This window comes from Suricata suricatta, chromosome 9 (assembly GCF_006229205.1).
Source record: "Suricata suricatta isolate VVHF042 chromosome 9, meerkat_22Aug2017_6uvM2_HiC, whole genome shotgun sequence".
Classification (NCBI taxonomy): domain Eukaryota; kingdom Metazoa; phylum Chordata; class Mammalia; order Carnivora; family Herpestidae; genus Suricata; species Suricata suricatta.
Window position 1 is genome coordinate 111,421,234 of NC_043708.1, and position 68,603 is coordinate 111,489,836.

Sequence of the window (68,603 nt, forward strand, 5' to 3'; positions counted from 1 at the left end):
GCGGGCTGGGGGCGCAGCCCGCCGCCCACCGGCCGGCCGGAGCCCGCGGGGCAGAGCGGAGGACGGACGGCGAGCCGGCCGGGCGCACCATCTGCTCGCCGCAGCGCTCTCTCCAAACTCCTGTTAAGTGTGCGTGCTCGCCCGGGTAGGGGGTCTGTACGACCTGCGCGCTGGGACCGGGTACCGCGGGGATTACCTTTGGACGAGGTCCTTGGACTCAGATCAGGGTCGGATTCAGGCTCCGAAACTGCTGAGGAACTAGGCAAACAAAAGAGGCGACTCAGCTAGTGGCCAGAAGTCGCCAGAGCGCCTCGTCGCGCCCCCTCCTTCCCTAGGGTGGGGGCTGGCCACTTGGGAGAAGGCTCTTGAACCAGCTAGGGGCTGGGGCCTGGGGCCTGAGGCGGGGGAACAGGGCCAGAGGCGGGGGGGACGGGGCCAGAGGCGGCCTAGACAGGGCCAGGCTGTTAGGGTCGACGAGTTGGCGGCCTGTTGTGTAAGCCTCAGTCCTTGTTTTCCCCGGCCTGGCTCGTTGTGAAGCCGGACACATCCACCCTTGGATTCAATTCAAGAGGCTGCTGCTTTTCTCCATGCCCCTCTTGGATTTTCTGGATTTTTGAAAACCCAGTGGCCCAGGAGGAGGAGGAGGAGGAAGGAGGAAGGAGCAGATCTGCAGAGGAATGTGAGAGCCTCCCAAGGCCTGAGGAACCAGAAGGAGCTGGGAGCCAGAGCTGCCCAGGGTTTCTGGAACAGTGGTTTCTGAGTGATTCTCTTCTATTTTAGAACATTGTTCCAGTGGAAAGTGTCAAGCGAATTCTTGCCCTCTCAGAGCTGATTTCTTGGAGTCACTTGACTTTTCTTCTGGGAGTGGGAGGAAGGAGAGACTCCCTGATCTGGGGCAGCCGAGGGAAGAGAGGGTGATTATGGACATGATCCCTCCCTGATCACAGCAGTGTTCTGGGAGATCTAATAATAATAGGGCAGTTCATGGGCAATGGGCATTGCTTTGGATAGTGGGAGGCTGGACAGCATCTGTGGCTGCTGAGACCCCAGCTTAGGTGCTGAGAGACTGAGTTGTTGTGACAGGCCTTGAGCTGCTAGTGCATTCTCGGTTCTGGGCAGGACCCTCTCCTCTTCTTTTTCAACCACGGGGCCAGCCATGGCGCTGAAAGGCCGAGCTCTCTATGACTTCCGCAGCGAGAACAAGGAGGAAATCAGCATCCAGCAGGATGAGGATCTGGTTATCTTCAGTGAGACCTCGCTGGATGGCTGGCTGCAGGGCCAGAACAGCCGCGGTGAGACAGGGCTCTTCCCTGCCTCTTATGTGGAGATCATCCGTTCTGGTGCCAGCTCCAACCACATCAACTATTCCAGCAGCCCAGGCTCTCTGGGCACCCAGGTGAGCTTGTACGACAGTTCCGGAGTGGCCAGTCCTTCCAGGAGTGGTGGTGGCGGTGGCTTCCTCTCACACCAGGGCAGCTTCGAGGAGGACGAGGATGATGACTGGGATGACTGGGATGATGGATGCACGGTGGTGGAAGAGCCTCGGGCCGGTGGGCTGGGCACCAACGGGCACCCCCCTCTCAACCTCTCCTACCCTGGTGCCTACCCCAGCCAGCACATGGCCTTCCGGCCCAAGCCACCCCTGGAGCGGCAGGACAGCCTGGCATCTGCCAAACGTGGCAGCGTGGTGGGGCGTAACCTCAACCGTTTCTCGTGCTTCGTGCGCTCTGGGGTGGAGGCCTTTATCCTGGGTGATGTGCCCATGATGGCCAAGATCGCCGAAACATACTCCATTGAAATGGGCCCTCGTGGCCCCCAGTGGAAGGCCAACCCCCACCCGTTTGCCTGTTCAGTGGAGGACCCCACCAAACAGACCAAATTCAAGGGCATCAAAAGCTACATCTCCTACAAGCTCACACCTACCCATGCTGGCTCACCAGTCTACCGCCGCTACAAACACTTCGATTGGCTCTATAACCGCCTGCTGCACAAGTTCACTGTCATCTCTGTGCCCCACCTGCCGGAGAAGCAGGCCACAGGCCGCTTCGAGGAGGACTTTATTGAAAAGCGGAAGCGTCGGCTCATTCTCTGGATGGACCACATGACAAGTCACCCTGTGCTGTCCCAGTATGAGGGCTTCCAGCATTTCCTCAGCTGCCTGGATGACAAGCAGTGGAAGATGGGTAAACGCAGGGCAGAGAAGGATGAGATGGTGGGTGCTAGCTTCCTGCTCACCTTCCAGATCCCCACGGAGCACCAGGACCTGCAGGATGTGGAGGACCGTGTGGACACCTTCAAGGCCTTCAGCAAGAAGATGGACGACAGTGTCTTGCAGCTCAGCACCGTGGCATCAGAGCTGGTGCGCAAGCATGTGGGGGGCTTCCGCAAGGAATTCCAGAAGCTGGGCAATGCCTTCCAGGCCATCAGTCATGCCTTCCAATTGGACCCTCCCTTTAGCTCCGAGGCCCTCAATAGTGCTATTTCTCACACGGGCCGTACCTATGAAGCTGTTGGTGAGATGTTTGCTGAGCAGCCCAAGAACGATCTTTTTCAGATGCTCGACACCCTGTCTCTCTACCAGGGCCTGCTTTCCAACTTCCCTGACATCATCCACCTGCAGAAAGGTAAGAGCCAGAGTGGGCCAGAGAGCCTTGCTAAGTCTGCGCTCTGCTGGGCACTGGGGATATGAGGATGGCCCAGAGGAATGGAGCAGCCCATCTAGTCTTTCTGTCTCCTTCATTCATTCAGCAGTGCGTCAAGTATCTGCTATGTGACTAGGTGTAAGGAGATATTATTATTCCTGCTCAGCTCTCATTCCTGATTTCATGAAGCTTGCTGTTTACCTTTTGTTGTCCATTTGTTTGATTGTGTGTCCCATTCTTTCTGTTTCTGTGTCATGCGCTCATCTATCCCTTATGTGCTGAGCCCGTCAAGGTATTCAGGCTGAGTCTGGGAACGCAGAGATGACCGAGGCCCAGGCCTTGCCCTTGAGGAGCACACAGGCTTGTGGGGGCCAGGGACCCAGATAACAAGAGCACAGAGTCCGGCCTGCCTTCCCACTCCCACAAGCTCCAGTGGCTTCAGAGTTTGTTCTCCTCGCTGCATATCCTATCTGTGAGCTCCCTGTTGTGTGCGGGAGGGCCCCCCCACTTCCTGGCTTTGCAGATGAAGAAGCTGGTGTCCTAGAAGAGTGGTTGCACAGGGAGTCCCTGGCCCAGCTGAGACTGTCCCTTCCTCCTGCGCCTCCCCAAGGACATGTTCGTGTTGGCCAATTCCCAAGCCCAGCTGTGTTTTCAGTTCTCATGGCCCCCCTGTGTTAGGGAGGGACAGGATGGGCCCCTGTCTGTTAATGTTGGGCTGTCAAGGAACTGCCAGGGAAGTGACTCATCCCGGGTCACCTAGGGGCACCCGGGCCGGTCTAGGGGAAGAACAGGGTTCCAGGGCACTACCCACATGGCCCATCCAACTCCCCCCTTCCTGAGCCTGGATTCTCTTGCCTGAGCAGTGAGTCAGGGGCTGCCGGGGCAGGTGGCTGAGTTGGGGGGGGACCACAGGCAGGGCAGATGTCAGGAGAGAGGTGTGGTCCTGCCCAGGGCTGCTTGGTAACTCAGGAAGAACGTCTGCAGGGCGTGGGGCTGGCTCCCTGGCCCCTAGGCCCTGAGGTCAGGCCTGGCTTGGTGCTGAGTTTTCCTCTGGGTGGGGCTAGGAAGCAGACCTCTGGATGGAGCCTGGAGGACAGCAAACACTGAGCTCTGCCTCAGTATCCAGGAGAGTCGGGAGTAAGCCAGCCCTGCTCCACTTTACCAAGAAATAGGCTTCTAGAAATTCTCCAGCTTCCGGGCTCTTCTCCCCTCACTTTCTCTTCCTGCCTTCCATCTCTGCCCTTTTTCCTCACCTCCACATTCCTATCCTCCTCCTTCTCTCTTCTATCAGCTTCAGGAGACATGAGCCTTGAGTTATAGTTTTGGCTGCGTCCCCAGTCTGCTGTGTGTTCCTCAGCAGTGCCTTCCCCTCTCTGGGCCTTAGGTTCCTGATCTAGAGAACAAGGGAGGGTAGATCTAGTGAGTGCTCAGGCCTCCAAGGGGGTGTGGGGGGAGACTCCTGGGGAGGAGTCTGGTTGAAAACAAACGGATGCCTTAGAGCTGAATCTGAGCTCTAGGGCTGCGATATGGCAGTGGACGATATGGCAGTGGACGTGGTGGCAGGCGGGGACCAGTGGGGCAGGTGTCTCCCTGGGCAGAAGTGAAGCCACACTCACTGCTGTGCTGGGCCCTGGGAGGGCTGGTTCAGCCGGCTCCTTGGTGGCATGTTTCTGTGTGCACAGTGGCAGGGGGCAGCAGGGGCACAGTGGTTAAACAGCTGCCCCTGTGCAGTGGCTGGGGACACTCACCTGGGGCAGAGCTGGGGGCAGGAAGGCAATCCCATACCCAGCCTGAGCTCCCAGGCTTGTACTGAAGCTGGAAGAAGTGAAGCCAAATGGGCCTTTCTGACTCTGGGGCGGGGAGACAGAGTGGAGAGAGTTTCTACTTGAAGTTCTGAAAGTGAGGCCCTGACAGTCCTCTGGGCTGGTGCATTCAACCTTAGGCAGAGGCTAACCTACCTTCCCTCACCCTCAGAACTCCTCCCCAATAGACCAAGCCCCTTTGGGCTTACTGTTCCTCCTTCTGGGCTTTGCATTGCTACTCCTAGGCCTGTGGTCAGGCAAGTTAGGAAGAGGGACTTGGGATCTGGTTGAGACAGACTTGGGCAGGTTCGGGGGACCACAGCCTGATGGGGGGAGGAGGGGTTCCATGCTGGCTATGTGGGTGGAACCCTTTCTCAGTGAAAGGAGCAGGAGAGTTGGGCCTTGGGTCCCTAGAATTCTGTCTGGACATCTGAAAGCTGGCAAGAGTGTGGCAGAGGCCGTGGAAGGAAGGAGACAGGAGGCTCAGGTGGGGTCAGGAGACCAGGGTTTGGCCAAATGTTGCCTCTGGGGTGACCGTGACAGCGTTTTCTCCTCTCAGTGTCCACCTTAGTAAATGGGTTGTGGAGCCTGGCTGGTACTGAGATGAAACCCACCCGTCTGTCTGCCTACTGGCTGGGCCCCTGGAGCCCAGTCCAGGAGTCTCCTAAGAGAAGAGTAACCATAGAATTAATCATGGAAACCAGGGAAGTTTGGGGTATGAAGGGGGCCCTATTAATAGTTTTCCTGGGATAAGGGGAAATAGTGACCATCCAGGAAGCCTACCTGAGAGTCCACCGGGGTAGGGCTATGTCCTAGGGCTCACCACAAGCCAGGGAGGTTACTGTGGCCCCTCCATTTTATAGATGAGGTGCAATAAGGTGGGATGATATGCAGGGGCCCAGGGGTGTCTGACTGCACAGCCCAAGCTGTTTCCTCCTGTGCCAGACAGATGGGGTAAGGAGCTCCCCCAGGGATGGGTGCATGAAGGGGACGGATGAGGGACACTTGGATGCTCTAGCATTGCTAACTCAGCTGGCATCCTTGGTGGGATGGAGGCAGGCCCAGGGCTGCAGAACGTACATGGAGGGGCCGTGGTACTCACAGCTTGGCCAAGATAGAATGTCTCCTGCAGGACCCAGTGCTTGTCTGGGGGAAGAGTGGCTCCGACCTCTGTGTTCTGGACCATCATCTAACTCTCCCTCTCCCTCCCCTCCTAGGCTTCCCTAAACAAAGAGAGTCGTATTGCTACAAGCCCCCACCAGCCGGTTTTTGCTCTCTCTGAGAAGTAGTCTGCACACGGTTGTGCATGGCCTCTTGAGCCCTTATTCTGTCTGGTGCCGTCCTAAGTGCTTTAGACAGATTCGTTCACTGAAACCTCAACTATGCGATAGGGTGGGCACCCTTATCATCCCATTTTTCAGTTTTGGAAACTCAAGAGCAGTGTGCTGCCAAGAGCAGTTATCAGCAGCATCAGACCCAGGCCAGCCTGTCCCTTTTGACACCTGGGAAACCTCCAGCCCAGCAAGAGTAGCAGCTGAAACTAGAACTCAACCTCTTGTCCCTGACCTGGGTAGGGGCCGGGTAATTACCTCCTGGAGGTGGGGACAAGATGGATAACGTAAAATCTCAGGAAATATGTCTGGGACCCTAGGGCTCAGAAGCTTCAGCCTCCTTTTTCCTGGTTCATAGGATCCAGCCTACAGGATACCTGCCAGGGCAGGACCCCTCGCTCCGCGCCCCCCAGCCTGGTCCTCAGCTCTCAGGTTGAGTCCTACACGGAATGTGGCAGGGATGCTAGACAGGCCTGAGCCCTGACTCCCAGCCTGTCTCTGGGGTGCATTAGTGTTAGCCAGTCCCGGCCCCAGATCTGAGTCACAGGGTGGAGAGGTGACAGCAGGGTAGGACCTCTGCTTCCCCCTCCCTTTGCAGCTTTTGTCCCTCATCCCTGCCTCCCTGCCTGTCTCTGGATACCTAGCAGTTGCAATAGATTCGTGTCTATTATTTGGGCCTCTGTCTCCTCATCAACAAAAGGGGCTTTTCCTTCTTCCAAGGCCAGGAAAGCCCTCTTGAATACAGGTCTACTCCCACTACACCCAGAAATTTTCAGGCAGGTGGAGTCCAGGCTAGCTAGTGTCTTCTCTTCAGGTAGATTCCTTGTCCGTTGTCTGGGAGCCCCACACAAATGGGGGGACTGGACATGAACACTCTGCCATAGAAGGAGGGAAACCTCGGGGCCAGGCATCCCCCATGTGAGGGGCATGAAGGAGGCTGGGAGCCCTTAGGCAAGTCCTTCCTGTCAGGGCCTCAGTTTCCTCTGTATGGTAGTGGGGGGTGGGGGGGAGATGTGCAGGTGGCATCTAGGGCTTCTTTAGACCTGAAGCCTCTTATCAGGTTCTCATCCTAGGCCTTGGGCTGCACCCTCTTCTGCTGCCCAAATCTGAGCAGTGGGGCGGGAACAGGAGGCCGGGGGTGGCTCAAGGAAGGTGGCAGAAGGACCGAGTGGGCTGGGAACTGGTTGACTGCAGAGTTCTTTTGAGTGCTGTGTGAGCGGCCCTGGAGATTCTCCAGACTTGCGTCTGTCTGCCCCAGATGCCGTTATTAGCCAGTTAGCAGTGCACTTGCTAACTGATAGGGGTGCTCCTCCTTCTAAAGGCCTCTGGAGTTATTTCCAGCATGTAGAGCCCTGGGCCTGATATACAGAGGATGACCAAAAAAAAGGATCTTGAATGCATTGGACATCTCGAGTGAGAATAGAAAGAGGACATCTTGAAGGCCCCCAGCATGCTGTTGGTGTGCCCTGGATGCTTTTGAAGTGCCCGGGGGTGTTCTCTCCTTCGTGCCAACCCTGCCCACAGCTTTACTCTTCTGCGCACAGTGGATTCCCTGCAGCCCCTCGAGGAGTGCGTGCCAGGCACAGGCAAACTGCCTCCTCCTCCTGGCACCTGTCCCCACTTCCTTTGATGCACAATTAGGCAAGTGCCTGTTAATGCAGAGCTGGAATTCATTCACCAACTGCTTGCTGATTCATTCAGATCTTCTAAATTGGGTCCCCTGCCCAGGTTCATCCCCCGTCCCCCATCTGTCACCTGGTTATTACTAGAACTTCTTCTGGTCCCTTTAGGCTGGTGGGGGGTGGGGGGAGGGCAGCCTGTTTGTGGGCAGACACACACAAAGGAAAATTCCAGGTGGCTTGTGAGGTGCAGTTTTAGAATCAGTGGTGCGATGGGGGTGGGGAGAGGCCTGAAGAGGGGTCTGAAGGCATTGTGCCTCAGCACTGGGGGAGGCTCTGGTGTGGAGACGGTGCCTGAGCCAGATGGGGGGGCCTTAAATTGTGCGTCGAGATCTAGCAGGTGGAGATGCAAAGGTAGGAAAGAGCAGGGTGAATTTGATGAACATGGGGCCAGTGTGGGATGGGTGCAGGGGCTGATTCCCAGAGGGCCTCCCAGCTAGGAGAATGGGCATGGGCTTTGATCTGCAAGCAGAGGGGGGCCAGGGAGGGTCTGGAGCTTTGGGTACATGGAAAACCTCCCTGAGTCTGGGCTGAGGTGGGAGCCCCTTAGGGGCCTGTTGTAGTAGTTCTGTGAGGAACTGGTTGAATCAGCTCAGCAGACATGTTCCCAGTGAGCTTTCCTGTGGACTAGGCCTTGTCCTGGATGCTGGAGACACTGAGCTCACAGACCAGAGGAAAGCAGGCAGAGCAGCCACAGGGTGGTAAGAGCTGGGGCAGATGGAAGCCTTGGGAACACCTAATGGGGTGGGGATGCAGGGAAGGCTTTTTGGAGGAGGTGATGTCTGAGCTGATTAGGAGCCAGTGTGAGAGGCAATGCCTGTGTTGGGTAAGGAACTCTGTAGAGCCAGCAGTGTTGTGACAGGCTGGGTGCTGTGGGATGCTGGTGGTGCCCCAGGTTCGGAGAGGAGATGAGCTGGATGGAGGTGAGGGTTTGGGGAGTGTTCTGGTGGAGACACCTGGTGGAGGGCGGTTAGCCCTGGTGAGGGGGCTCATGGAGGGTACAGGGAGCAAATGGTGGAGACCAGAGCCCTAACTTCCCTGTCCTCCTCTACTGTGCCCATGCTAGGCGCCTTCGCCAAGGTGAAGGAGAGCCAACGCATGAGTGACGAGGGCCGCATGGCACAGGACGAGGCCGATGGCATTCGTAGGCGCTGCCGCGTGGTGGGCTTCGCCCTGCAGGCTGAAATGAACCACTTCCACCAGCGCCGCGAGCTCGACTTCAAGCACATGATGCAGAACTACCTGCGCCAGCAGATCCTCTTCTACCAGCGGGTAGGCCAGCAGCTGGAGAAGACATTGCGCATGTATGACAGCCTCTGATCCTGGGTACCCGCCCCCACCCTGCCCCCGAGCCTGGTCACTGCAGCACAATCCGCTCTAGACCTCACTGCACCAGCAGTGGCTGGGAGGGGCTAGGGTGGGCTCTGGAGGGGTCCTGGGGACCCCTGGGGAAGTCTCCTAGCCCTTCGAGGTAGGGGCACAGAAGGGGTGAGAGTGGGGTCAGGAACCTTCTAGGCTGAGGTCTGGGCTGCTGGTCAGTTGCTTGAGGCCGGGCCACAGTCTTAGCCTCCCCTAGAGCCTACAGGACTTTCTCACCTGGCTACCACCCCCTTGTTCATTCAGCAGGCCTCAGGGCCTGCTGCAGCTCCGGGTCAAATGCTGGCCCCTGACCCCCACCCTGCGGCTGTGACATTCCTGCCCTCAGGGAGTCCCCAGTAGAGGTGGGGTCAGACACAGAAACAGACCATTCTGCAACGCAGAATGACTGATGGTAAATAAGGGGCTCCTCCTGGGAGCTTAGAGGAAGAACCACTCATGCTGTTGGTCAGGGAAGGCTCCATAGAGTAGGTGACATTTGAATAGTGTTTTGGAGAGTGACAAAGACCTGCGAGACAGTAAATGGGGACAGTAGATGAAAGGTGGGAGGGAAGACATTCAGAAGAGAGGAATAGCATGGGCAAAAGTGGGGAGGCATGAAAACACCCCCTCCTCCCACCCTTACTTTTCCCAAGTAAGCTTGGTGCCCCCTCAGTGAAGATTCTGGACTGTGTGACAGAGGGGAGGGATCATCTTGCTCTCATGTCCCTGTCCCTGTCTCACCTTGTTCCCTCTGGAGGAGCTGAGGGCCAACTCCCTTCTGACACCCCATTCACCCTCTGAGCCTCCATTACCCCTTGATTAGGGGACCATGCAGCATTTTACCCTGGGCTCAAGGTGCTGAGACAGGCCCTGACCCCAGGACATTGGTGGCACCTTCCTGGAGAGGACACCCAGAAGTTACCAGTTATTTGAGTTCACCAGCAATAGCTCTTCACATTCCGAGCAGGCTTGGGCCCCGGGCTTCCTGGGTCCTCAGCCCCAGTGACTCCCAGAACCTTTCCTGTTGCACAGAGGGAAGGCCAAGGGGAGAAAGACGGGGTGACTTGCCCATTGCCCCAGAAGCCCCAGGCCTGCGCACCCTCGGCCAGCCTCACTGTGATGTTAGCCCCAGCTCCCTCCCTAGCCAGGTCGTGTGCACCCATGTTTACAACCTCCAGGGGGCTACTCCTTCCCCCTAGGCCTGGGCATGGGCCAGCTATGGGATGGGGGATCTGACAGGTGCCACTGCCATCCCCACCTTGGGAGGTCATGGCCACTCCTGGCTCCTGCTGCTTGAATCTTTTTTCTTTCTTGTTTTCTTGATAAACCTTTTGCAATTAAGATAACAAAATCATGGCTGTTTTTGTTGGGATCCTGCAGGGATTGAGTGTGGGGGAAGGATGGAACCCTGTGTTTTCCTGGGAGCTGCGGACCATGAGTTCATGTTGGGCACAAAACCACAAATGTTTGGGGGAGGACTGTGCCAGTGGCAGGTGCTGGCTGGTGGCTGTGGGCCCCAACCAGACGCACACCCCTCCCAGACCTCACTCTTCTCAACTCTCGAGTGGGTGGAGTCCTGCTAGGATTTGGCTGTGCTCTGTGATTTAGGACTGAGGGCTGCCTGAGGAAGGGGTAGGAGGCCATGCCCCACACAGACTAATTGTTCCTCTCCCCAGGGAGCCATGCTCCAGCCTTGCCCCCAGGAAAGCCCTGGTCCAGGAGAGGGGGGAGGGGACTGAAACTGTGTCATTCCCTAGAGAGTCCCGGGTGCCCAGGCCTGGGGTGGCTTCCATGTTGGAAACCGAGGGGATCCTCCCCAGCTGGGCCCACGGCAGTGCCCCAGTCAGTATGAGCAGGAATCAATGGGGGAGGGATGCTGGTAAAATCATGATCTCTTTCAGGGCAAGGGGGACTCCGGAGACGGCTGGCAGGGTTGGGGCCTCAGGGGAGGCTTTGGCCAGGCCCAGGGCCCAGGGAGCTTGTGGGAGTGAGAGCAGGTCAAGGAATGGCAGGTAGAGTGGGGAAGGGGCAGCAAAGGCTTTCGATTCAGGGTAGAGCACCCTCAGAGGAGCTTCTGGAATGGGCTTCTGGCCCTGGGTCAAAATTAGGTCAGATTTGGGACTTTCTGTGGAATTTTCCCCTTCCTCCTCCCTGCCCTCCTTCCTTCATTTTCCAGCCCACCCAGGGACCTTCCCGCCCTTAACCTCTTCGCAGCTTTGACCTCCAGGCAGCCTCTGTAGAGGGTACTTGACCACAGTGGGGGAGTCTCCTTACTGAGGCCAGTCTGGGGAGGAGTGGTAGGAATGCCTTTCTTAACCCACAGTGCCTGGAAAGTCCCCTGTCCCTGCTTCCTGCCCTGGGAATAGCATGACCCTCTTGTGTCCCTTCCTTGAGAAGCTGGGACACCTACCGTGCCTCCCGGCCTCAGGGTGTGGGAGGCAGCCTAACATTTTTCTCAGGAGGGGCTTGGACCTAGGAGGAGAGTCCAAATGTGAAGTCTTGGGACTGGCCAGGTCTGTGCTGCAGGCATCCTAAGATCTCTAGCCTGGGGCAGGCCCAGGTGTAGTGGGGAGTGAGGATATCACAGCCATTCTCTGGATTTCTTTCTGTCTCTGTGTGGCTTGAGGTATTGGGGGGAGCTTGAGATGGGTCTGGGCTGACCAGGGCCCCTTCAGGAGGGCCCTGGGGGACCGGTAGAGGGGCAGGGGAGCATCCTGGTGGTGGCAGAGCCTGCTGGCTGGCCTTGGTCACATGCCAGGCAGATGTTCCAGGCTGAGCTGGGTCCAGCTGCCTCCAGTTCCCTCCCTCACTTTGCCCTGAGAGGGGCTGGAAAACAAGGCCCCTCTTTCTGCCCTGGGCAGCTCTCAGGACCTGGGGGTGGGGGTGATCCTGAGCCCTGATCCCTGGTCTTGGCCCAGCCCAGGAAAGGAGTTTGCCTTTTGGCCACATGTGGGGGTTGGGGATGGAGGCGGTCCTCAGATCCTGCATCATGGCTCCTGGACACATAGGAGGGCCATGAGCCACTGTGCCGTGGCTGTGCCACAGCAGTGCCATGACTGGAGTGGAGCCAAGCCTGGGGAAGGCAGGCAGACAGGTAGTTGTGGGCCCAGCTGAGCACCGCCCCCCCATCCCGTGGCACAGCCGTGCGCACCCATCCACATGTCCACGTGGTCACAGGTATAGTCACCTAACCCAAAGCAGGCGCAGCCACATGTAGCCACACACCCTGCCCACAGGCACCTAGGCTATACCTGGCTGTATGTATGCGTATGCAGTCATGTGCTCACAGGGTTTTACTCCCAGCCATGGTGCCCCACGCTGTCACACATTCACAGCCACATCCACACGCATGCCATCATCCCTTCACATAGCCATACCCCACTGTCACTCATGGCCACAGCGCATTCCTACCCTTGCAGAACAACATGCACGTATCCTCGGGCGCACAGCTACAAGTGGCACACATGCACGGCAAAGGTGGCACACACACAGCTGCTTCTACATGGCACCTGCACCACCTGCTGTGGGAGCCAGTGGCATCACCTACTGCACAGACAGGGAACTTGAGGTCTAGTGAGCAGTTGGCACCCAGTGTTCAAGGGCCTGAGCCCAGCTCCCAGTAGCCCTGTGGCCAGTCCTGAGGGCCAGTCCCTACTGCCTCCATCGCCCCCTGGCTGAACCCACCCGACAAAGCTCCAGGCATGTCCTATCTCTCTGGCCAGAGCTGAGGCTGTAGCGTCCATATGAGCAAAAGCCAGGATGTGGTGGGCAGGGCTCAGGCCTGGGCGGGAGAAACATTCCTGCAGCATCTCCTCCCCAAGCTTGCGAGGACTGGGCCTGCCCTGCTGCCTGCCAGCTGACTCAGGCCTCCCCGAGCCAAGTCAGCTTGTCCCCAGCCCCCCAGCCTGCTTCCCTACCAGCTCAGCTCCAGTGCGCCTCTCATGGCTGGGGTAGGAGACCATGAGCCCTGGCCAAAAGACCAAGGAGAAATAAAAATTCACCTCCCCCAGACGTAGTTCAGAAGGGCTGATTGTGAAATCCAGTTCCAGGGTTCAGGATAGTTTAGCACAAAGCCTTTTTCCTTTGGCTTAGTTTTTTTGTCAAACATTAGTGCAGTCAAGGCTGGGTTTTTTTTAAATATAATTTTTTAAATGTTTTTTTAAATTTATTTTTGAGAGACAGAGACAGCATGAGCAGGGGAGGGTCAGAGAGAGAGGGAGATACAGAATCCAAAGCAGGCGTCAGGGTCTGAGCTAGCTGTCAGCACAGAGCCTGTTGTGGGGCTTGAACCCACGAACCATGAGATCATGACCTGAGCTGAAGCTGGATGCTTAACCGACGGAGCCACTCAGGTGCCCCCAGTCCAGGCTGTTTAAAAAACAGTCTCCTATCACAGCAGCCCTGGGGGGGTGCCACTATATTTTGCAGAGGATGGGACTGGGGCTTGGGCAGAGGGATGGAGCTGGGCTGGGATCACACAGTGAGACCAAGGTGGAGCTGAACTTGAACCCAGTTCTCTCACTTTGTTCCTCAGCATCTTGACTAACTCACTTAGGTCTGAGGGAAAGGAGCTAGCAGAGCTCTGTTCCAGAGGTGAAAGAACAGGAGCCGGCAGACCCAGCCACTGAAACATGATAGGGGCTCGCGGGGTAGCATGAGTCCTGTCAGCCCTCAGGAACAAAGAGGCCGACAATGGCCCTGCACAGTGGCCATGGCATTGACCCAGGACCTTCCTTTATAGATGAATATGTGTGAGGGGCATCACTTCATTTCTCTATAACTGACTGGAATTTCTTTTCTTTAAAAAAATTTTTTTTAATGTTTATTTTTGAGAGACAGAGAGAGAGAGACAGTGCAAGTGGGGGAGGGGGCAGAAAGGGACACACACACACAGAATCCAAAGCAGGTTCCAGGCTCCAGGCTGACACAGGGTTCAGACTCTTGAACCAAGAGATCATGACCTGAGCCAAAGTCAGACACTTAACTGACTCAGCCACCCAGGCGCCCCCAGAATTTCTTTTTTTTGCTTTCTCTTTCCCTCACATGATAGAAAAGGAATCTCAAGTCAGTTTAGGGACCCCTCCTTTCTGCTGGGATGCATACACGTTTTGGGTAATGCCACATCTGAAGACAATGGGCAGGCCTCTAGCACTTTGAATTTTAGAGGCTGAAACTCCCACACCCTATCACACGTGAAAATTTGTCTGTGTTTCACATTAAAGGTCATTCATTTCTACCTCTTTCAGTTGGGTTCAGTTTATTACTTGGCAATGTCTTGTCTTCTAGGTATTTATTTAAACTTTATTAATTTTGACTTTGTCTTTTTGTTTTGTCTTTTTGTGTCCTGCTACTATTTTTGTTTTCTGCAAATCCTGTTATGGGTTCTTGCAGACTCTGCTGGACCATGGCACTGGGCCTGTGGTGCCCACCATGGTCCTAGATTAGCATCAGACCCTCTGGTCATCTCTCCCACCCACCCTCTGTCTTCCCAACCTTCTCCTTTAATCCCCATCCTGAGGCCTCTGTGGGTCTGGTCTTTGGTCTGTTTTGAGCACTCAGGGCCCCCTCAGTCATCCCTATACCTGTGGACATCAAGGAACCTCAGGGAGCTGCCAAAGTCCCTTTTGTGGCCCGTGGTCCCCTTTGGGGCTCATGGTCAGTATTCCACAGCCCCCACCACACACTCAGGCCCAAGAAGCTTTGGGAGGCTCTAGAGATCCTATGCAACACTTTGTCATCCGAGCTCCAGCTGCCTCCTTGGGGCTCTACCTGGGGAAATGTCCAAGCCCGTGCTGCTCCTGAATCTCCCAACCTATGGGGCTTCTTCCCTCCCTCGGTGTAGGCAGCACTGTGCACACTGGATAGCCAGTGTTTTGCAACCACCCTGCATGCAAGAGATTATCAACATCATTTTACAGACCAGGAAATGGGGCCCAGCGAGGGAGGCGCTGGAGTAGCCGAGCTGGTGTGAGATGGTAGCCAGGTCTGGGCCACCTGTGCTGGGAAGCAGATGGTTGGTGCCTGAGGTAGGAGGTGGCCTCCTGGAGGCATCTGGAGCCCCATCCGGGCTGACCTGGTCCCCCTCGCTTCTGATTTGGCAGGAGTTCAATGGCCGGGAGTAGTATGAAGCTACTCCACAGCCCTGCTGCCCCCCAGATAGCAAGCCCTCTTGTTCCTTTCCCTCCACCACCCAGAGACAGGACCCCAGTATTGGGTGGAGGGGCTGAGCCCTAGTGCACATCTTACCCTACATGTTCTTGTTTGAGGGACATTTCTTTTTTTATTTTTGAGAGACCGTACGAGCAGGGGAAGGTCAGAGAGAGAGAGGGAGATACAGAATCTGAAGCAGGCTCCAGGCTCTGAGCTAGCTGTCAGCACAGAGCCTGACGTGGGGCTTGAACCCATGAACTATGAGATCATGACCTGAGCCAAAGCTGGATGCTTAACTGACTGAACCACCCAGGCGCCCCTCCAGGGACATTTCTTAATTGCTTCATGCTCCCATTTCTCTGTTTATAACAGGAATTCCAGGCGGCTGTTAGGAGCATCACGTGAGCAGAACGCATCAGCTGATCAGTGCCTGCGCATAGCAGGTGCTCAGTAAGGAGCTCTGCTCTGAGCAGAGCCTGCAGCAGACCTAGAGAGAGGGTGGGCCAAGAATATTATTACCTGACTTCATAAGTGAGAGAACTGAGTGAACCCTCTCAGGCCACACAGTAGGGACATGGCAGGGCTGGGCCTGGGACTAGGCCCCTGACCATTGCCAGACCTTGGGCCTTGCCCCATCTTGCCACCCTGTCTTCATGGGGGGAGGGCAGTCTCCTTCAGGCTTGCTGGCTATCATGGTATCTGTCAGTCCAGGGCAGGAGGAGTTCATGGGGCCATTTCTTGGTTGTCACATACACCATCACCCACAAGAGAGCATGGCCCAGGAGTTAAGAGATGCAGGCTCATGTCAGGCCTTCTCTGGATGGACTCATTGGGGGATCTCAGTCAGGGTCACTGCTTGGTCACAATTTTCTTCAACTGATGTTGACGGTTGTCACGATTACCCTAGGGCACGACTCCATGAGTGTTGGCATTGTCCCTGCTCCAGGTGCACTGTGTCCTTGAAGCCACACAGGCCAGCAAGGCAAGGACTGGTTCGAGTGCCCAACAACTAACACTGAATGGCTGCCATGTGCTGCTACGTGCTGGGCATTGGGCTCAGTGGCCCCCATGACTTTTCTAATTGCCCACAATTGTCTGGAAGGTGAGAATGATTGCCAACGTTTCCTAGCAGGGGGAGGCTCAGAGGCCTGGAGTCACCTGTGTGAGGCTGTGCAGCTGCTCACTGCATTGCATCGAGGCTGAAGGCTCACTGTGCCCTTCCAAGGTGGGCAGGCTGGGCAGGCTTGGGGCAGCTGCCACTGAAGATTGGATGCACTAGTGCTGGGAATTGAGGGGAGCGGGAAGATGGGTGGTGAGCATTGGTGGTGGTGGCCATGTGCCTTCAAGTCAGCAGGTGGAAGGACAGAGGGCTTGGCCCACAGAAAGCACTGAGCAAATATTTGTGGACTGATCCCTTTCTGTAGGGCCTCCAGCTGGAGCATGGGAGCATGACCTGGTCACGGAGGAGTGAGCTGGGCAGATGAAACCAGGGATAGGGAGCTGGGGGTCAGGGACAAGACTCAGGTGTCTGGGAAGGAACTGAGTCAGGAGCCTCCTTGCTCGAGGGGCCAATATGGGGAGTGAGATGGGTAGAGAAATGCTAGGACTGGGTCTTGTGAGGGCTGAGGCTAAGCCGGAGAGGGTTGGGGGCCCAGGCCCTGGGGCTTCAACGTGGGGTAGGGTGGGTGGGCAAAGGAGGGCATGGGGTCTGCGCCTGTACCCAGTGTCCAGGGCTGTGTGCATCCACCTGTGTGGTCACTGAGTGCCTGTCAGCGTGTGCACCCGCGCTTGTGTGTGGGTCTCCATGGTGGCACTCCATGCCTGTAGTCATTCAGCCACACGTGCTTCTCCCTGTGCTCTCTAGCCTGGAATAGCACCACCTCTCATCCTGAAACTCAGGCCCAGACTTGGAATCGGACTAAACACCTCTCTTTTGCTCACATTCCTCATCCATCCATGAGCAAAGCCTTTCAAGCTCTTCAAGAGATCCCGAACCTGACCTGTGTCCCCATCTCACTGCCCAAGCCACCACCATGCTCGCCTAGGACACTGTGGTAGCAGATCACTGTGGTAGCCTCCAAGCCATTCTGCTTTCTCTACCTTTTTCCGTCCTCCTGATGGTCCAGTAGGACTCAGAGCCATCTTTTAAGACCATATTCTAAAGCAAAGCATGTCCGACCTTGCTTTCAACCTCCAGGACTCCTGCTGTTCTTAAGCCAGATTCCAGATTGCTACCACAGCCCACAAGGTCCCTTTCTGATGGAACCTGGGACACCTGTCTCTTTGGCCACAGAACTCCAGACCCATTGTACTCTTGGTTATTCCTCTCCCAAGCCCAGAATGCTTGCGCCTCAGGACCTTTGCATTTGCTGATCCCCTCTTCTGGAATGTTCTTCCTCCCGGATGTTTGTGTGGTTTGAAACCTCAGTTAATTCAAGTCATTGCTTCAAATCCTCTGTCCCCTTGCCTTGCCTTACTGTGCTTCCTTTTACTTATTATTAATTGCCAATTGTATGCATGTGTTTTTCAAGTGTATACAAAAACAGAGAAACTGGGGTGCCTATGTGGCTCAGTTGGTTAGGCTGCCGACTTTAGCTCAGGTCATGATCTCACAGTTCTTGGGTTCGAGCCCCGTGTCGACCTCTGTGCTGACAGCTTAAGATCCTGGAGCCTGTTTCTGATTCTGTGTCTCCCTCTCTCTCTGACCATCCCCCACTCACGCTCTGTGTCTCTCTTTCTCTCAAAAATAAACAAACATTTAAAAAATTAAAAAAAATAGAGAAACTAACATACTGGATCCCCACGTGCCTGTACCTCAGCTTCAGCAATTACCAACCCTGGGCCAGTATTTTACTCTCCCACATCCCTTGCTTCCAGCAGACTCTAGACATCACATATTCTCATCTGCAAATAAAAACTACTGTGCAGGGGCACCTGGGTGGCTCATTCAGTTAAGCATCTGACTTCAACTCAGGTCATGATCTCACAGTTCGTAGGTTCAAGTCCTGCATCAGGTTCTGTGCTGACATCTCAGAGCCTGGAGCCAATTTCAAATTCTGTTTCTCCCTCTCTCTCTCCCTCCCCCATTTGTGCTCTGTCTTTCTCTGTCTCAAAAATAAATAAACTATAAAAAAAAACTTCTGTGCAAAGGTTAGATTTTTAAATATATCTGTTTGTTAGAAGGCAGACTTCAGGGGAGCTGGTGTTTGTCTCTCTCACTGCTGTATCCCCAGTGCCCAGCGCGGTGCCCAGCTCATGGCAAGGTGACTTGGGACGTTGGCAGGCCTATGCCTCAGATCTCGGGAGGGTATGTATGTGTGCAGGTTCTGGTTTGCACAGGTCGGCTGCTGTCAGTTGAGTGCACCTGCACGCGCCTGTGTGCACTGACGCATGGGGCAGCCTTGTGAGTATGTGCGTGCGTGGACATGTGTGTGTGTGTGTGTGTGTGTGTGTGTGTGTGTGTGTGTGTGTGTGTGTGGTTGCTGCAGCAGCTGGTGGCTAAAAGCATGCTTCCTCCCTGACATCATCTCCGCCCCCCCAGGATCCAGGGACTTGCTCTGGGAGTATTTCCCTCTTTCTCAGCAAGGCATGGCGAATGAAAGGGTGGGGGGGATGTATGCATCAGTCCCTGCTCATTCCTCTGGAAGGCTGGGTTTGAGGCCAGCGTGGCCTGGAGAGCCCCTCCTTGTCCTCCTCTGGCTAGTAGGAGGCTGTGCCATCCCAGGCGGCAGAACAGGCAACCTCCTCCCTCTCGGGCACTGAAGCCCAGCCCTGTTGGGTATGTATGGGGTAGGTATGTATGAGGGGTGGTGGTATCCCAACCTGGCTGACTCCTGAGGCTCCTGGGGTGACCCCTGGGTAGTTGGGCAATGGAGCTCACTCACCTGGGTGAGAGTTCTGGCCCAGGGGCTCAGCAGTCCCCCAACCCCCACCCCTGTTCTGCATCTTAAAGGGTTGGCCCTGGCAGGAGGGCAGTGTGGAAGGACATGCATGCTTCCAGCCCAGTCCAGGGCAGCTACTCCCTATCAGACAGAGCTTCTCTCAGCCTGATCCCCAGAGCCCCTGTCTGCCCCAGAGCCAGTCTCCTTGTCCCTCTGACTGTACACCATCTTGCTCCCCTGATCCCCTGCCCTCCCCGTCCCCATTGTGTTCTGCTTTAAGCTTGGCACTCCCTGTTCTTCAGGGCACAGCCCAGGCTCCCCCCTTCAGGAGGGCCCTGTGTTCTGGCCCTCCCTGGGCCCACCCTCCCTCCAGCCCTGCTCTCCTCCACTGGGCAGGGAGGTTCAAGTGGGACTCCTCCCTCTTGGGTCCAAGCGGTCAAGCCTCTTCCAGCGTCTTCCAGATCATTGGGGTGGGGTGGAGGAAGGGAGGTCAGACTGGGTGCCAGCTTGTCCCGAGAACTTGACCCCTTGCTGCACACCTCACTCTCCTTGCCAAAGTCCAGCAAAGGAAAATGCCTTGATGTCCCTCTTTTCCAAATGGGGAATGCATTTGGCCTTCCAGGACTGAGCATTTGTTTAGCATGTACTATGTGCCAGGCACTGCAATCGCTGTAATAAATTACAGTAATAACAGTAATGTCAACTTCGAACATTTGTTAAGCTTCTGCAGTATGTCAGACCCATATACTAGGTAACTCAATAATAACCACTATTATAACAGCACTAATAATAATAGTCAACATTTATTGAGCATTTACTATGTGCCTGATGCTGTTCTAACAGCTTTGCCACAACACTGACCCTTTGAAAAGCAGCCTTGGTCAGATGCACTGTTTTGATAGGTTCTAATGCAGGCAGAAGGGCGGGGCCTCTGTCTAACCACAAAGGGTTCATGGCAGTAGGAACTGGGAACTGGGCGGATATGAAGAAGGAGGCGGGGCTGTAGGCAGAAAGCAGGTAACAAGCTCTCCCAGGCCTAGCTCTGTACTTTCTAGGGTCAAATATCCCATCCACAGGTGGGTGGACCTCTGTAAGTTCATTGGGCAGCCACAATCACCATCTCTGCCCTCCCTCCTTCAGTTCATGGGTTCTTTCCCCCAGGCTGAGGTTCTCAGGCAGCTCATGGGGCCGAGGGGCTGAAGTTTTGGGGACTGGAACCTTCTTGGGGTCCAAGAACCCTGCCGGGTTGCCTAGTCCAGTAGCCCCGCCCACAGGGCAACCTTTCTAGCAGGGCTGACTCAGAAAGAGCCCTTCCTTCCTGACTCACAGCCTCCCAGGAGTGCTCTGCTCCGCCAGCCTCGCCTACCTGTCTGCTTGCTCAACAGCCCTTTGAAAGAGGCTCCACCTTCCCAATAAGACCCAACAGGGTTCCTTCTGCTACTCTCTGGTTCTTGGAGGGCTCTGCGCTGGCCAGCATGTCTGGCATCTCTGACCCACACACATGCCCTAATGCCTCCCCATGTGCTAGGAATCCCACTGCCGAAAGATGCATCTTTGGCATCTGGAAGGGTTTTGAGCCTCCTGGAGGTATGCTGTGTGATTGGGGTGAGTCACTCCTCTAAAGTTGGGGCCCTGAGACCTCTGACTGAATGCAGGGTCCTCAGAGTGGGGGTGCCTGTGGCTCCGCTCTGTCCCGTGCCCGTGAAGGTTGGGATCAGCTGAGCCCTGCAGCGGCACAGGGGTCAGCGGGTCCTGGAGGTTCTGATGAGGAGCTGTAGCCGCAGGGGAAGGCCAAGTGTAAGGGGATTCTGCGTTACGTTCTCCTCCTGTCCCTTAATCAACTTTGATTCTATCGCTCATAGGTTCCCACATAGGGTTTGGTTCAAGTGTTCTGCCCATGGGCTTCTGAATGGATAGACCCCAGGTATCTGGTGGGGAGGAAGCCATGGGTGAGCATGGAGGAAGAGAAGCAAGTGCTGAAGGGTCTGGCAGGGACAGATTCCTCCTTAGGAACTTAGGGCCTGGGTCCTGGGGGCCAGAGCAGCAGTTCGGAGCCCAGCCAGTGTTCCTGGGGATGAAGGAAGCCAGGGGAATCAGATGGGATACCAGGAAAGAGGGGTCTGGTTGGGATTGGCGGTTAGAGACCTTTTGGCCTGTGGGAAGAGAGGGGCTGTATTCTGGCAAGAGATATATCCTGAATATCTGCTATATTCCTAGCCTGGGCCAGGCTGGACATGGTGTCATGGGCACATAGCATTGAAGTATGTTTATTGCAAGGTGTGGAGGGCTGGGGGCCTCAGCAACCTGGGAGGGGAGGGGAGTTGGCGCTGAAGGCACTCACAGCCCCAGGGCAGCACACAGCCTGGGGGCCTCGGCTAGCATTTGTTCTGCGTGCCAGAAGGGACCGTGAGTGGTCCAGCCTCTTTTGCTCCCAGCCCTTTGCAGGACAGGACAAAGTACTCTGGAAGGCACAGGGGGATGACTTAAGTCAATGCACCTTAAACTTTACTGTTTGATCGTCTAATTACCTAGGACCTTGCCAAAATGCAGGGTCTGATTCAGCAGATCTGGGTGAGCCCTGAGAGTCCTCATTTTTTTTCCTTTTTTAAAGATTTTATTTTTAAGTAGTCTGTCCATCCAGCATGGGTCTCGAACTTATAACTCCCAGATCAAGAATTGCATGCTCTTATAGACAGAGCCAGAATTCAGAGTCCTCATTTCTAAGAAGCTCCCAGGTGCTTCTGGCACTGCTGGCCCATGGATCACTTTGGGCAATAAAGACTTAGACAACCCATCTAGTTTGGGCCTTCAGGACCCAGAGACTGGATCTCTTGAGCCCTCTGTGACCTCACAAGCCATCAGAAGGAAGCCTTGGGATTAGCTCTGTTTTGGGCTAACAGAGCTGGCAGTGCTCAGGTTGGGGGGGCACGGGGGGCCACCAGCTGAGGCTGCGTGTGGGTAGACAAGTCCTTTCTTGGCCACTGGTCGATTTAACCAAGGGTTACTTTTGTCTTTAGGGAGGTCTTAGGACGTCTGCGTTGTGAAGGGACACAGCACAACCCACCAGTTATCCTGGTGGCCCTTGAAGGAGCAGGCATCCTTTATGAGGATAGTAGCTATCGGTTAAATGCCGTTCCTCATTACACTGAGAAGGGAAATGTGCCCAGGAAGTAGTTGGGCATGCTTAGCTTTAGCAGCTGCATGGCTGCCCCTTCCAGGGAGAGAAGGAAGCTGAGAGACTAAGGTGCCTTCCCACTCTGGGGTTCCCCTCACCAGCCAGATGGCATGGCTGGGTTAGGGCACCTATTGTGGAGTGGTAGTTACTCACTGGCGTGTCTGGGGCTCTTCAGGAAGGGCTGGGTGGATTCCCATCTGCATCTCCCACAGCAGTTTTGGCACAAAATGCCGTTGCCAATGCCTAACTAATCCTGGTGGGAACTGTACAGAGATGGTGTGAACTACAACAGAGGCTCGGGGAGGATATGTGCTGTGGAGCGAGGGGTCCAGCAGGTCTGGTTCCCGTGTGGGCTCCATCAGTTTGCCAGGGCATCCTCACATGTGATGGCAAGGAAGGGGAGACCCAATCAGAGAACTCGGGGGGCTGCCCAGGTACCTTCATTTTTTTAGGATCCTGAATCTTCAGGGCCCAGAGGAAGATGCCAGCACCCCTGGCAGTTCCCATTGGCCAGGAGAGGTAGGGGGCATAGCAACTCCACTTAAAGGGCCAGCTCCTAGCATGGAGGGAGGGGCTCAAACAGGGCCCCTTCTTCAGCATCTAAGAGGCTAAACCATTTAGGGTGGTGGGCAGGACTTCTAAGCTGGGAACCCCAGGAACTGGGCCCTCTGTCAATTCCTACCCTGCTCCCCATACCCCTTCCACCACCCTCCTCACACTGTGGGTTCACTTCCTGGCTCTGCCATGTCAGCTTGGGTCTCTGGATAGGGAGGGAATCCTCACTCCTGGTTCCCCATGGCCAGCTCTGGGGACTGTGGAAGGGCCACAAGTGAGGAGTATTTATCTCCTGAGTTGGTGTGTGCAGCTGTGTATATTGTGTGGATGTATGTATTACATGGGCAGGGATTTAGGTCTGTGTTGTGTGTCTGAAGGTCTAAGGGTACACAGCTGTTTGTACAAGTGCAGTGTGTGTGTGTGTGTGTGTGTGTGTGTGTGTGTGTGTGTGTGTATGAAGAGGGTCAGAGGCTCCGAGACTTTCCTAAACACCTGTGCACAGGCTGGCTCCTTAAAGTAAGGGGATAGTGAGTTATTTTGCAAGGTGGATAGCAACACTTTTAAGTCCTGGGTGCAAATCTGAAATCTGCAAGGGATTTGTATAAATTGAGGCCCCACATTTCGATTGGGCTTCAAGTGTGGTGTTCCAGGGAAAGACCCACTCCCAGGTCCTCATGGAGCTGCTGGCACTATGGCCTGGGTGCCAGCCCACGGTCCAGCACAGGCTTCCAGGAGCTGGAGCACTGTCAGCTGGTGGGGGCAGGGCAGGCTGGCTGAGTGAACAGAGAGGGTGTCTTCAGTCCTCTGGGGGAAACCGGAGATGCGGCTGGATCCTGCCTGGCAGGTCTGTCACCCTTGTCTCGGCTTACACTCCCAGGGAAACTGGTTGCTCTGGGTGGAGGCTGGCGCCAGATATTAGAGCCCTGAGGATCCGGCTCTGAGCTCCAGGAAGAGAGGCAGGGAAGAACGTGGGGTGTGGTGTGGAGACACCCTTGGCAGGGCCCCTGTAGGAAGCTCGCCTGAGGGGTGCTGGAGAGATGAGGTTGTAAAAGGAAGCCGGGCCAGGATTTTGAGCCTCTGGGGTAGAGGGATCTCTGTGGGGTCCCCTTCTCTGGGTCCTGGCAACAGTCCTCGGGGGCAGTCTCTTCAGTGTGGCAAGAGCTGGCTGGGCCTTAGGATCTGGTTTACTCTAATGCTGCCTTGCTGTGTGTGGCTGGACACCCCCTAGCCCTTTCTGACTCTCAGCCTGCCCTTGATCCTCTGGGGGCCCTTTCAGCAGTGATAGACCAGGATTCCTGATGTCCTGCCCAAATCCTGTGAGTGAAGGAGGATCTAAGGGGATGTCACGATGTGAAAGGGGCACTGAGAAGCGTCCCCGCAGGGAGCTGTAGGGGCAGCACAGTGGAGAGGAAGGAGTTTCCTCTCTTGCCCTAGTACCTGGTTCAGATGACACAGGGAAGAGGTGACTCTGGTCCCCAGACGCTGGTCAGCTGACAAAGGCTGGCTGGGGCTCTCCACCCCCAATCTGGCTGTGCTCAGGTTGCCAGCTCCCACCCCAAGAGCTGCTTTTTCTCTGAGGACATCAACTTCCTGCCAGGACAGTGTCACCTGGGACCCAGAATCTGTCCTTTTTGCCTACCACCCTGGAAGACCCTCAAAAGGGAGAGGGGCAGAAAGTGACAGCTCCATAGCAGTTCATAGAGGGTCTTCTGGAGACCCTGTGTCTCAACTCCATCTCTATCCAGATGACAGCCTCTTGGGACAGCTGGCTTTTCAGAAGCCTTGCTGCTTACTCTGCCTTTGAGAAGGAGCACCCTTGGTGGTCTTGTTGGCGGTGGAGACCAAGAGAAACCTTCCTTGGGAAACTCTTCAGCGAGCCAAGGGAAGGCACCTGCAGCGGCCTATCTGTCTCTCCAGCAGCATCAGGCCCCAGCCTTGGGATCCCTATCTCCCCCTCGGTCTCTTCACCTTTGCTACTCCAACCTCTTGAGAGTGGGGAGGGACAAGGCTGTTGAAGCCCAAACCTCAGGGAAAGAAATCTGTGGCAGGGACACTGAGTATATCTCCTGATTTAATGGTTTCCTTAAGCTCTTGGAGAGGGCCTGGCCCACCCCACAAAGACTGACCCACTTGCCTACACAGGCAGGGGCAGAAGAGATCTGAAAGGCCCCAGGAGGTAGAAATTTAGGGCTTGAGTGGCCCTGTCCTGCCTGCTTGCTGAGCCCTGGAGGGATGGCCTGCCCCCAGGGGTGCACAGGCTGGTGTGGACAAGGGCCCAGTGCAGGGTCAGACAAATGAGACACAGCTGTCCAGAACCTCCAAAGCACCATTTATCCAGGCCCCATGGACTTGAGTGCCCCCAACTGCTCACACTCCCAGTCCTTTGGGGAGCACAGGCATTGCAGTGGCCCCTGGCCTGAGACCCTACATGCTCCCCAGCCCCACCTGTTCTCAGGCCATAGACCCATACTGCCTACCTAGCCCTCAGCCCATCAAGGCGGGGCCCTGGGAATGAACTGGCCTCAGACCCTGGTCCATCCCACACTCTCAGGGCCTCCATCAGTCTGGGCTAGCTCAACACTGTTAAATAGCTTCCTTGCAATTCCTCTTAAATAAACCCATCCCAGAGTAACCCGCCCTACCTTGTACCCTGAATATATTATTCTACTGGCTTATGTCTCCTAGAGAGTGGAGGGGCTCTCTCCTCCTGCCCTCTGCTCCAGGGAATACCATCTCCCTAAAAAACCAGGGGAAAAGTTTTCCTGTCAACCTGGGGCAGAGACAAAGAGAGCCTTGGCTTGGAGTGGAAAAGCCAGGGATCCCCATTTGTCTTCCCTACCCTCTCTTCTCCTTGACCTCTTAGCTGCCTGGGTCAGATGTGACTTACCAAGATCACAGGCCCAGGATCCAGGGTCCTGATGTATCTAGGAGATCACTCTGGTTTTGACATCCCAGACTAGCTCCAAGGCAGGGGAACTGACTCTAAGCCTGCCTCTGACCTTGGCTCCCTTGCCACTCTCCAGGCATGGAGAAAGCTGGGGAGATTCCAGCTCTTGACTCTACTTGGTCCTGCACTCCCGGGACTTCCTCCCAGCATCCTCCACCTCAGATATCCCCAGGTATCTCTGGCTCTGGGGATACTCAGACAGCACCAGGCCATGGGAGCAATCGGGCCAGGGCCTGAGCAAGCCTGTCCCTGGCCCGACTGGCATCTGGGCCCAGGCCAGGCCTCACACCCAGTACTGGCCATTCTTGAGAGCAGGGTTGGGTGTCCGGCAGAACTGCAGGAGCTCTGGGTCAGGCTGGCCCCCTGGTGGGGGCCCCTGGCTGGGCACTGTAGTGAGTGGGATGGCTTGGCCTGGCTCTACCTTGCGGAAGGTCTCGGTGTCGCTGGCTAGGCCGTTGCGGGGCTTGGCGGTCAGCACCTGGACGTCGTGCTTGCCTGTCTTGTTGCGTTTGCGGAGGTAGAAGAGCAGGGGCAAGATGAGTGCCAAGAGCAGGAGGACCAGGCACACGGGAATGATGACACTGAACATGTTGGCCTCCAGGAAGCCCAGAAAGCCTGTCATGGCCACAGTGGGCACGGGGCTGGAGGCTAATGGGCCTGGCTCGGCTGTGGGGGTGCTGCTCCCTGGGTTCCTTGCTTCTGTCTGAGCAGCCTTGGGGAGACTGAGCAGGGCCACACCGTAGGGCTGGGCTGCATCATAAGGCTCAGTGTCAAAGTCCAGTGAGGCCATCGCAGGGGGGACACCGCGTGCCCACAGCTCCAGAGTGAGACTGTCACCTGTGGGGCCAGTTTCTGGTGACCTGCCCTCTGGCAGGCCCACCTCCAGAGCCAGCCTTCCATCCTCAAGGTCCCGCTGGGTGAACTGTTCCACAAGCTGGCTGTCCCTGGGCTCCGGCCTGGTCCGGGGCACGCGGACCACACGGCCATACCGGGGGCCTGCCAGGAGCCGGAAGCGGGGCACACTGCCTGTGCGGTTGGCCAGCTCCCCCGCATCCAGGACGGTGGAGTCCAGGCGCAGGGTGGCACCCTGGGGCCACGGCCCACCCGCCCACACATGCAGCAGCGCCCTGACGGTGACATTCACGGTGGCTGATGCATTGGCACCTCTGGCTAGCGCCAGGACGCTGAAGTGGTCGCGAGAGGAGGAGAAGTTAGTGAAAGCGAAGACCACCTCCCCCTGGTCTACCTGGAGCTGGCTGAAGGCCGTGGCCGGCCGCCCGGCCACCAGCAGCTGCCCGAACCGGGGCGCCCGGGTGAGGCGGTACGCTGCGTCCGGCTCCTCCCGGTCTGACACCACCTGCAGCTGCTCCCGGCTCAGCGAGGCGCGGCCCAGGGCCTGGGGCACCTCTAGGGGCGCACGCAGCCACACCTCGATGGCGGATGGCAAGACGTCCACGGCCAGGGCCACGGGCAGCGGAGGGCTGGCCCCATCAGACACGCTCAGCTGCACGATGCCGGCCACACTGCTCCCGTTGGCCACGAAGGCCAGCCGCCCCGCGTCCACGTCGGCCTGTGTGAAGCGGGTCACGGGCCCTGGGCCGGCCCCCGCCAGGCTCAGGAAGCCGTTGAGGGGGACCCGCCGCACCTCGTACTCGATCTCCCCGGGGGCCGAGTCAGGGTCCACCACACTCAGCTGGGCCCGGGAGACCGGGGCACGGGAGCCCCGGGGGAGCCGCAGCGGCATGGAGGCCTGGGGCTGAGGTGGCCGCTCGTTCACATCCCGCACCGTGATGGCGAAGGCCTCGGAGGTTTGGGGGCCGGAAACGGAAGCCCCCGCTGGGCCCTGGAGGTGGGCGCGGAAGCGGAAGCCGTCGTGCTGGGTGCCGCTGCCGCCGTGAGCGTAGACCAGCTGCCCCGCGGCCAGCTCGGACTGCAGGAAGTGGGGCCGCCCGGCGTGGAGGGGCTCCCCAGCCACCAGCAGCTGGCCCCGGGTGGGGAACTGTGTGATTTGGAAGAGTACGTCATACTCTGGGCTCTGGGATGGTGGAATGCTGGCCAGGAGGTTGGAAGCATCGAGGGCGTCCCTAGTGATGTCTGCCCGCTGGCCTTCGGGGACCCAAAGACCTGGAGGTGGGACATATAGCTATGAAGGTCCTGTGTCCACTGAAGAGAGACCTCAGACCCTCAGACCAGGACTCCTGAGGCAAGGTTGTGACTCTTTCCTTAGATCAGGGACCCCAGGGTGAGGCTCAGGGTACCCCAAAGGATAAGGGCCAGGTCTCCTCCCTGACCGCAGAGCATCCCCACCTGCCCACTCTCCTTGTAAACTTTCCAGGTCCTGGGGACTGACATGGGAGCTGCTGACCCTAGCGTTGTGCCCCTCTCCCCCTCCTCACCCCCCCCCCCCGCCCTACCGGTGTCCCCCTAACTTTGCTTTGCTGATCACCTTTGTTCCTCCAGAGGCGGCTGGGGCGCTGGGGACAGGCAGCCTCAAAAGACACAGCCACAGCAAGGGTGGTGGCCACATCAGGGGCTGGGGGTGATGACAGCTGGAGCTCCACAGCGTCGTGGACCTCCCAGAAGGGCTCAGGGGGCATCTGGTGCTCATACAGAACAGTCCCGGCATCCACCTGTGGGGAGACCCCATTTTGGGAAGAGAGGCGGGTTCAGCCTGTGGGGGCCAGAGCCGGCTTCCAGGGTGGCACTGGCACTGAGTGCTCCAGTCGCCTTGATGAACTCTGGGTGCCCAGCCTCACTCTCCGCTCTCCTGGCTATGCCTCGCTTTAAGTCAGTAACCCATGCTCTTCCTCACCAGCTTGGTGGGTCAATGTTGGCAATCGTGTGGCAGTGAGGAGACTGGCTCTGCAGCCTGTGCCTTGTCCAATCTGGGCTCTGCTGCCTCAGGCAAATCACCTCATCTGTCAGAGCCCCTGGGGAAAGCACAGTTCTATCCATGCTTCTCTCAACAGTTGGTCCTTCCACTTTTGCGCTGGGTCCCTGCTCTTCTTCCTCACCGAAGACACCAGTTTTACCATTTCCCTTCTTTCTGTTATGGTGACAATCCCCCCCCATCCCTCCATCCCCCCAAGGGAACAGTCTCCTCATTACCCAGCCACGTGGTTATTCTCTTCCATCTTAAAGAAAAAACTTGTGACTTCACTTTTTCCACCAATAGTTGTCGCTCCTTCCCCCATGTTGCTCTCCTTCATAGCAAAACTCCATAAAGAATAGTCACGAACCTCCCCCAGGCTGTTCTCTCTTGAACTCCAGACTCACATTTCCACTTGCTTTCTGGCTGCTCTGGGCATAGGGACAGACTCCCCACCTGTGCACCTCTCCTGGTCCCTGCCACTTCACATGATTGGCAGCTCTGTGTGGCCACTGGCTCAGGCTCAAACCCCTGGAGCCATCCCTGACTCCTCCTTCTCTTTTGTACTGTTACTTCTGCCCTGGATTATCTCCATAGCCTCCTGTGTCCCAGCTTTGGCCCCTGCTCCCTCCCCCTACAGTTGTTCTTGACACAGAAGCCAGAGTGAGCTAGTGCAAAGATCTGACCCAGTTACCCCTGTGACCTCACCTCCTAGACCTGGTCTCCTACCTCTCCCACCACCAGTGTCTCCATTCCAGCCACACCTGTTGTTCTCCATGGCTGTCTGCATGTTAAACACCTAGGAATATTCCTCGCTTCCATAAAGAAGCCTGCTACCTCCCTGCTAATTCAACGTGTCCTCTTGGCTTATTTTTTGTTTTTCCCTTTTAGGAGGAAAACAGGACTTGCACAATACTGAGACAGAAACTGGGGTCCCCGCATGCCAGAGCCTCTGGGAGAGTGGGGTTGTGATGAATTAGACAGCAGTACCCCAGCTAACAGGGGAGCCATCCACTCTGAAGGGGGATCACCAGTTCTAAAGGGGGAGCACAGCCCAGTTGAAAGGGGCGGCAGCTCTTCAGCTGATTGCAGTCAGAGGAAACACACAGCCTTATAAGAACCTGGAAATCACGGGTGCGTGTGTGCGTGTGTGCGTGTGTGCATGTGTGTGTGTGTGTGTGAAATCCCCCAAAGGTGATATATTGACCATTCATTTAAAAATATTAAATGCGTGGTGCAGGCCAAATAAAACACATCTGTGGGCTAGATGTGGCCTGCAGGACTGTAGCCATAACCTCTGGCCCAGGCTGAAGGGTGGCAGGGAGGAAATGGAGGCCCAAGGAGTGGGGCGGAGGCTGGATGCCTGGGTGCAAGGAGCTTCTATGGGTGGGAGGCATCTGGCTGGGGGTGAGGCAAATCACAGGCAAGACAGGGAGGGGGTCTCTGAGCTCTGGGAACAAACCGCGTCCTCTGGCGAAAGAAATCTTGGACTAGCAGTCAGAACCCATAATCTTGGTTTTGCCTTTTACTAGCTAGTCACATCTTCCGAATAGCTGCCTCATCTCCTTAAGCCTCAGTTTCCTTATCTGCAAAATGGGACACCGATCTCTGACCCACCCAACTCAGACAGCATGCCGCCAAGACACAGCCTAGCCCTGCCCTGCCCCCTGCCCCCAAATCGGGACAGCGTCTCTGCCATGAAGCTTCTTTCCAACTTCGCTGGGTGGTACTGCCAGCCCCCTGGTGGCCATTCACTTCCATCTGGCATATGCCTGGGGTGGGTGGGGGAGGGATGCCAGAGTCCTGGTCCTGTCCCCTCCTCCTTCATAGGCATCAGATGACAGAGGCTTCCAGGGACCCAGGGTGCACAGCTGCTACAGCCAACAGCCTGCCTAATATCTTATGGTGGGAGGGGACCTGCGCGAAGCTGGGGCTTCGTGAGACAGAAGACCTGGGCCTGGGGGATGTTGACATGAGACCTTTCTCCATCTCCCTCTGGGAGAGCGCCACAGCTACCAGCACTCAGGGCCCCTCCTCCATTTAGAAGGGATATTAATTTAAGTGATGGCTGCGGGCCCCAGCAGTATATTTAGCACAGAGAGTTCTGTGCTCCCAGCGACTACTATCACCCCTCTTCAAGTGGCTGAGAGTTCCAGTTTTCACCTGGTGGCACCTGCTGTGCTCTGGGACAGCTATGCCCTGAAGCAAGGTGGCAGCATCACTTCTGCTCCAGCTCATCAGCTCCCAGGGTCCACTCTACTTCTGGCGGGCCCCTGACCTGAGCCCCAGGCTCGCACCTCTGCACCCTTCCAGCTCCTAAGGTCCACCTCCAGCTTCCTTCTGGAAGCCATGCCCCAGGACCTTCTCCCAGCTCTGGGCTCCAGTAGCCCTGACCTCTTGCATCCTTCTGTCCCCCAGACTCTGGGAGGGTGAGGCTTGCACAGCCTGGTGGGGCCAGGGAGCGTCTGCTGCCCACGGTGTGGGAGTGGTGCCCATTGGCACCAGCGGAGGGGGCCACCACAACTGAATGGAGTCTAAGTGGTGGCGGTAGAGAGCTGGGCCCTTACCTCCGCCTGAGTGAAGTTCTCCAGGGTGTCCCCAGCCCTGCCCTGCTGGGCGTGGAACAGCCGGCCCAGCTGGGGGCCCTGCACCACGCGGTAGAGCAGGTGATGGGGGTCGGTGCCTGCACTGGAGCTGGCCCTCAGGCTCCGGCTGCTCAGCGGCTGGACCGACCCTGTGAGAAGCATAAGGGGCCTGTTGGCTTCTGACCAGGTGCCAGGGCGAGGCCCGTGACGGCTAGGAGGCAGCGTGACCCTGGCGTGTCCCCTGGCCTACAGGCATGCCCATGCTCGCAGACGCACCTGGGCACACAGTCAGCATCCGGCTGCCCTCCAGTGAGAGGAGCAGCTGCTTCTGGGCCGTCACGCGGAAGAAGTGTCCAGGGGAAGCGTGCTCGCCATCGGAGAGGCTGAAGTGGAAGCCTCCGTCCAGGGCTCCTGAGGATAGGGGTGAAGTTGGGTCAGGCTGGCCCATGGTGACCCCCCATCCCCGGGGCACCCCACCTCTCAGCACTCACCCCTGTGTGAGAATAGCACCAGCCCGCGGTCCAGCTGGGCCTGTGTGAAGCTGCTGACCTCGGTGCCCGGTGCCGCCCGCAGCACTACCTGTCCGTTGCTGGGCCGCTCGATGGTGTAGACCAGGTCGTCCGGTCCTGAGTCACTGTCTGTGGCCCTCAGGGCCTCCGGAGGGAAGGGCACAGTGGCCCCCTCCCACATCTGGGGACACAGGCCTGTGAAGGTTCTGTCCTCCCCAAGCTTCCCCACCTCGTTCCTCCCTGGCCCTGAGCCATCGGCATCACACTGCGGCTCAGGCCCTCAGCTATCATCGAGGCCCATGCCATTCTGGGCTCTCCCTCACAAAGGCCCTCCACGCCATTCACCCTCCCCTCTCAGCCCAGGGCTCAGGCTCCCTTCTCTCTGTCTGCCCTAATCCCGTCTTGTCCTTCAAGGCCAGCTCATGTCCCCCTCCCTCAAGAGGCCCCCAGCTCTTACCCTCACCAGGTTCTCTCCCTTCGGAGACCCCCAGCCCTTTAGACCCTCCATAGTGAGTGTGGGCATGGAGTGGGCACACTATGAGAACGGTGAGTTTTGCCCTCCTCCCCCGGCAGGTTGCTTGTAAATGGGCTCCCCTGGCAGGTGAGGAAAGGCCTGGGAGGTGCAGAGGGCTGGAGAGGCTGATGCCCTCTTCTATTGGCTCCCGTCCCAGGGCACTGAAGCAGCACTGGGATGAGGTGTTTCCAGTGCAATCACAAGTCCTAACCAGGTGGGTGAGGGGTGTGGGCAGCCCCTCCCCGTGCTCAGAGAACAGGAGCCCCCCTCAGGCCTCCTCCCACCTGCCAGCAGGGCAGGCTCCCATTTCTTGGATCCTGTAACACAACCCCAGCTGGGTCAGCAACTTGGGCAGTGTTGGGCTAGAGGGTTCCATTACTGGAAAACTGAGCCCTCTGGGATTCCAGGGCACCTTCTCCTAGCCCTAGGCTTCCCGGGGGGGGTGGGGGGGGTGGGGGGGTGGGTGGCCGGGAAGCTCTGCAAGGGGGACTGCAATGCCCTGGTCTCCTGGCATACACACGGTGGACAGCACCACCTGGTGGCCAGGATGCCACACTGCACCACCTGCCTGTGGTTCCAGAGTAGCCTTTAGCCTGTACCCCACCCCTCTGCTGACCTCCCCACCACTGGACCACTCCCCACAGGTACATTCTCTACCACCAAAGATGTCCAGTGCCTCATGTCACAGATGGCCCAAGTCAGGTTCTTCTGAATCCTCCTATGAGTGCTGTTGACCCTAGAAGCCAGCATCCAGGCCCTGCCCATCCACTATCTTGTGTGATCTTGGTCAAGTCATGCCCGTTCTGTTCCACTAGCAACTACATCTGTGACCACAGAGAAATCCTGGCCCTGGCTGGGCCTTAGCTTTGACCTCTGTTGAATGAGGGCACCACTGTTCTGCAGGGATGTAAAGGGCAGGCATTTGAGAAAGAAGCCAAGCTGTGGCTTCTCTTGCTGTGGGCCAAAGTAGGGACCTTAACCACTCTCCACCTGGAGTCCACCCTTAAGGGCCTGAAAGCACTTTCTTCAGTTTTGATCCTGAGCCGTAGAAGGAGCCTCTGCTGGTGGTGAATCCAGGGAACAGCAAGACCATTCAGAAGGCTGCCTACTGCACTTTCAAGTGTTCAATAAAATTCTCATACCTGTGTTCTATTTTCAGTGCAATAGCTCTTCTCTCTTCCCAACAACCTAGTGAGGTATGTGGCATGGTCCCCATTTTAGAAAAGGAAACGGGCTCAGAGAAAGGAGCTATGTGCTGGGCCTCTCTTTGTGGGGGGAGGTAGGAGGTGATCCCAGGCAGCTCTCACCTTCAGGCCCGTGTTTGTGGTGAGGATGGGGGGTTGGTTGTTGACGGGCAGGATGGTGATGGTGAAGGCCGCCGGATGGCTCTGGCGGCCCAGCTCTGAGGCATTAGCCACTAGGACGAAGCTGTCCGTCAGTGTCTCACTCCCGTCGTGCACATAGCTGACCAGCTGCTGCTCCACCTGTGGGCAGACCCGGGGCTGAAGGTCAGGCCCCAGCAGGCTTGAGACCTGAGACGGTCTCAGGCCCAGCACCCTTCATGCTCTGCCTTTGGGTGTGGGGGGAGACCAACTTCTTCAGAGCTTCCGTTTCTGCAGGTGGAAATGGGGACAACCATTTCTCCCAGAGTGAAGGAAATGGGACAGTCCTTTCTATATGACCAGAGAGGAAGGAGGGACACAACGCACCTGAAGCAGAGGTGTTTCATAAATGTGAGCACCCTGCCTCTCTGCGTACACCCCAAACTGGGCGTCCCTGTGGCTTCCCCCACTCTGCCTCAGAGCGGGGCTGTACCCCCAGGGCCTCCCTGATAGCTGTACCTCTTTCCAGGAGAAAGCGCCAAGGGTCCCCTCTTGAGGACCTTCCTCTCTCCGCAGGGCCCCGTGCTGGGGGGGCTCTAGCACCTGCAGGTCAAGGCCTGGCAGCGTGGGGAAGTAAGGCCCGGTGACTCGGAGCAGTGGAGGGGCCAGCGTGCGGCTGCCTCCCTCGGGGACGCTGAAGTTCTGCGTCTCCAGTGGGATGGCCGCAGGAAGGACCTCCAGTTCTACACGGACACCCTCAAGGGGAGCGCCCACGCCTGAGGCCACATCCAGGGAGAAGGCGTCGCTCCAGGCCTCGGGGCGGGAGTGCAGATACAGGACCCTGCCTGCGTCCACTGCCTCCTGGGAGAAGCTCTGCACAGGGTCCAAGCTGGGCGGCTCCGCCACCGAGGCGCCGTGGGACAGCATCACCAGGTAGCCGGCGCGCGGCGGGGTCTTCACTGAGAACACGATGTCCGCCGGTGGCACCGCCTCCTGGGCTGCCTGGTGAACAGGGGGTCACGAGGAGCCATCAGGGGTCACAGAGGGAGGCTGTCGTGGCCCCTCAGTGGCCAGAACAGCCTCGGCCTCCATGTCCCTCTCATTCCCCCGGGCAGTGCCCCCAGACACCACCGCTTACTCAGACGCACACTCAGGTTCACACACACAGCACCGAGACATGCAGCCGGTTAGAGGGGCTGCGTGAACACAGTCACAACTCCCCCAGATTCAGTGACACAGACATATAATATCATCACGCAGATACGTACATCTCACAAGTAATGCGTGTAACACATACGCACGCACATACTCGAGCTGATCCTGCCCCTGCTATCACCACCATTCACCACCAGAGAGCGCTCCATCCTGCAGAGAAGCCCAGTCTCCACCAACTAACTATAGGGCTTTCAGAGCTTAAGACCCACGTCCGGCCCAAAGGCCACCGGGTGTTCCCTCACCTGATGGTCCGGCAACAAAAGGGCACACTACTCCCAAATTCACATTCCTGATTCTGTGCCTTTGCCTGCAATGCTTGTCTGTGTTCTGGAATTCTGTTCCCTCTGCCTAGAATACTGTCTCCTCATTCCGTGTTAAAACCCCAGACTCTTCAAAGACTGGCTTAAATGCTGCCTCCTTCATGTCAAAGCCTTTCTGATGCCAGACATGTTTAGTCAAAGTCAGCCCCAAATCCAGACAATCAGAACCACAAGCGGCTCAGAAATTGGCAGTGTATCTGGAATTGGCAGTGTATCTGAGAGGCAAGGGCTGGCTTGAGGTCACACCGTAAGTTGGCAGGTCTGCTAGATGGCCTGTGGTTGCTCTGTGAGGTTCTTGGAGGGTCAACAGCTCTCTCCAGGTCCTGGGGCCTGGTTTGGGGTCTTGGGAAAGAGCTGAGGATTTAGCTCTAAGTCTGTAAGTCTGCACCCATGAAAGCCCTCCAGGGAACTTACTATTAGAATACAGATTCTCAGGTTCCACTGCAGAGAGTCCATGGGCTGGTTGGGGGGGAGGGAGCGGGAACCTGCACAGTTAGCCACAGCATGGACATGTGTGCACATGGCATGTGGAGGCCCACACAGCTCACAGGCAGATGCACAAACTCCCCCAGAAACTTTCAGGCACACAACATGCACAACATGCACCCCCAAGGCGTGGACACACACCCAACCCAGGAGTCACCATGGGCTCATCCCCAAACATCCGAGCACCTATGACCTGAAGGGCCCCCTTTCTCTGGGCCCCAGTCCTTTACCTCCAGGTGATCCTTTCTGATCTCAGCCGCCTCCCCCTGGAAGACATAGATCTTCTTGTGCTGGACCAGATGCAGTGGGGCCAGTGGGCCCTCTAGGGCAATGGCCACTTGCAGGGTGGCATCTGTGTGCACGGGCCCCGCCTCCACTGAGAAGGCCAGGGTGTCTCGAGGGCTGAGGCTGCCATTGTGGCTGTAGAGAATGGCCCCGTCCAGCAGGTCCTGCTGGGAGAAGGCTGTGGCTGGCTGGCCGGCCCGGAGCAGCTGCCCCCAGTGTGGGCCGGCCGTGATGCGGTAGCGGACCTCCTCCCCACTGCGGATGTCTAGGTTGGTGTCCAGGTGGAGCACAGCTGTGTCGATAGTGCCCTGGCCTCCTTGAGGGACCACGAGGCGTGAGCCATTGGCCACGTGGAGATAGGGCTCTGAGGCCTGCACTTCAAGCATCGCGGTGGCCTGGTGCTGCCCATCGGACACTTGCAGCTGAATCCAGCCGCGGTCGGCCCCCGAGTGCACAAACAGCACTCGCCTCTTCCTGAGGTCCTCCTGGGTGAAGCGGTAGATGGGCCGTGTGGGCTCATCCACGGCCACAATACTGCCGAAGAGAAGGTCCTTGCGGGTCAGGACCAGCTGATTGTCAGCAAAGCCAGAGTCGGCATCACTGAAGGCCACGTCGTCTGTCGTCAGCAGCCGCCGCCCGCCCCTGACCACGTGGAAGATGCGGCTGATGGTCTGCACGGGAGCGTGGTCATTCACAGGCTGGATGGCCACGCGGAAGACACCCCGTACCTCCTCCCAGGCCATGCCGCCACTGCCCTCACTCTGGCGGGTAGCCACAAATGGGATGTCATCTTCTGTGGTCTCGGAGTTGTCGTGCTGGTAGACCAGCCGGCCTTGCAGCAGGTCCTCGTTGGTGAAGGAGGTCACCGTGGTGGCCTCGTCCTCTGCCCCCCCCCAGACTAACCTCCCATGGCGGGGCTGCTCCATGACCTCATAGAGGTAGCTGGCACTGTTGAGACTCTTGACAAAGAGGTGGTCAGCAGAGAGGACGCCCTCGCCACCCTCGGGCACTGAGAGGAGGATGTTGGTGAGGACGGGGGCGTCCGGGTCGCCACCAATGTGAATGGGGAAGGTGTAGAGTGGGGAGAAGTGTGGTGGAGCTATGACACGGAAACGGAAGGTGTCCTCGACTGCCTCCGAGGCACGTGCTGTGGCCCCGTAGGTCACCCGATAGGCCTGCAGGTCATCCTGGGTGAAGCTCTGGCCATCTGAGAGCCGTGTGCCCTGTAGCCGAAGATTACCCTTCCTAGGGGCCTGAACCACCTCATAGTAGAAGGCAGTGGGGCTCGGGCCTGCCTCCTCCTCTAGGGTGGCCTCCAGGTGGGCCGTGGTGAGCGCCTCCTGCTGGGTGTTCTGAGTGTGCAGCGGCTCCAGCCGCAGCAGCCACACTGTGGCCCTCTGGATTGTCACTGGGAAGGACAGATTGCTCAGGGTCTCCTGGCCTACCTGTACCTCCAGGGCCAGGCGCTCCATGGTGTCCTCTGTGCGATGCTGTGGGTCGGTGCTCAGGTATCTCACACGGCTCTGCTCCACGTCCCGCTGGTGGAATGCCTGCGTGGTGCGCCACTCGGCACCCTCGGCTCCCCCTGCCCCCTGCTTCTGCAGCTCCCCGAACTGCAGGGCCTCAGTGACTCGGAACAGCACGCTCACATCCTGCCCCACGGCGTTGGTCTCCACTGACAGGTTGGTGGGCAGGATAGGTGCAGCAGAGCCCTGGGCTAGGTGCAGCCCGGTGTTGTGGCGGATCTGAATGGTGGGCCGGACGGCCACCACCTTCAGTGTGGCGGGAGGGCTGGCCTGCAGCCCGTCGCTGACCCGGAACGTCAGGTCCTGGGCAGGACCGCCACGGTGGACATAGACCAGGCTGCCCGCCTCCAGCTCCTGGCAGGAGAACTCAGTTGCTGGCTCCCCGGGCCGGTCTCGGCGCTCCACAGGGAGGCCAGTGGGGGTGCCAAGCAGCTGGAAGGTAAGGCCCTCGCAGGCAGAGTCTGGGTCGTAGGCCTGGAAAACCTCGGGCCCCAGCGGCTTCTGCGTGTGTTCCAGGATCACCATGAGGCTGCCGTGTGGGAAGATGATGTGGGGCGGGTCGTTGACGGGGTTTACCTGCACGGGCAGGATGTAAGTTTGGCCCCTCCGCAGGCAGGAGGGCACGGGCCCCCGAGCGGTCACCGACACTTCCAGCACCAGCTGGTCGGAGGTGTCCTCAGAGCCATCGTGGACAAAGCGGGCCTTGCGGTTCACCACGTCCAAGAGGGTGAACATTTTCCGCGCCTGGGCACCCGGGATGTCCAGCTCCAGCTCGCCGTGGCGCGCCCCACGGCTCACACTGAACAGCACCTGCGATTTGCGCAGCTCGGCCTCACTCAGGTCCAGGGTGGGCTGCACGTGCCGCCACTCGAGCCAGGCTGTGCCGCCCTCGGCCACCACTAGCGGGCTGATGGCCAGCAGTTGGGTGAAATTGGCAAAGACAGGAGGCAGCCCCGGTTCAGGCACGCAGGGCTCCGGCAGCTCCACGGCTGGCCAAGCCTCGGGTGCCAGGGTGGAGAGAGCTTCGTAGGGGCCATAGGTGTCATCTTCATATTCGTCTTCCTCCAGCCGGCAGCCGGCCGTCATGCTGTGGGTCAGCAAGGCTTCCCGGAGCCCCTGCCTCTGGCCATTGATGGTGAGGTCTTCCAGGCAGCCCAGCAGAGAGACACCAACAGCCCCCGGGGCCAGGCCCAGGCGATGTTCCTGGAGATGGCGAGAGGCCTCTGCGTCCAGCCCCCCAAGGAGGAGGCTGCCTCGTGGGTCCAGGTAGCTGAGGACCCCACGGTTGGAGGTGCGTGTGGGGTACTGGTCCACGGAGATTTCCAGCTGGTGAGCATCCACACGGACACCAACCTCGTGGGGCTGCCCGTCGGCCACGGGCACACTGTTGTGGAGCAATACCGTGCCCTGACCCTTCTCCACCACAGCCCGCAGGTGGCCCTCAAAGATGTCCACGTAGATGAAATCCCCGTGCCGGCCCCCCGCCTGGAAGGCCAGGGGTGCCTGTTGGCTCCGAGTGGTGAGTGTGAACTCCAGGGTGCCTTCATCCCGAGTGCTCCAGGCAGGGAAGGCAGCCAGCGAGTGGGCCCCAGAGAAGCCCAGAGCCACGCTGTCGTCGGCAGAAAACTCTTCAGCACAGCCCTCGTGCACGTCCGGTGTCAGTGGGCGGAGGAGGTTTCGGCCATTGAGGGTGGCGGCGTGGAGGCAGCCCCTCAGGGGTCGACTGGCTCTCTTCACATAGGGCAGGCCGAGGCTCCCAGTGCCCCCCAGGAAGAGCCCATAGGGGACCTCCAGGGGAGCTCCCGGGACCACGGCCGAGGCGTTCAGGAGCCCGTCCACTGACAGTGAGGCCTCGCTGTCTGAAATGGTCAGCTGCACGGTGTGGAGGATGGCGTCGCTCAGCAGCGTCTCAGCTGGGGTCTCTAGCTTCAGCTCCTCCTGGCCCAGGGTGAGTCTGACCTGAGGAGACAGGAGGAATGGAGTGGGGGCAGCACTTTGGATGCATCCGCTTTTCCTATAAGCACAGAAAAGTCACCTGGCATCCAGAAGATTCACCCCTGGAATAATGGGCACCCGGGAATCCCGTGGACACCTGGGGGGTCACTGTTCAGGGATGGTGCCCCATCAGATACTCTGTTTTGGAGGTTAAGTAAACAAAAGCTCCTTGACCTGGGGTGAGGGATCCTCAGGGAGAGAAGAATGCTGCTCTCTATGGCTTTGGCCCCAGAACTGGCTCTGGTGTGGTGTTCCCACACCAGATTGGTGGTGGCAGAATAGAGAACTGAAAGAGCGCAGAACTAAGAACTGTGGCCTTGGGGGTCCAAGAATGGAGCACCTCCACCGGGATGTGGCATCACGGTACCTGGCAGAGGAAGAGCCTCAGTGCCTGGCTGTACCTGGCCTTTGTTCAACAGTGACACCTTGTGGCAATGAGAAGCAATAGCAGCAGCAGATGGATGGCCAGCCATAGTCCTCTCCCCACCACCATGTGGAAGCCGATGGCTTTCCCAAATGTGGGCTAAGCCCTTAGGTTCTCAAACTCTTTGTGGAAGTGGGGAGGGGGGCTCAAAGAGAGAGCCAGAAGACTCTTTGCTAATAAAGCTGGTGGTAACTTGCAGGATGAAATGGAAAAATGGAGAAGTTTGGTAGACTGGTTGTTACCATCATGAATGGACAACAGAGCTGCTGGGTGACTGGTGCTCGGACACATGGATTCACAGGGGTTGCTGGAGCCCAGGAGAGGGACGCAGCCCAGGTGAGCACCAGGGGACACCTCCTGGAAGAAGGGATGTCCACACTGAGACTTCAAGGGGAGGCTGGGGCAAAGCAGGACCCAGCAGAGGGAGTGGAGTGAGTGAGGGGGGAGCGGGTGGCAGCGACAGACCATTCAAGGGCCAGGCTGCAGGCAGGCGGTGTGGTCAAGCACAGGGTTGTGCTGGGAGTCACACCTTTGGAGCTGCTGTTGCACAGTGGAGACCTAGAGACCCCAAGGTGAAAGTGACTCACACAAGGTCACCTAGCCTGTTGGAGGCCTTTGGCCGGGAGACATCACTGACCTGAAGGCGTCCAGAGTGGAGTTGCAGCAGGAGGTGGTCAGCCTGGCCTGCGGCCAGGAGAAGCAGGGCCTCGGGCTGGGGTGTGGAGAACTGCAGCTGGAGGTCGATGTTGGTCAGGGCTGCCGCCACAGGCACCTCCAGATGGTTCTCACCGAAGAAGGAGGCTGGGAGGGAGGGAGCCAGGGTCAAAGTTCAGGCTCTCCCCTGGAGGAGGAGAGGTGCTGCAGAGAGCATGGGCCAGCTGCAGGGAGGGGGTTTTGCAACGGTGCAGCCGCACGGTTCTATGTGGCGCTGCCTCGTCACCTGCCTGGTCCTGGCACCAGAAGGCACCGCTTCACTTGTGTCCAGCCCAGACCTGGATCCACAGGACGGCAGACCTAGCCAGTGCGGGCTATGCAGGCCTCCCCCTCAGCATTTCTCCGGAATCAGGGGTCTCCGCCAGCTCTGACTTGCCTCCCCTGGGCCCTAGAGGATTCTCCATTCTGGGTCTAGTCCCTCTCTGGCCTAAAGGAAAGCCATCCCTCACTGTGTTGCCTGGCCTGGTGGTCAAAGCCCCCAAAATAGAGTTCCGGGAAAACAATTCCTACCTCAAACTGATCCCTGCTCACATTCCTTCTATGAAATGCCCCATGCTTTGGGCAGTGCTTCCCATGCCATGACCTACCTCTGTGGGTGGGCTGTGGCCACGGCTTGGGCCTGAGGTGGTGCCTACCCATCTCTGCTCCTCTCCTGAGTCATGCTCCCAGCTGTCTTTGGGGGTGGGGGTGGCTACCAGTCTGCTTGAGTCCACGAAGGAGCAAAGGCTCTGAGGCCAGATGGAGACCATGTGCAGTGCTGGACCCCAAATGGGCCAAAAAACTTACTATATCACTCATATTGCTTCCTGCTACAAAGCTAGTGATAGTCCCTGGTGAGTGCTCAGATCCGGCCCTACTGTCTCCACCATGGCTGGGAACAACCGCCAACTTCTCCAAGCCTGGGTCCATCTAAAGACAAGGCCTGGGAGGGGCTGAAGGTTTGAAGAGCAGGCCAGAGGGCCTCTCAAGTTCATATAGCCTGAGCAGGCCAGATCAACGGTTTCCCAAGGTTAGTGGTCACGGTGCAGGCAGGGCCCCTTTTGTCCCACACTGGGGTACCTTTTCTTCTTAAGCTGCCACCTCCTCCAGACAGCTTCCCAAAGTTAGCCTCCCTGACCTCTGACCAGCTGCAACAATTTTATTCCTTTCACAGAGATTAGGGCCAAATATGACTCTGACTCTGTTCCCAGATGTCCAGGGCTATGTAAGGGAGGGGAGACGGGAATGGGTTAAAAAAGGGATTCATTTCTGTTGGGCTCCCCTTAAGCCCTGGGTGAGCGAGTAAAGGCTCGTGGTCTTGATGGGGATGATCTGGCACCGGCCCACACACGTGCCCCTGGCCAGCCGGCACAGCTGAAAAGGGCCTGAGGATGTGGCATCGGCCACTGGAGGAGTCCGGACGGATGTCCAAGGACAACAATGCTCTTCCTCTTGGGCTGATTCGAAACCCCTTCCATTAGCCCCCTCTTGCCAGCACTTGCTGGCAATGCCAGAACTCGTCTGAGGGGCAGAAGGAATCAGACGAGAACCACAAAACCCAGCAGACCCAGCGGGCCGTGGTGCCGGGGAGAGGCAAACAGGGCACTGACATGCGGCAGGCACCATATCTGCAAGGGCGTCAACCCTTAAGAACAAAGTGCAGTGCACTAAACTGAGGGCAGCTGCAAGGACGATGGGGGAACGGCCCCCGTGGGACAGAGCCATCCCCCCGGCGGGCTGGAGCTCTTAGCAGCTGCCAGGAGTTGATTGTTAAATTTTCAGGGTTTTTGCAAGCCAGGTGAGGTTGCCCGGTGGGAATATTTATACCATGGAAAGGGGCAAACAGTACAGACCAGGGTTCTGTCTCCCAGAAAGCTAAACAGGCACCTGCTTGCTGTGCACAGGGAAGGAGTCAGTCTCCCTCCCCTGAGTGGGGGTGAGCTCACACACCCATCCACATTCCCTTTTGTTGAGGATGGGTGCGGGGACATGGTCATGGTCAGGGCCTGCACCAGGCAGGAAGTGAAGTAGATGGTTGGCTCTAACCACTGAACCACCTGCCTCCAGCCCCCTTCCAGAAGGGGAGTGCAGCAGCCTGTTTGGCCTGGTTTTCCAGGCCAGAGTGGGAGGGCGGCAGGAAGTAGAGGTACTTTCCAGAGAGCTGGGGTCTGAATGAGCCTATTGAGGGGCTGGGCCCTGCTGTTTCCTGTGGGGCTGGGCAGGGCAGCGCTCACACAAGCTGCCTTGTGCTGCTGGAAGTGCACAGGCCAGGCAGCCCCTCTCACCCCAAAATAGGCCTCTGAGGTCCTGCTGGCCAGGGGTTTGGAAACTCTGACAGTGCCACTCTCCCCATCTCCTGGTCTCCTTCTGCTGCCCCTTATCGTCTCTGATGGGCCACAGTTGCAAGAACCCAGAATTCTGTCCAGGGAGATAGTTGGAGAGGGGCTGTGAATGAAGAGGCAGTGCAAGATAAAGAAGTGAGTTAGGAGTCAATCCCAGAGGGCTTCCTTGGGGAGGTGTGGAGGAGAGAAGGAGAGGAATGGGTGGTTTCAAAGGGCAGCAAGGCCAAGCGAGAGACTAGCAGCAGGGATGTACAGGCTCTGGGACAGTTAAGACAGAGGAGTCGAGAGAAAAGTAGCAAAGGCCAGCCTCTGTGGCTTTGACTGGGACCCCAGGGCAGTGGGGGTGGGAGGGAAGTCATCAGCGCTGCTTGGAGACTTGCCCTTGACTCTCCTGGGTCAAGAAGACCCATGATTCATCAAACACCAGTTCAGGCCTGTAGCAGCTGTGTGGGCTGACCTTTGGGCCAGGAGAAGGGGCCCAGTCGACCTCACTTTCCCAGTCCTTCCTCCTATCTGTGGGGATTCTTCCCTTTCTGGTTTGGGGATCTGCTCTCAGATAGGGGTATGCAGAGGGTTAACAGTGTGAGCTGCCTGGGTGGTGCCAAGCCTTCAGCATGGTTGGGGGCCAGGGTGCCCCAAGGGACCTGGGGGATAAGTGGGAGGGGCAGGAAGAATGCTACACATCTGGGTTTCTCTACCTGAAAGACGGTAGGTAGGTGGGTGTCCAGGACTATGTAGATGTCTACTTGTGTGTGTGCTCCAGTGTGTGGGTGGCTGGGGGTGTGTCTGGGGTTTGCATAAGGCTGTGTGTTTGTGCATGTGTGCGCGTGTGGGCCAGGAGCTGCCAGGACAGAGCAGCGATTGTGCCCAGGCCTGTCCTGCCCCTCGGCGCCGCCCGCCGTGACTTGGCTGGGCCTGGCTCCATGAAAGAAACCGTGTGCTCCTGCAGGGTTCCCACCCCACAGCCCGGCCCCCGTCCATCCAGCCCAGAGGTTTGCCGAAGGTGGAGCATCCCACAACTTCCCACAACTTCCCACCCTTCCTGACCACGGACAGGGAGCTTCTGTCTGGGCCAGGGCAGAGTGGCTCCATCCCTCTTCCTGAGATGAGGGTTGGGGACACAGAAAGAGCGTGTCTTTCCCCCCAAGCCCCTTCTCAGATGGAGAACTGAAGTGTGGGCCAATGTCCCCCAGCAAGCCACCCTCTGGCAGGGTGCAGGTCCTGCAAGCATCTCCGGACTCCCCAAGGGCACTCCTAGAGTGTTTCTGAATGGGGACCTGAGTCCTGCCTCTGGGGACTCGAAGCAGGAGGCTTACTTCCCTCATGATGCTCTACCCTCACCTGTCAGTGTGCTCAAGGACAAGGGGTCACTGTGTGGGGAGTGTCTCTGCCTATCAGACTCCCACCGTGCTCTCCCAGGCTGGCCAGGGGCTGGGCCTCAAGCATAGACCCTTTGTCCAGGCACTGGGGGTGGGGGTTGCCACAGACCTTGACCCTTTTGAGTCTTGAAAACCCCTGGTGTTAGCCAGACTGTTTCTCCCTTCTTCTGTCCCTAATCTCCTTTGTCTCAGTCTTGGCCACTTAGCCACCTCATTGTCTCTGCCTCTCCCTGTCTTTCTTTGCCTTTGGCTCTCTTTTTCCCCTGCCCCATCCTTTCTGTAACTGGGAACACCACCCTTGCCCCAGTTTAGACAGCTAGGCCTAGGGCCTCTTGCCTCCCCAGCCCTGGGCACCCCAGTCCTTGGGTGATGGATTCCACAGTATCAAAATTCTCCACTATTTTAGCATGCAGTAAGGTGCTTGGTTTTCCCCCTCCAGACAGACGAACGGAGGCTCCAGGGGAGAAGCAACTTGAAAGAGAAGCAGAAAGCCTGCAGTTCTTGGCCCAGCCACCTGTCTGAGCCCCGCCCATGCAGGCACCCCCTACCCCACCCGACTCCCAGGCAATCAGCCCCTGTGTGCCCTGCTCGCAGCACATTCCTGGTTGCCTGGGGGCAGCCAGGCAGCCCTACAGCCAACATGCGTCATGGGCAGCCTCAGCAGCATTCCTGGGTGTCTGCTCCCGCCTGACTTTATAAGGGAGGAAGTTTGGTAGTCAGAGCTGCTGGGCAGGATGGCCAGTGGGGCGTGCCCAGGGCCTGGGGGCGAAAGTGGGCAGTGGGAGACCTGGACATGCATATGTTGGGGAGGTGGACCCAGTGGTACTGAGATGGAGCAGGAGGTGAGAGATGGATGGGGACAGAAGGGGGACCCAGAGTCATTCATTCATTCATTCATTCATTCATTCATTCTCAAATTCAGTAACGCAGCCATGGAAAAGAAGAACTAATCTGGGGGAGACAAAAAGCACAAGAAAGATTTTAAATCCTTCTCCACAAAAACTGAATTCAGGGGACCAGACAGAGGCCTAAAGAAGGAGATGAAGGAGGAGAAACCAAGAGACACACAGAAAGCTGGGTGTTGGAGCAAGTCTGCGGCTGTAGACAGGAGTCAGGAGAGTGTGTATGGCGGGAGGGCACCGCCAGCCAGCTGGGGAGGGGAAGAGGTCCTGCTCTCCGGTGAAGCCAGACTGCTGCACTATAGCTCCTTGGGGGTTGGCGCCAGGTGTGCAGATCCCGTTCCAGATCCACATCCTAGGCAGGCAAGGGTGAGGCTGGGAGAGTCCTTCTGAGAAGTCGGAGGGGGCTGTGGGGGTGAGCCCTAAGAGGGCCAAGGCAGGGATGAAGGGCTCTCTGTTTCCCCTGTGGGTGTATATGTGGGTGGCCTGGTGTGAGAGCGGGGATGGGCCAGGTGCCCTGCCCCAGCAGCTGGGCCCTCCCTGAGGTCATTCAGGTGCTCCAGGCCAGAAGCCCTCCCCTTATGCCTCCAAGGGGTGTGTTTTATCTTGACCAGCTTTCTGTCCCCAAGCCAGGGCACTTCTAAGGAGGCTGGGACGGGTGGGAACTTATTGAGAACCAGAGCTACAGACCCCAGGGCCAGACCCCTGCACTGCCCCCTCCCCTCCCATGTCAGAGCTGGGAAAGCAGTGCCGTGTGCTGATACTCAGTCCCAGAGAGCACCCAAGGCCCGTGTGTGGCCACAATGGGAGGCACATGGCCATGAACGTGACTAAGCCACAGGTCAGTGCCACGTATCACAGCTTATGGAGGGGAGTGTGGGACAGGTGAGGATGTGGTGCAGTGGGTCTGGTCTGGTTCTAGATACTGGACATGACCATTCCAGGCCATGCCTGACACTGTGCTGATACTCAGTGTTAGCCCCCGCCTCACTATGTCCCAAGTCTCAGCCCTTTCAGCTGAGCTATAGCCTTCCCCCAAGCCTGTCACCTCTGAAAGTAACAAGGGGCAAGGTTACAGGGAAAGACTTCAGATCAGACCAAAGGGACAACGTAACCTGCTCATGGTGGTGACAATGGGGTCACAAGAGCCAAGCCCAGACACTTACTACCTGCCAGGGCTAGCTGCCTGGGAGATGGGCGCACCCTGCAGACTCACAACCTCACTGCTCTGCCTCTCCTGCCTCCCTGCCTCCAGCCTGGGAGTCCATACCCCAAGGCCATCCCAGAGCCCCGCTGATCACCTGCTCCTCTCTTACCCTACAGGCCACGCCCACAGGAACAACAGTAATTTATTTCAAAGTCACTCAGAGCTTAAACAAGTAGCTGTTCCTCTTGGCGGATGGTAGCTTCCCAGCAGAATGCGAGACGCCAGGCTCTGTGTGCTCACGGCAAACGGCCTCCTCATCTCAACACTATGGAGACCTCAGCCGGGGTCAACGTGGGCTTGTTCCTCTACATTCCAAGAACTCTTGAGCCACAGGACTCACTGTCAGGGTACTTGACCTTCTGTTTGGTTGCAAGGTCAAGGAGGCCAAGGCAGGACCAGTTTCCTCAGCTATTGGCTGAATCCTGACCCGGGTCACTGGCCTCAGCAACTCGTCCTCTAACCAAGAGGCCACCCAGGCCGACGGACCTACATGTATGGGGAAACATTTCCAATTTAGGGAGCTTTTCCAGAAGGTGAGGACCCTAGGGACTGGTGGATAGGTCCATAGACACTGACAGGGGCAGGGCTGGTACCCTGGGCTCCCAGCCACGTGTCCCAACCCCGGGGCCGTGTGTGGCACAGAAGAAGCAGGAGGGAAAATGAGAGGTTTGCTGGAAGTGGTATCTCACAGTCCACCCAGGCTGGCGGGCTGGGTGGGGAGGAAGCAGGACCTCAATGGCGTCTTTGTAGGAAGCCCCATTGCTCCCCTCGCCTGAGGCATAGAGGGTGGGGCTGCTGTGGTGTGGAGCAATTCTCAGAGGCTTTTCCTTGCCTTATAATTTTCCTCCGTGTGTAGGGAGATGCTGGATTTCCAGACCCTCTTCCACATCTCCTTTCCCCAGCTTTCCTGGCCCTGGGGGTAGGGTTAGGGGCCGTCCTCTTAGAGGGCCCAGGCTGAGGTAGGGGGTCTGGCAGGGAAGAGACAGAGCAAGAGACCTTCCTCACCTGGCATTTGGGCCTGCTTGGCAGCTCCTTCCCCCCACAGGGTCTCTGTGAGGAAGCTCTCATTTTACCGGTGAGGAAACTGAGGCTCAAAGAGGGTGCTATCTGTGCTAATGCATCAGGAGGAGCAGCGGCAGAGCTGGATGTGAGCCCCTGTGCTCAAGGCTCTAGAGCGGGGTGTTGTGGTATCTGGGAGCGGTGTGTGCACACAGAAGCAGTGGGGGGTTATTGTTGCGTGTGAATCGGAAGTGGGGCAGCAGGAGGAGGGTGTGAGAGCTGGCCCCTTGCCTGGGGAAGACACATTTTTTCCCTTCCTGTCTTCAGGGTCTCCTGGGGTTGGGGGGAGTGAAAAAGGAGGGGAGAGCATCTGCTTTCCATGGCTGGTTTGGCAGCCGGCCTCTTCTGGTGTGGCTGGACACGGGTCCGGGTCTGGGGCTGGCTGGATCAGGGAGGGATCTTCCTGGCTGGCTAAGGATGGCATGTTCCAAAAGCCAGTGATAAGTGCTGGCCTTGCCTACTGGGGTCTTAGAGATCAGGGAAGAGGGTGGAGAGGCAAGGGGCGTGGGCAAGAAGCCTGGCCCCAGGGCTGTGGAGCCACCCCCTCTCTTGGGCTGAATCCAGAGCCAGGAAGCATGTGGAAGCCTGTTGCTCATCTCTGAGTTCCCCTTCAGCTCTGGGATGAGAAACCGTTAAAGGGTAGGGCCCTTGGGGAGGTGCCCTGGGGCTTCCCCGAGCCTGGCAGACTGGGCTTGGAGACAGTGAGTGTGTGAGCTGGGAAGGGGGGTTAGTGGAGGCGATGACTGTTGGTCTGGACACAGGCCTGGACCAATTTGGCCCAGCTTGTGCTCAAGAGTGTGTGCCTTGAAGAAACCACTGCTCTTTCAGCCTCAGTTCCTTTATCTGACATATAGGGAAGAGAGGTGGGATGATCCCCAGATAGAAGTCCTGTGTCCAGGAGACTAGGGGGAGCAGGGGCTTGGGATGGGGACTCCCCCCCATGCCTCCTAGCCACAGGCAGCTATGCTCTCTTTGCTTCAGTCTTCCTGTCTGTGCAACCTGGATGGGGAGACCAATAGAAACTTGGCTTGCCCAGCCCAGCTCAGCAGGAAGTGGCTGATAGAGAGATGTGGTCACCACAGTGGGTTCAGTGGGGTCACTTCTGGCCTCAGAGGCCAGACCAGAAGGTCCTGAGAACAGGACCGAGAGCCCCTATCCCATCCAGGGCATCTGCCATCCAGGAGGCCTATAACACATGTGCTGATGGAGGAAACATCAGCATGTAAGGGAAGATAAGGATCGAATGGAGGTGTCGCTTGGCCCATATGACAGATTTTCTATCATGCCAAGGTGACAATAGACAGGTAGAGTAGCAAGCTTCCGGCATGGGCGGATGCTTGCAAGGGGGTGTGGCCTGGTAGGGTGGACCAGGAAACCTCAGAGTCCTTGCTACTGGTCTCAGTGTTAACAAGGTCCCCTCCAAGATCCCTGGCCTGAGAAGTCTCCCCATGGGCAGTCCTAACTCCTCTTGGAATAGGTTCCAGCTGGTCACTCCACACTAGCCAGGCCTCGGACCCTTCCAGACTGTCAGCACGGCTAAGCCCTTGTGCTCTATCTAGCCCGCCTCCTCTCCCCTGGCTCAGACAGGAGTTCTTGGTTGTGGTACCCACATTTCTGTCTCCAGCCCCAACTCTCCAGGACTCTGCACCTGCCTGCCAATGTTCTGGAGACATCTGTACCAGACACACCCATAGGGACCTACAGACCCGAGCCCACCCATCTCCAGCCAGACTCAGTGTCATCTGTCCCCAAACCTGCCTGCCTTCCAGAGAAGGCCTCACCACCCACCCACAGCTGGGTAGAAATCTGAAAGTCTTTCGGGACATTCTCCCTCCTCCTTCCCCCCGTTCCAACCATCTTGCCCCTAAATTCTCTTTCAAATTCGTCTCCCCCTCTTGCTCTTCTGTGCCATCCCACAAGGCAGATGGTCACCATCCCGTGTCTGGCTCAGTGGATTTCCTGCCTCGGGTTGCTAATAGCAGCCACAGTTAACTCAAACCGAAAGTCACTCTGTCATCTTCCCTTGTCTGGAAGCCTTAGATGGCTCCTCACGGCCCCTCTATCAAGCCCCAACCCTAACATGGCACAGAAGGTGCTGGGTGACCCTGCCCCAGCCCTATCAAGTTCTCCTGTTCACCTCCCTCGAACACCCCACACGCCAGGCTCCCTAGACCTTGGGGGGCTGTTTTCCATCCACAAATGACAGATCCCCATTCCCAGCCTTCGCTTTGGCTGGGCCTCCCGCCTGGCCAGCTTGTCTCTCCTCCCTGCCTGTGGAATGCCCCCTTCTCCTTCGGATATGACAGGAAGTCTTCCCCCACCTTCCCCCACACCCCCAAGTTCCCTCTCTGCAGACACTGAGCTGCGGCTTGGGGAACTGTGCTGCTGTGGCCTCTCTGTTCACATCGCCTGTCTCAGGAACAAGACAGGCGCTGTTTGGTGAAGAGAGATGGGAATGGGGAGGAGGGGCCCAACGGGGAGAGAGGGGCAGCTGCGTTCTCTCTCTTTCTCTCTGTCTCTCCTTTGAGCCAGCCGCAGGGGCTGCGTCCCAGCTCTTCCCCCACCTTGTCTCACCTCCTGGTCTCTCTTCAGCCTCTTCCCCCTCTGGGGCTCCAGGGCCCAGGCAGGGGGCTGGACACAATGGCTGGGGTGAGGCAGGGGACTGGCCCAGCCAGGGAGTGCTTTTCTGGGCCTGTGGTGACAGAGTCTGGGGCTTGTTTTTAGAGAAAATAGCATCCGAGCCCCTATTTATAGCTGGAGGCCATGGCCACAGACAGGAGGTGGCTGGGGCTGAGGCTGTGCAGGCTCGCTCGGGCGGGGGCTGGGGGAGGGGCCATTCCTAGGCCCCCTGCTCCCCCCCCCCCAGCCTCTGAGGAAGTACCCGTGGGATCCTGACATCCCCTATGACAGGATGTAGCCTGTGCTTTGGAGTGGGGGGAGATGACTTGTTGAGGGGATGGAAAATTTCTCTCAGGATTGGTCCCTGGGGCCCAGAGCCCCTTGTGGGAATGGGTGGAGGTGAGGGTGTGTTCTGTCTACTGGGAAGACAGGAAAGGACCTGTTGGGGGTTGTGGGATGCAGAGGCAGCACTCTGGGTTGCCACGAGATGGGGACCAGGTAAAGGAAAGGGAACAGAGCAGGGTCAGAGACAGAGAGACAGCCACGGGGAAAAGATAAGAGGGATGGGGGAAGAGAGGCCTGTAGCTTGGCTGACACGTGAGGGGAGGGGGATAGAGAAGCCAGGAGAGACTTCAAGTGGAAGCCTCTGGCATAGTCTTCATGGTGCTCTGGGCAGAGTGGTCAGGGTCTGAGCTGGGTCCAGTGAGGAAGGGTGGGAACTAAGCATCTCTGTGACCTTCACCCCAGGAGGCCAGGCCTTGCCCACTCCTATCTCAGCAGGGCCCAGGGCCTGGAGACCCTCAGTTTTGGGGTGGCAGGCCCAGACCTGTTGGAGGCAAAGGAATACTGTGCGGGTGTGGTGGACACAGATGGGCTTTCACCAGGATCCCTGAAAGCCTGTCCTGGCAAGGGAGTGACAGGGCTATTGGGGACAGGTCTGGGCCCTGGAATGTTAGGGGGCCTGGAGGTGCTACTGGTGGAGGCCACGGCCTGGGCTCACACCTGCCTCCAGCCAGCCTCCATAGGGACCCCTCCTTCAGTGGTGCCGTTGGAGGCTGTGGCGAGGCTGTTGCCCGAGGCATGTGTCATGGAGACACAGCCACAATGAGTGACTCAGACGGTTAAAAAAAGGAGCAGCTTGGAGCGGTGACTCAATTGGCTCTGGAGGGGTTGGGTGGGTCTGGCTGGTACAAAATGGGGTGGTCTGGTTTATTTTTGGTAGGGTGGGGCTGGGGCAAGGGGGTGGGAGATGGGAACCGGGGGTGGAGGGGCCGCTGCTCTCACTTCAGGAGAGCCCCGGGGCTTCATGCCGACTTGCCAAAGTGGTTTCTAGGTGCCAGGGAGCTCAGGCAGGCTAGGCCGCCTTTCGGCCCCGCTTCCAGGCCCAGCCCATCTTGCTATATGGCCCCCAGACAAGCAGCTGGTTGTCTCTGGACAGGAGCAGACTCCCTGTCCTATTCTCAAAAGACCTGAGCTCAGAATTCTACAGCTGACCTTAGGGACTGACTATTCAACCCAGAGGTCCAGAGAGGGAGAGTCTGCTCAAGGCCACACAGTAGGGCCAGGTATCCCTAGGGCTGTGGTTGCACAGCTGGCTCAGGTCCCTACAACATCTCTCATGCCTCAGAGATGTCAACAGTTGGATGGACAGGCCATCATCCGAGTCCCTGCCCTTGGAGGGGCTCAGCTGGGCTTCAGATGGGTGGCCGGAAGCACATGGGCACCAGATGTGGAGAGACAGAGCCGGGGGCGGGCGACTGGATTCTCTTAGTGCATCCGGGGAGCTGGCTGAGCTGCACCCAGCGGTCTGTTGAGAAGAGTCTATGGGGTGAAGGCAGAGGATGCCCACACACTGGGATCTTAACCTGGGGGCCCAGACCCTGCCCAGCCTCTCATCTAGGGGTACCTCCTCTCTGCCTGCCAACCGGCTGGCACAGTCTGCAGCCAGTTTCTGAGACTCACTCTCTCTCACCTCCACCAGCTCTGCGCTCACACATACATGGACTCGGGCATCACCAACACCCCCAGTGGTCTAAGCAGCTCAGGGCAGAGAGGGTCCCTCACTCCCTCGGTCTGGATTCTGTTCCTCGTGATGTAGTTACTGTGCTTACGGAGGAGTGAGATAGCTTCCCGGGAGCTCTGGGAGCCATTTCACGTCACCGGGCCCTGCCTTCTACCTTGACCTTCAAAGGGGCCCCGGGCGTGGGCAGCGCAAATTTGGGTGTCTAGGCTCCCCATCCTACAAAACTTCCCTGGGCCTGCTCATTCTTCTTCATTCCCACCCATCTGCTCTCAAGGTCTGAGTCTCCTTTGTTTACTCTTTCAATACAAACTGTGTTGCCTCGGGGTCCATGATCTCTGGCTTTGGGATGGGGCTGGGAAGGGCTGTCCTGCTTCTCATCACAGTGGGAGAGGTGTGTGGGCCTCTGCCCACTGAGTCGCCTCCCCCTTTCTGGGGGGTCCTGGGCTGGCTGAGAGTTCCCTTGAGAACCCACCTCCCCTCTTCCGCACAGACCTGCTCGCAGGGCCACCTCATCCAATCCCCCACCTTGGAACCTTTCTGAAAGATCCCCCTTATTGCTAGGCCTGTCCTTCTCTAGAAGAAAATGGTAATAGCAGAAATGCAGCAATCTCAGAAGCAGGTACCTAATTTACCCTGGCAAAGGGCTTGAGTTAAGACGCATAGGGGATAGGAATCATTTATCCCCATTTTGGAGAGAAGACTGAGGCTCAGAAAGGCCAAATCACTTCCCAAGATCATGCATCAAGTGGTAGGGCTGGGGTCTGATCCTTGGCTCTCTAATACCATGTTCCTTACCACCGTGTGCCTTCCTGCCTGCCTCCCCTTGGCCCTGTAGAGCTTCCCGGAGCTGAGGACTCAGAGGAAGGAGCGGTGGGGCCTGAGTCAGGACTAAAGGGCGGGAGAGGGCTCACTTTAGCTGCTCCAAGGCACCCAAAAAGGGTGATTTGTTCCTTCCCTGACCATGGTGGGAAGTATATATGTGTGTCCGGGCCTGAGGCCGGGCTGGCCAGCCTCCAACTGCAGGAGAAGCTGGGCGGGCCCCAGCTGCTATGCACAGGGAAGGGGCAGGGAGGGGCTGGAGTCGTGGGAATCAGCATCCTGGGCCCACTGATATTTATAGCTGCTCCCTCCTGAAATGCGGGTGGGGGAGGGCTGCTCTTAGGTGGGAAAGGAAGTTGGTCTCCTCTCTCCAGCCCCCAGCATCTCCCTAGGGAGCAGGCTGGCCCAGGCCCGAGGCCCTGCTTCAGCCTTAGAGCTGGGGGCTGTGAATCCTGAGCTGGAGGCTGCCCTCAGGACCGCTGGGGCTGGACATTCTCCTTGCCAGGCCTGGAGCCAGGCTGCGGAGTATCGCTGTAGGGGTGTGTGCATGTGCACGCATGTGTGTACGTGTAGTTACTGGGCATCATGCTGATGGGGGTCAGGAAGCAGGGGGCAGAAAGGCCTGTAACCCCACGGAGAAGGAGGACAGGGCCACAGGAAGGGGAAGCCCAGGCTGTGGGCCTCAGCAATCAACGGTTGGGAAAGGTCCACAGAGGTGGAGGTGCTGGAGCTAGACCTTGAAGGATGAGGAGGAAAAGAGAAGACCAGTTCCAGGGAACGGCTTAACAAAGGTGGAGGGGTGCCAAGGATTATGGATTATTACCTGATGGCCGAGTTCAGCAGCTACTCTTTGGGACACAAGGATGATACTGAATGTTGAGGCTAATATATTGGAGGAGGGGGTAGGGGGAAGGGCCCAGCAGGTGTCCTTGGCCTGCAGGATGCTCAGGAATCTCCTATTTCCAGGAGCAGCAAGAACGGGATGCTGGGCCAGGAGAGGCCAGTTCCCCAGGCGTGGCTGGGAGGAAGCTGGGATTGTATTCAGGCCTCTAGACCTTGGTCCACCTGGGAATGGACATCTTTCAGGGGCCCTCGGTATCAGTCTTGATAGGGATTCTTTGAAAGCCAAGAAGTTCTTCCTTGTATCTGACCTGAGGCTCCCTTGCTCTCAGTATGTTTCAACTCAAAGCAATTCCTTGGTTTTCAAGTCTTTCTTTTACTTTCTTTCTTCCTTTTTTAAAAGCCACAGAACCCTTTACCAAAACCACATCCTACACAAAACCCAAATCTATAAACATGTTCATGGAGCTGCTATGCTTGAATTGGGGTGGGGCTGGCTTCCCACATTCTCGGGCTCAGCCACCTCTGGATGTAAAGCCTGGAACACCTTGGGCACAGTCTGAAAACCCCTGATTGATTCAGTGATCAATATGCCTTCCTGTGGGCTCAGTCCTGTGGAGCAAGATGGTGGAGACCCCTGGCCTGCCTGCACGAAGCTGCTGGTCCTGTGTGCAAGGCCACCACCCAAACCAGGATACAAGGACAGAGGGCAGGGAGGCTCAACCCCCACCCTGCTTAGACTTGGTATGTGATTCTGAGAAAGTAGCCGCCCCTCTCTGGGCCCCAGTTTCCTTATGAGCCATGGGGGACTGGTCTGGGGAGGGGAGCCATGTAGTAAGGTTTGGGAAGGGGAGGGCAGCCTCGCTGACCCATCATGACTGCTAAGCCACAAGGGAGACACACACTGAAATGGATTCACACAAGCAGTAGCCGGAGGCCTGGCGCAAGCACATTGGAGCTGGCGGGGCGGGAGTGGCTGGGTGTGGACAGGAGCTCGGCGGGAGGAAGAAATGGTCAATGGGACAGGAACTGTTCAGAGCCTGGGGAACCGTACCTTGCTGGCAGCCCTCAGTGCCACTGCCCTACATCTGAGACGAACGTGGCTTCATTTGTTCCTGCCACCCTCCAGGGGGATAGGGGACTTTCTTGAAGAGGATCTGCTTCTGCTGTGACGAAGTAGTGAGGGTCTGGAGAGGTGGGGTATAGGGACACAGGAGCTGTCTCTCCCCTGAAGACCTGTCTCTCTCCCTAGTTGGGGGGGGGTGGGCCCACTGGTGGGTGACTACCTTTCTGGCCTGATCTGTGCTATTGTTGAGGTGAGTGGCAACAATGGCCTGTGTGGCCAGAGAGTGGCCTGAGGCCAGTCCCTGCATTTCTGTGAGCCTCAGTTTCCTCATCTATAAAACGGGAATGTTTCTTGACCTGCAGGGCTGCTGTGAGGCTGCGGCACAACATGGTTAGTGGTCCCCGTGGGATGTCCCCCCAATTATAAGATAGCTCCACCCTCTCCCTTGTTTGGAATGAAGCCGAGAGAGCTAGGAGCTCCTACCCCAGGGAGAATCCAAGTACAAAGCTGTTCACACACACTCAGTTCATTCCAAATCACTCACATACATTGAGTAATAATGATAATACAGTACTTTTGAAATGGGACATATGCTGGGGCAGGGAGGATGCTGGGGGCAAGCGGGGAGGGGACTGGGCTCAGGACTCGGGGAGAGGCTATGAAGGAGCAGAGGGACCAGCAGGGGAGTGGGGTTGCTCCTGGCACTGGATAGGAGCTGCAGCACCCCCTGCCCCCACCCTGTCCTTCCCTCCTCAGCCCAGGCGCCGCCCGGGTCTGTGAGTGAGCCAGCTGAGGACGGAGCTGTGTATACTCACGTGTACGCCCACATCTGTGTGCTCCAGTGAACGTGGACGTCAGGGCTATTTCTCCCTTGCCCTCCCCTGCCTGCCCCCTCCCGGGCAGCACGCCCAGTTCCCAGAAGCAGCCTATACACGCTTCCTCTGAAAGCCCCGCACACAGCCGGCTCCCCTCCAGTGGTCGCTGCCAGCCACCGGGCCCACCTGGCGGTCCTCACCGAAGTCCCCAGGCAGGCAGCGCTGACAGACCCTTCTTGTCCTGCCCCGGAGGGCAGGCGAATGTGGGGTGGGGGTGGATCCGCTATACTTGGTTCTTGAACAGCTTTCCAGAGTCTGGGTGGGCTGGAGCAAGGGCCTGGCCTCTGCCCTGTCTCAGAGGCCCCAGGGCAGTGAGCACGCCACACACACATGCTCCTGTGTCTCAGAGGCTGTATCTAGCACCACTGGGCTCCCGGAGGATCCCTAGAGGCCAAAGAATCTACCCCGATTAAATTCCTTGCTCTTGAAGTCCCCGTGACCTGTTCTCTAAGATGCCCCTGTCAGTTCAGAGTCCTCACCCGGGGAATGCAGAACCTTCCTTACCAGGAACCCCTGCTCCACCCCTAGTCTGATTTCCCCCTTCTGTCTTTCAAAGTCAGCCGTGCCAGGCCAGGTAAGAGGTATGGGGGCCACTGGCCCAGCAGGCTCTGTGCTCACTCTGACCTCTCAGTTTTACTCATGCTATTCCCCTGACTGGAACACCACCTCCACATCAGTTCAACCCCCATCTCCCGCACTGCTTGTCCCTCTGCTGAAGGCCTCTAATAGGGCTCAGAAGGAGCTAGACACTGCATGTATCATCCACACTGTGTCAGAGTGGCTCTAGCCTAAGGTCCCACACAGGTGGGGAGCTCCCTCAGAGCAGGGCTGGGGGCTCTTCCCGGGCTGCTGGGACCCTCTGTGGGACCTGGAACCCTTTGCTCCCTTCCTGGGTCTCAGTTTCCCAGTCTGTATCATTGGAACTTTAGCCCAGATGGTCTCCAAGGGTGCTTGACTCCCAGGCCTCATGGCCTAGATGCTCTGGAATGCTGATGAATGCAGGGGAAACATCCCAAGGCGCCTCACTCTGATACCTGAGACCTTGAGGGCCTTTGGGGTCAGGGGTGTCCGGTAGGGATGGGTGTGATGCCTTCCTCAGGTAGGGGGGCTGATCCTACTGCAGAGACCAGGAGAGGGAGGTAAGACAGGCATGCTGACAGAGATGGGTTGTTGAAAGGGAACACTGCCTGGGAGGGAGGAGAAGATACCAGCTTTCCTGCCCCCACCCCATTTCCAAATTCTTCCTAAAGGTAGGGATTGGGTTGTCATTATAAAACCCCACTGGTGCCATGCAGTGCTTCTGTCCTAAAATCTTCATTGGTTCCCCATTCCCAACAGGGCACAGGCTGTGGGCTGTTTTCTGCCATTTAAGGATTCTGTGCCCCAGCCCAATGGCTCTTTCTGGCTTGTGCTCAAAACATGCCTTCTCACTGGGCTTCTGGTCTTCCTATCTCAACATGCACTGCTCATATCCACCTCAGTGCCTTTGCTCAGGCCAAGCTCCTGCCTAGAATACTGACCCCCTTCCCATCCTCCGAGGCTTGGCTCAAGGATCACTCTCAGCCCTGCTCCAGCTTGCCTGTGAATTTCTCTCTCCATGCTCTCCATCTGGATCTTTGCAGACATGATACGATCTGCTGTTTGAGCTTTAATTTGCTTTCCTGTCTCTTGAATGAGTTCAAGTTCAGCCTATCCATTTCCATGTACTCCTCATTGATCAGCACAATGCTTGTACATTTTTGTTTCTGACAAGGTATTTGAGAATGGCTCTCAGTTGAAGCCCAAGAGATGCGGGTGTTGGAATCTCTTGGCTGGAGTCTGCAGGTTGGGTAAAGAGTCTTCTCCAGTCACCTTGGATGGCCCCTTCCCACCTCTCAAGAGTCCCCACCCATCATCCAGGCCCTAAGACTTTGAAGGAAGGGGTCCCTGGGAACAGAAGCAAGGATCTAGCTCTGACTCACCCTAGTGGGGGGTCCTCCCCTGACTCATTTCCCCTCTGGGTACCTCGTGATGCTGTCCATTAGCACTGGCTTCCTCATCTGAAGGGGAGCAGGGTGTGGCCTGGGCCCCTGGAAGGAAGACGGAGGCCCTTCTTTTGCTCAGAGTTGCTTTTGGGAATGGTCCCAAAAGATGTAGGCTGAAGCACTGATTGATTCATACATGGGTAGTAATGACTGATAGGCCCCGAGGCCACAGTTCTTACGGCATAACTAGACCATGCCTTACCCCAGGGAGAGTGCTGTGATGGCAGACCTCTGGCATCTAACAGAAAGGAGATGCATCCTAGTGCCTCTCAGAAGGTGAACTGCCACTCAGTCTCTGCTGGGGTCAAGCACCAGTGCCCGGGACAGGGAAATGTGGCGGGGGTGCTCAGGGCTGTCTGAAGGACAAGCATCCTTGGGTGCAGGATATATGAGGGGCTCCAGGAGGCTGAGGAGTGGTGGTCTTGTCTGTCACTAACCAGGCCTTCTGAGTGAGGAGAGCGGGGAGAGGAGACGGGAGCAAGAGAGGAGGACAGAAGGAAGGCAGGGGTGAAGAGGCTGTGCAGTCCCACGCACCTGGGGATGAGGAGGAGGCCAGGGTGGCTGGAGGAGACCAGAGGAAGCTGCTAAGGGAGAGGCTGAGGTATATGTGGGGCCCCATGGAGGGTGGGGCAGGGTGGCTCCCTCCCCATTTCTCGCCTTGCAGGACGCCCCATTCCTGGCCTGGGCTTCTGTGGCTGGAGTACTGGCCTCTTGCTGTTACATTGGTGTCCTCCGGGCACCAGTGCCGTCACCAAAAGCTTGCTGGGCTCAGGGAGCCCAGACAGCATTGGGCGGCCCCATTGGGAATAGCGGACTATGGGGCACAGAGGCCACACCCTAGGCTGTCCACCCAGGCCAGCCTCAGCCAGCGTCCACAGAAGCTTCAAGATGGAGAGCTACCGCGGGGGATCTTGCTTCTACCCCAGACTGGAACTCCCAGAGAGCCCAGCCTGAAATAGCAGAAGCTTGCCTCCCAGTGCGGGCCACTTCGGTGGCCCGCTTGTCCCATTTTTCTACCTTCGGAGCCGCCCACAGCTCTGGCCAGTCTGGGTTTCGGGGGACTCAGGCCCCTTACTCACCTGAGGATGAAGGTCTGGCCAACATGGCCAGGGTCAAAGCCAGGGCCAAGGCAGGAGCTGGAGGCGGGGGCTGCTGGCGGGAGCTCATCGCGGCCGGCTGTGCCGCAGGATTTGCGAGGAGCCGGGTAGGGTGGCAGAGTCGGGAGCCTGGGCAGCGGCGCGGGCTGAGAGAGGGCTGCTGCACCCGCGGGCTGGGGCTTCGCGCAGCCCGCCCGCCGCCTACTTAACTCCGGGGGCGGGGCGGGCGCAGACCCGCGCTCCGGTTTCAGGCCGGGGCTCCCCCCATTGGCCCCCCTCACCCCCAACTTTCTTAAAGGGCCCGTGCTGGGCTGCTCCTCCCCTCGCAGGGGTGAGAGGACCCTTACAGCCTGGTTAGACCGGCTCCACCCTGGAGTTTTGAAACAAAGTTTCAGAGAAGCCTAGACCCAAGGGCTCCCTGAGCTCTGACCCAAGGCAGCGGGAGACCCCATCTGGGAGGAGACCTGAACTAGGCTAGCCCCTTCACTTGTCTCTCTCTTGCCCTTGCAGGGATTGGGGGGTGTGTGTGTGTGTGTGTGTGTGTGTGTGTGTGTGTGTGTGTGTGTGTGTGTGTGTGTGTGTATACACACCCTAGGCTTAGGGAGAAAGGCGCCTACCACTACACAGACTGGTAGACAGGTTTTGGGCTGCTTTCTCTGAGACCGCCTCGTGACTCCATTTGGGCAGAGAGGCACCGGCCTGAGGTTCTGAATTGTGACCTTGACCACCTCTGCCCTTGCAGAACCTCCAGTCTCTCTTGCAAAGGAGACTCTCCCATAAGGCAGGAGGGATTCTCAATCTCACATTGTCATTTGGCTCAAAATAACCCTGTGAGGGGAGTGAGAACCAGTCCCTCTGCACCCCCCATTTTATGGAGAAAACTGTGGCTCAGAGCCTGAAATGGTTCTTACAAGGCCAGAGGGGGAGGGTAGGTCCCTGGCCCTTTGGGACTAGGACTTGGGCCTCCTAATACCTGAATGCAGGTGTCTCAACTTCCTGGGGCTGCCTCTTGGAAGTCTGGCCCTGGACCTAAAAGCTTCTGAGCCGTGCTCCTCTTGGGTCTCACTCCCCCCACCCCCCCACCAGGCAACAACATCTGCCTTGTCCAAAAATGCAGGAGGAACCGCTCTCCGGCTCTCCACCTGGCCCCAGCATCTGCGTTGCCTGGCCTCAGCTTCCCTGTCCAGCAAATGGGTAGAAGGGTGCCCCAGAGCGCTGTCCCCTCCTTCTCTCAACAGAATCCTTCTTTCACACCTGCCTGCTCGGGCCACTCCACCTCCACCCCACCAGTCCTCTCTTCCCAGCCCCTCCCCACCTTGAAACACTTTTTATTAAAAAATTATAAATTATAGTCTACATATAATATTATATTAGTTTCAGATGTACATTCTAGTCGTATATATATTACAAAAGACTCACCACAGTGAGTGCAGTCACCATCTGCCGACACACAAAGTTATAACAATATTATCGACTATTCCCTATGCTGTACATTTCATCCCTGTGACGTATTTATTTTACAACTGGAAGTTTATACCTCTTAATCCCCTTCCCCCATTTTGCCCATTCCTCCCCCCGCTCCTCCCCTCTGGCAATGGCCAGTTTGTTTTCTGTATTCATGGCCCTGCTTCTGTTGCTGTTTGTTCACTTATTTTGTTTTTTATTTTTATTTCATGTGTTTTATTTTGAGAGAGTGCACACTTGAGTTGGGGAGGTGCAGAGAGAGAGAGAGAGAGAGAGAGAGAGAGCGAGCGAGCATCTTAAGCAGGCTCCTGAGCATGGAGCCCACTGTGGGGCTTGATCTCACAACCATGAGGTCAAGATCTGAGCCAAAATTAAGAGTTAGATGCTTAACTGACTGAGCCACCCAGGCATTCCTGTTTTTTTTTTTTTTTAGATTCCACATATAAGTGAAAACACATGGTATTTGACTTTGTCTGACTTATTTCACTTAGCATCATACCCTCTAACTCCATTCATGTCATTGCAAATGGCAAGGTTTTATTCTTTTCACTTCATGTCTGCATAATAGTCCATTGTACCTATATACAACATCTTCTTTATCCATTCATCTGCCAATGGGCATTTGGCTGCATCCATATCTTGGCTCTGTAAATAATGCCGCTGTGACCAGAGGGGTGCATGTAACCTTTGGAATTGATGTTTCTGTTTTCCTTTTCCTGGAAGTGGAAATACTGGATTCTAGAGGTTCTGCGGTTCTGAACTGCTGAATCCCTAGAACTGGAAATACTAGATCGTATGGTACTTCTAGTTGTAGCTTTTTTGAGGAAACTCCATACTGTTTTCCAGAGTGTCCAGGCCCTCTCTTTCACTAGTGACTGTCCCCCCAAGTATATGACCCTTCACGGTTTGCAACAAAATTGAGTCCCATTTTGCAGATGAAGAAACCGAGGTGAAGAGAGATGAAGGGTCTTGAGCAAGTCTACACAGCTGCGAAGAGGTGGAACCAGGTCTTTCACCCCAAACCCTGTGCTCTTACCACCACAGCACGGTGTGATGGTACGATGACTGTGTGGTGGTTGTGGATGCTGATTTGGATGTAGGCTCCAAGTTCGAATCCCAGCTCTTCTACTTAGCTGTCCAACCTTGAACAAGTTGCTTCACCTTTCCTGTGGCTCAGTTTTCATTTTTGTAGAACTGGGTCAGTGAGGATTCCGTAACCTGGTGTACCTCACGTGCCTAGCCCGGGGCCTGGCATGCAGCAGGTGTTGCACAAACACTTGTCCTTTCTCTTCCTTCTCTGTCATCCTAAAGTCCTTCTGCTCCTTCCACTTTATACACAGCTTCATACCCGTCACTCCCTTGATGAAAAGTCAGCCCCTTGAAGGCTGAACTTTTCCCACCAGAGGCAACTGCATACAGTGGGTGCTCAATAAATGAGTGCTGGGGTTGGCTAAGAAGCCAGTGCTGCTGTTTTGTGGGGACTTTGGCAACCCGAGACTCCACATCTGCCTCACCCTGGAGTCGAGCGCAGCTGGTCTCAGCTGCAGTAAAGCCGTTGATTCTACAACTTGTCCCTGTGTTTCCTTCTCCCCATGTCAGCAAGGCACCTGGTCCTTGTTAGGGGTTAATTACCGGCCAAGTGTGGGCCTAGGGTTGGGGGTGTTGCTGGGAAAATTGTGCTTGGAGGAAACTAGCTTACTTTTCAGGAATGAAAAAAGAAGGGAAAAGAAGAAGGCGTCTGCTTCTTTATGAATCAAAAAACTTGGATGGAGATTTCCACCCACCCCATCTGCCCTCCCCTTCCCTCCCCTTCCTTCTCTTCCCCTCCTTCCCCCTTCCCATCTTCTCTCATCTCCTCGAATCCCACCCACGCAGACTTACCCACCACTACCGGGAGTTTTTCTGTGGAGCCTCCAGACTGAGTCCCCGCCCACAGCTGAGGCTCAAGTCAGGATTAGGTCGCAGCCTCCCCCTGCCTCGTTGCTAGCTAGGGAGAGAAACACAGGCCTGGAAAAATAATGGCAACCGGCACAGCATTAATAACCCTCGCTTGCTTCTCTCCCGGCCTCCCAGTTTACAAAACATTCACCTGGTCTCTTGACAACCCTGGGAAGTATGCATGTTGGGGGATAGTGTTCCCTTTGCACTGATGAGAAAACTGAGGCTCTAGTGGAGACACAGGATGCTGGGGCTCTTGCACACGCGGCTTGGCCTTTGTTTCGCCTGGAGCCCAGGGCTGGAACCCTGGATTGGTGCTGAGCGACGTCATGCCAGCAGACTGGCAGAGAGTTGAGACCCCATGTTGCTTTGGAACTGATCTCTGACCTGGCCTGCTGTCACAAGAGCAAAGGCTGTTGGACCAGCAGTGGCGGCTCCTCATCTGTCCCCTCCCTGGCCTCCTCAGCAGGCCTTCCTGAGACTCCGGAAGGACGAGTCCTGAGCAGAGCTGACCGGGGCTGCCTGCCATCCTCCCTGGTTCATCTTCCCTCTGCCTTCCAACCTGTGTCATGAAGTTCTCTGGCTTGGGCTGGCCAGGCGCCCTCGGTGACCATCTCTAAGTGCCACTGCCTTCCCATGCCATAGCTCATCTTCCTCCAGAAAGCCCTCCCAGTCCTCCCTGCCTTTCTACAGACTCCCCGGAGGAGTGATCTTCGAATTCTCCTGGCGCCCTCCAGGGCATGCCTGGCTGGGTCAGGAGTGTGACTCAATGCCTCCCCTGCCTCTAGACTGACTCCTTCTCAGCAAAGCACCGGACAGCACTCAGGGCCAAGGGAATGGAAAACTCAGAACACCCTTGAAGAATGAAAAAGGATGCCCACAGCTCAGGTGAAGGAGGATCCAATGTGTTCTGAAGCTTCAGTGACCTGTGTGACATGTGCTGCCTCAGTTTCTCTAAGTGATGTCCCTCTGGGAGAAGAAGACAACAGAAAGCCCAGCATCACTCCTTCCCTACTAGCAGGGTTCAGCTAAGACACTGGCCAGGCATCACTGGTCACTCTTACCCTCAATGCTTCTTGGACTCCGTGCCAGCCCTGGCAGCTGCCACAGCTTGGTCCTGCCCCTGGCCACCGCCTGGCAGTCTGAGTGCCTCTATGTTTTGCACTCTGACCACATGGGCTCCACCCAGGGAACCTGTAGCCGAAGCCAGCGAGCTGGTAAATGGTGGGTGCTTATACCCCAGATGGGGTGGTGTGTGCGCTGGGGTACACTCTGGCTGCCCAGGTCCTGCCCTCAGGGGACTGGCCTTCTGCCATGAAGGACACAGAACCCAGACATTGCTGCACAAGGGGACACAGGCTTTTGGCCCCAGCTCCATGGCCCTGCTCCCAGGGGCTCCCAGGCCTGGGCTTCTGACCAGGGGCCTCTGCTAGGAGCGGTCTTGGTTCTGCTCCTGGCAGGAGGCATCCGTGGGGCTCCTGTCGAGCAGGCAGCCAGACTCCGGAGGGGCGGGAGCAGCTCATCCCAACAATCACACAATTCAGGAGCTGAGAAGCTGTGTTTGCTGCCTTCAGGAGCCTGCCATGAATGGGAGGCTAATGGCGGGGCTTTGCTCTGATGGGGGGGGCGGGCAGGCTTTGAGCCACATCCACGCCCTGTTGGGGAGACAGGGGTGGGGGGCGGTACAGGATCCCCTCAGAGCCTCTGGTCCCAGGGGCAGGTCTCATTTTCCACACTGTGCCCACGAAAGCTTGTGGCTTCAGTGGCGATGAGCAGCTGGCCACAGCTGACTCCCTTGGGGTGGTGCTATTTCTAAATATTGGTTCATGCTGTTAACCCCTGCTGTGCTGCACCAGTAGACATTGCAGCCTGCGGAGAGTACATCAGGAGGGGGAAAGGAAGACTCATTGTTTGGATGGAAACTTTGTGAACATGCTTGCTCAGAGTCCAGCACGGGGCGGGCCACTCTGGGGGTTAGGGCAGGGCTCCTAAAAGAGCGGTGAGGAATACCTGCTCAGTACGGAAATGAGGCTTGTGATGGGCATTGGAAGATGTGGGTCTGAGCTGGCGTCTGGGCAGGGCAGTGGAAAGAATGTCGGGTCGGGCGCCAGAGGTCCGGTTCTGCCAAGCCTTTTCTGTGTGGCCTCAGGCGAGTCACTTCACGTCTCTGCACCTCTTTGCTCGTTCGCACACTGAGAACCAGCATGGTGCTTGTGTGATGTTTTCTGGCAGAGGGGCTGGCGCTTTATAAACCATGAAGGGCAGTGCCTGGGCGTCACGATGATAGCAATTGTGGATGCCAGGGTCCTGCTCTCCACGCGACTCCCAGGAGTCCCTTGAAAGAAAGGCGAGGTGGACGGCCAAGAGACAGCTAGAGCAAGCTGACAGGACTGTCTTCAGCTTGTGTGGGTATGCCGCCCTCCAGGAGAACATGTAGCTCAGGGTTCAGCCCCCACTGACTCCATTTCTCCTCGTACGGTGAAACCCTGCGGTGGCCAGCCTCCAAGATGGCCCTCTGTCTGGCATTCGCACCCTCATCTAGCCGCCTTGTACACTGAATAGGGCTGACCTGTGTGGCCACTAAGTAATGGCGGCTGTGACTTAGTGTGACTTCTAGGGTGAGGTCATAAAAGCTATGGCAGCTTCTGCCTTGTCCTCTTCTGACTGCTTTCTCTGAATGTCAGCCACCGTGACCTGAGGAGCCTGTGGGGGGCCCATGTGGAAAAGAGCTGAAACCTTTGGCCAACAGCTGGCACCAGCTCACCACTCATGTGAACGAGCCATCTTGGAAGTAGGTCTGCCAGCTTCAATCAGACCTTCAGATGACTGCAGCCCTTACTGACATCTTTTTTTTTTTGACTTAAAAAATTTTTTTTTTAAATTTATTTTTGAGAGACAGAGAGAGACAGTGCAAGCAGGGGAGGGTCAGAGAGAGACACACACACAGAATCCGAAGATAGATTCCAGGCTCTGAGCTAGCTGTCAGCCCGACGTGGGGCTCAAACCCACAAACCATGAGGTCAAGACCTGAGCTGAAGTAGGATGCTTAACTGACTGAGCCACCCAGGCGCCCCAGTCTTTACTGACATCTTGATTACTGTCTCTTGAGACACCTGGAGCCAGAACCATCTAGCTAAGCCCCTTCTAAACTCCTGACCCATGGAAACTATATACAATAGTAAATGTTTATTGCTGTCTTAGGCTGTTAGGTTTTGAGGATAATTTGTTATGCAGCAGCAGATAACTGATACAGACCCATACAAATATAAGTAGTCCAGTGAGCCAGGCTGGGCATGGGGCTGGGACTCTGCTCCCATGAGGAGGAATATTTCCTTGATCAATCAATGGATCAACTCATTCATTCATTCAACAAATATTTCTTTTAAAAATGTTTATTATTTTGAGAGAGAGAGTGGAGAAGGTGCAAAGCAAGAGACTCTCAAGCAGGCTCTGTGCTATCAGATTAATCTCAAGAACCATGAGATCATGACCTGAGCTAAAATCAAGAATTAGACACTTAACTGACTGAGCCACCCAGGTGCCCCTCAACAAATATTTCTTAGTACTTACCACATGTCAGGTGCTGGGCACTGGGAAATGAGACCAAATGGCAGGGGACTGCCTTGAGAGCTCACAGGCTCACTGAGTGACTCAGTGATTGTTGGATGTGGAGAATAAGGACAAGGGAGATGTCTGTGAGAAGTCCGAGTTTCCAGCTGGGGCACACGGATGGGTAGTGGCATCATTCATTAAGATAAATGGTAGTAGGTGACAATGAAGAAAAGCTTTGTATGTGTTTATTCTAAAAAAAATTTTTTTTTATTTAGAGAGAGAGTGGGGGAGGAGGGACAGAGAGAGAGAGAGAGAGAGAGAGAGAGAGAGAGAGAGAGAATTCCAAGCAGATTCCTCACTGTCAGTTGCAGACCTCGACATGAGGCTCAAACTCAGGAACCATGAGATTGTGACCTGAGCCAAAATCAAGCGTCAGACGCTTAACTAACTGAGCCACCCAGGCGCCCCTGGACGTGTTGATTGTGAGGTGCCCAGTGATACTGTGTAGGCTGTTGGATGTGTGGGTTAAAGCCCCTGTGAAGGCCTGAGCCAGAGGAAGTCTGTTTGGGAACTGTTGGAGGACAGACAATGAGACTGAAGCAACAAGAGGGTGGGCCGAAATGACAGGAAGTCTTAGGACTGAACTCTGAGACACTAATAGTTCTTCTTTTAACCTTTTTTTTTGGACATAATTTCACACTTTCAGAAAAGGAGCAAGACCATTACAGATATTACCCACATACTCTTCATAAGATTTACCGAACATTAATATTTTACCAGATATTAAATCCTTTTCTATGTATGTACATATTTTTTTCTGAGTATTGGAGAGTAAATTGCAGACATGATGCGCCTGCATCCTTACATACTTCAGTGGCTATTTCCTAAGAACAAGGGCCTTCTCTTTCACAACCAGACAGCCATGATCCAAATGAGGAAATTAACATTAATACAATATTGGTTCTTAATTAACCACAGACCTCTGTGCAGTTTTACCAGTTTCACAGTAATATTCTTGGTAGCAAAAGAGAATCCTGGCTGCTGCATTGCATTTCGCTGTCCTACCTCTTTTCTTTTCTTTTTTTCAAAAAAGTTTATTTATTTATTTTGAGAGTGAGTGGTGGAGGAGCAGAGAGAGAGAGGGAGAGAGAGAGCATTCCAAGCCGGCTCTGTACTGCCAGATCGGAGCCCCATGCAGGACCCGAACTCACGAACCATGAGATCGTGACTTGAGCCGAAACCAAGAGTTGGATACTTACCTGACTGAGCCATCCAGGGGCCCCTTGCTGTCCTACCTCTTGAGTTTCTATTAATCTGGAAAAGTTTTTTGCTTCGGTGTTTCTTTGTCTTTCATGACATTGTCATCTTTGCAAAGTGAAATCTTGATTTGAATTTATCTGGTTTCCTCATAATTGGGCTCAGATACTGCATTTGCAGTGGGAACACCCCCGAAGAGGTGCTTTGCCCTTCTCAGTGCCTCCTGCCAGGAGGTGCACGACATTTATGTGTCTCACTGTGGATGATGTTAATTTACATCATGTGGTTGAGGCGATGGCTTCCAGGATTCTCCCTGTAAAGTTACTGTTTTTCCCTTTGCGATTAATAAATATATGCCAACATTGAAAGGTCAGATTGAGGAGGAGGAGCGAAGAAGAAGGCTTGCGAGTGTGCGGTGGGGACATGGGGTGCTGCGGGAAGGGAGGGAGTGGTTGGCCATTCGGTCTGGCAAATCTAGCAAGGGTGAGAAGTGTCCATGGGCTGCAGCTTCTCCCCGCAGGTCATAGTTTAGGTGGAGTGAGGCCTGCAGACCTGAAGAGTGAAAGGAGGTGACAATAGAGACCACAGGAAAAATGCTTCTTAGGGGAAGTTGTCTGGACAGTGGTATGTGGGGGGGGGATACAGGCAGTGAAGGAGAGGGTGTAGGGTCAGGATGATGGTTTCTGGAAAGGTATGTGTGATAGGAAGGGGCCCGATGAAGGGCTAAACATCTTTGATTAGGTGGGAGGAATGGAAGAAGGTCTTGATGAGTCCTTCTGAGCTCCGGGAGGGAACGGGGGCAGTAGGCAGCGGGAGCTGGTGGCCCCAACAGTGCAGTAGGGAGGGTTTGGGTCAGAGTCTGGTCCGATGGCCTGTTTCCTCTGCTGGGAAGGAGGTGGATCTGGAGGCTGGAAGTAAGGCTGGGCATGTAGAGGGGAATGAGCTGCGGTTGAAGTGACCTCTGGGGAGAGGAAGAGAGTGAGCCGGCTGGCGTGGAGATGGGCACTGGGGGGCGTGGAGGCCAGTCCAGGGTTCAGAAGCCACAGCAGCAGAAGGCACAAGTGTAGGCCGGTGCACATCCAAAGGGAGGCAGATGGTGGTGGGAAGCCCGGCATGTGCTGGGGAGAGGGGGCTGTGGGAGCGGAGGGGAGGTGTTTGGAGAGGAGGAGGTCTGGGAGCCAAGAGGCCAAGTGATTGGTGGTCCCTGGGAAGCCTCATCACCCAGGGTGATGGCAGGGGTTAGGTGGGGGGGGGGGAAGAAGGTCATGAGCCAGGGCCACTGGGTTTCCAAGTCAGCACAGATGGCGGCCCTGAGGAGATGAGGGGGCACCCTGGATGCTGGAACCCTTGAGGAGTGGTACTTTTGACGGGGAGGGGGACACTGCCGGGTGAGTGCCAAGGAGGCTGGAGATCTGCTCCACCTTGGACTCCGGGGGATAGGGGTGTGAGAGACAGGACAGCAGCTTCAGAGAGGACCAAGGGCTGTCTCCGAGGGCCAGCCAGGTCTCTGTTAAAGCTGGAAAGAAGGGAGGGTTTGGGGCATAAGTGGGTTGGCTTGTGATAGGCTGGGGTGTAGCGACAGGAGCGGGGCAGGGGTGTGGTAGGAAGGCTCCCCATTGAAGATACTTGGAGACTCCACCCCGCCCGCCTCCTGGACCAGGAAGGTGGAGGTCCCAGCCCTACATCAGCATGAGGGGACGGGCGGGGCTCGGGGCCAGTAGGCCTGCAGCTGCCTCCAGGAAAGGCTGATGAGGATGGGGGTAAGGAGGCAGCACTGCCCGTGGCCCGAGGCCAATCCCAGCCCTGCCCAGCCCTCTCTGTCCAGAAATCAGAGGCTTGGCTGCGTGTGAGGGACACAGGGAGGATGTGCTGCCACTGG

At 56.9% G+C, this 68,603-nt stretch overlaps 3 protein-coding genes across 3 annotated transcripts in view; 1 reads left to right on the plus strand and 2 right to left on the minus strand.

Moving 5' to 3' along the window:
• The window catches only part of SNUPN (snurportin 1), a 38,282-nt gene extending 38,013 nt beyond the window's left edge, over nt 1-269 (minus strand). Inside the window, exon 1 of the mRNA XM_029952838.1 lies at nt 197-269. The gene's annotated coding sequence lies outside the window, so the exon portion shown is untranslated. The remainder of the gene's footprint in view (nt 1-196) is intronic.
• A 143-nt stretch (nt 270-412) lies between these two features.
• SNX33 (sorting nexin 33) lies at nt 413-10,164 on the plus strand. Its single transcript, XM_029952835.1, has 2 exons — nt 413-2,624; nt 8,521-10,164. The coding sequence occupies exons 1-2, from the start codon at nt 1,157-1,159 to the stop codon at nt 8,772-8,774; spliced, it is 1,722 nt and encodes a 573-aa protein (XP_029808695.1). The 5' UTR covers nt 413-1,156; the 3' UTR covers nt 8,775-10,164.
• Nucleotides 10,165-24,618: 14,454 nt separating this feature from the next.
• CSPG4 (chondroitin sulfate proteoglycan 4) lies at nt 24,619-58,655 on the minus strand. Its single transcript, XM_029951416.1, has 10 exons — nt 58,496-58,655; nt 40,209-40,372; nt 35,572-39,111; nt 33,840-34,322; nt 33,306-33,482; nt 31,467-31,665; nt 31,252-31,386; nt 30,958-31,124; nt 27,968-28,151; nt 24,619-27,645 (listed from the first exon to the last, which is right to left on the minus strand). The coding sequence occupies exons 1-10, from the start codon at nt 58,581-58,583 to the stop codon at nt 25,805-25,807; spliced, it is 6,978 nt and encodes a 2,325-aa protein (XP_029807276.1). The 5' UTR covers nt 58,584-58,655; the 3' UTR covers nt 24,619-25,804.
• Nucleotides 58,656-68,603: the final 9,948 nt, after the last annotated feature.

Coding starts and splice junctions, on each gene's coding strand:
- CSPG4 (XM_029951416.1), bottom strand. CDS start 58,583: ATGAGCTCCCGCCAGCAGCCCCCGCCTCCAGCTCCTGCCTTGGCCCTG. Junction 28,152..30,957: donor AGAACTTCACTCAGGCGGAG/GTAAGGGCCCAG, acceptor GTCTCCCCACAG/GTGGATGCCGGGACTGTTCT. Junction 27,646..27,967: donor CCGCCTCTGGAGGAACAAAG/GTGATCAGCAAA, acceptor TCCCACCTCCAG/GTCTTTGGGTCCCCGAAGGC.
- SNX33 (XM_029952835.1), top strand. CDS start 1,157: ATGGCGCTGAAAGGCCGAGCTCTCTATGACTTCCGCAGCGAGAACAAG. Junction 2,625..8,520: donor CATCATCCACCTGCAGAAAG/GTAAGAGCCAGA, acceptor TGCCCATGCTAG/GCGCCTTCGCCAAGGTGAAG.